The sequence below is a fragment of the Theropithecus gelada genome, chromosome 16 (genome assembly GCF_003255815.1).
Source record: "Theropithecus gelada isolate Dixy chromosome 16, Tgel_1.0, whole genome shotgun sequence".
Classification (NCBI taxonomy): Eukaryota; Metazoa; Chordata; class Mammalia; order Primates; family Cercopithecidae; genus Theropithecus; species Theropithecus gelada.
Genome location: NC_037684.1, coordinates 64,189,908 through 64,256,653, shown reverse-complemented (window position 1 = coordinate 64,256,653; position 66,746 = coordinate 64,189,908). Strand labels below are relative to the sequence as shown.

The window sequence follows — 66,746 nt, the reverse complement described above, 5'->3', positions numbered from 1 at the left end:
TTCATGTGCTCAATACGCACATTAATTCTCTTGGCAAGAATCTTGCCCTTAACTTGTTTATAACAATGCCAACAGCGTGCTGGGGGACACTGTAGACTCTTCCAGTTTTGCCATGGTGACACTTGTGGGCATTCCTTTTTGAATAATACCCTTTCCCTTGATGTCTACAATATGGTTTGTTTTTTTTTTTCTTGAGACAGAGTCTCTCTGTGTCACCCAGGCTGGAGTGCTGTGGTGCGATCTCTGCTCACTGCAACTTCCACCTCCCAAGCTCAAGGGAACCTCCCACCTCAGCCTCCCGAGTAGCTGGGGTTACAGGTGTGTGCCACCACACTGAGCTAATTTTTTCATTTTTGGTAGAGATGGGGTGGGTAGAGACAGGGTTTTGCCACGTTGACCAGGCTGGTCTCAAACTCCTGGACTCAAGCTATCCGCCCACCTCAGCCTCCCAAAGTGCTGGAATTATAGGCTGAGCCACAGCGCCTGGCCTACAATACCACCTTTCTTAAAGATTCGCATATATGTGGCCAAAGGAACAGCTCCATGTTTTCTAAAAGGCCTGGAGAACATAGAGTGGGTGGCCCTCCTCTATCCTTTTGTGTTTGTCATTTTGGTGAATTACTGGAAGATGATGCCTCCGGCTGATAAAAAGCAATTTAAATGCTCCACTTAAACTTTATGTTCCCACCTTTATTTTTGCCATATTTCTTTCTTGCCAGCTCATCAATGCATTTAAGATTTTTAAACAATACATTTTATTTAACATTTTTTGGTATTTCAGTAGGAAGGTCAGTCAGGTTATCTAGGTCCACTTCCTGCTAGAAACACAAGTTCAACTTCCCTTACTTTTTAGCAACCGAATAATGCATTAAAAAGTTTGTCGGCGGGGCGCGGTCGCTCATGCCTGTAATCCCAGCACTTTGGGAGGCCGAGGCGGGTGGATCACGAGGTCAGGAGATCGAGACCATCCTGGCTAACACGGTGAAACCCCGTCTCTACTAAAAATACAAAAAATTAGCCGGGCGAGGTGGCGGGTGCCTGTAGTCCCAGATACTCCGGAGGCTGAGGCAGGAAAATGGCGTAAACCCGGGAGGCGGAGCTTGCAGTAAGCTGAGATGGCACCACTGCACTCCAGCCTGGGCAACAGAGCGAGACTCTGTCTCAAAAAAGTGTTTGTTGAACAAGGCAGGCAGCAAATAAAACACATTTTAAAAAATTATTTTAAAAATTATTGCCGGGCGCGGTGGCTCAAGCCTGTAATCCCAGCACTTTGGGAGGCCGAGACGGGCGGATCACGAGGTCAGGAGATCGAGACCATCCTGGCTAACATGGTGAAACCCCGTCTCTACTAAAAATACAAAAAAAACCAGCCGGGCGAGGTGGCGGGCGCCTGTAGTACCAGCTACTCGGGAGGCTGAGGCAGGAGAATGGCGTAAACCCGGGAGGCGGAGCTTGCAGTGAGCTGAGATCCGGCCACTGCACTCCAGCCCAGGCGACAGAGCGAGACTCCGTCTCAAAAAAAAAAAAAAAAAATTATTGTCATACTACCGGGATCTAGTTATGATTCAGCACGAGTTATCTATTCAACCATACTTTCAGAATCAAAATTTTCTATTATTTTTTAAATCATTATTGTATTTTCTCCTAGATATTTGTTCTGGATCCATTTTTTTTCTATTGTTTCTTTAATAATTTACATATTTTCTCCCTTTTGTAAACTTGGAGATGTCCTCCAATTTTTCTTCTAGCTAATATGCATGATTTCTAGTAGAGTCCATTCTGCTTTTTGGTGTTTTTTAACCCCAAATTCTTGTTCTATGGCTGCATCTTTTTCACACCATCTTTCATTTTCCAATAATAATGATGACTGGAATTGAAGTTCTTTCCTTTTTCCTACATTAACTGTTTTGTAGGAGCTCATTAGTTCAATTGTGTAGCCTGGACTAACTTACATATGTCCAATGCATCTTTTCATTATCTGCACATTCACTACTAATTATTGGCATGGGTTGTCTCAGCAATCATTAGTTTTCAATTTATCTGAGGGAGGTCCTACCCTGTGTAGGGCAGACTGCTAGTTGTCTATCAAAATCCATTCTCTCCTTCCTCCTGAGTTCCTGCATAATAATAGTCATAGCTGCATACACGGCAGCCCAGCTAGGCTACGTTTCTAAGTCTCTTGCAGTCAGGTGTGACCATATGATCAAAGCCTTGCCAATGAAATATGAGCAAAACTGATACGTGGCATTTCCAGGTATGGGTGTTAAGACATTGGACATAGCTCTTTGCCCTGCTTGTCAGCTGGGAATCCTAAATGACAATGATCTTGCTTCAGCCACACAAATAACAAGAGTGCTCTAGGGCAGGGGTCCCCAACCCCTGGCCACCAATCAGTAGCGTTCCACGGCCTGTTCAGAATCGAACTGCAAAGCACGAGGTTAGCAGCGGCCAAGCAAGCAAAGCTTCATCTATATTTACAGCCGTTCCCCATTGCTCACATGCATTACCACCTGAGCTCTGCCTCCTGTCAGATCAGCGGTGGCCTTAGATTCTCATAGGAGCGTGAACCCTATTATGAACTGCACATGCGAGGGATCCGGGTTGCACGGTCCTTATGAGAATCTAATGCCTGATGATCTGTCACTGTCTCCCATCACCCCCAGATGTGACCATCTAGTTACAGGAAAACAAGCTCAGGCTCCCACTGATTCTATGTTATGATGAGTTGTATAATTGTTTAATTACAATGTAATAATAATAGAAATAAAATGCACAATAAATGTTATGTGCTTGAATCATCCCCAAACCATCCACACCCCTGTCTGTGGAAAAACTGTCTTCCACAAAGCCCGTCCCTGCTGCCAAAAAGGTTGGCGACTGCTGCTTTAGGGGACAGCAGAGCAATGAGATGGAAGGAATCTGAGACTCTAAGTGACCACACAGAGCAGGACTGACTCCACTGCTCTGGACCATAACCAGGGAAATGAACTTTGTCTAAAAGTCAGTGTATCACTGGGTTTGTTATTAGCCTTCACCCTAACTAACTCCACTGCCAGGACCTTCCCCACTCCCAACTATAACAGCTCTGAGAGTTCTTAGGAGACAAAGTCCCAGGTCAACCCCTCATCTACACCCTGTGAAACCTGAGCTTCAAGAAGGCTGCACCCACTTTCTCTGCAAGTGAGTTTTTACGAACTCTTAAAATCTTTCATTCCCCCACTCTCAGCATGTTCCCACGATGATCATGGAGGAAAAAAGTGGGGACTGCTTGACTGTGGGTTTTCTCTTCCTCCCCAGTCTCCTTGGTGGTCTTCAGATTTTTTTTGTGGTTTTTTCTTTTTTAGACGGTGTTTTTTTCTGTTTCTTGCTCTGTCAGCCAGGCTGGAGTGCAGTGGCCAGATCTCAGCTCACTGCAAGCTCCGCCTCCCGGGTTCACGCCATTCTCCTGCCTCAGCCTCCGGAGTAGCTGGGACTACAGGCGCCCGCCACCTCGCCCGGCTAGTTTTTTGTATTTTTTTAGTAGAGACGGGGTTTCACCGTGTTAGCCAGGATGGTCTCGATCTCCTGACCTCGTGATCCGCCCGTCTCGGCCTCCCAAAGTGCTGGGATTACAGGCTTGAGCCACCGCGCCCGGCCATGGTCTTCAGATTTTAATATGGATATAATATATACAATTTTATTTATTTATTTATTGAGATGGAGTTTCACTTTGTTGCCCAGGCTGGAGTGCAGTGGCGTGATCTCAGCTCACTGCAGCCTCCACCTCCCAAGTTCAAGGGATTCTCCTGCCTTAGTCTTCCGAGTAGCTGAGATTACAGGCATGTGCCACCACACCCGGCTAATTTTTGTGTTTTAGTAGAGACGGGGTTTTGCCATGGGCTTTTGCCATGTTGGCCAGGCTGGTCTCGAGCTCCTGATCTCAGGTGATCCATCCGCCTCGGCCTCCCAAAGTGCTGGGATTACAGGCATGAGCCACCATGCCCAGTCAATATATAGTTTTAAAAATCAACGTTGTTTTACTCACCTCATAATATGGTTAAGTCAGCATGGTGCCCTTTTTGGATTGTGTTTAAAGAGCTGTTTCAGGAAACATTCTCCAGACTGTGCTTCACGTCAAGAAAAATGTAGGGCGTACTGACTGATGGCGGTAGGCGGGAATCCAGCAGGTAATGAGCAGAATGAACTGGGTGTTCACTTTACCAACTATTAAAAACAGTAGCACACCATCACCTGCCAACAATGATAGTGTGCCATGAATCTGAGAGTTTGGTCAAACCAATGTTATCCATTTGAGGTAAAAAATAGAAAAGCAAGCATTTCCATACGTGGGTAAACAGACAAGGCTGGAAAAGCCCCCAAGCCTGGGGCTGCTCCTGTACCAGTGCACCTCTGGTGTCTTCACTGGTGCATGCCAGAGAGCGGTCCTGTGCGGGGCTGAGGATCAAGCCGTCCTGACGCAGCTGAGCAGGGCAACCCACATTTCTGGTCATTCATCTTCATCTTTTCTTCCTTTGCCCCTCCCCTGGGGGCTAGAAAGTTACTTAGGTGGAAGTAAAATGCAAACATTAGTACAAAACACTCTATGAATCCACATCCTATCATGTCTGTAACTCAGGGACAGATAGAAGGGCCCTGCCTTCCTCTCAGAATCCAGTAAACTCTGTCCCTCAAACATTCACTTTGCACCTGCCATCATCACTACCCTGCACTGTGTGCGAGAGCTGAGAGCTGTGTGTGAGTCTCAAGGTAGGATATCCTCTTCCGGTTTGAGTTTGAGTGCTTTTCAGTGTTTGTACCCTGAATTTGAGGCCTTTTAAAATTTCATGTCTATGTTATTTTCTTCCCTAGTATTGTTTTTGTCCATTTTAGTGAGCATTAAAATGGAAGTTTTATAAACATGGTTTAATTTTCTTGCCAGCAGTCTACTTTTTTTTTCTTTTTAGACAGAGCCTTGCTCTGTCACCCAGTCTGGAGTGCAGTGGTGCAATCTCGGCTCACTGCAACCTCTGCCTCCCAAGTCCAAGTGATTCTCCTGCCTCAGCCTCCCAAGTAGCTGGGATTACAGGTGCCCACCACCATGCCTGGCTAATGTTTTATATTTTTTAATAGAGACAGGGTTTTACCATGTTGGCCAGGCTGGTCTCGAACTCCTGGCCTCAAGTGATCTGCCTGCCTTGACCTTCCAAAGTGCTGGGATTACAGCGTGAGCCACCGCGCCCAACCTGAATTTCAACTTTTATTTTAGATACAGGGCATACATGTGCAGGTGTGTTACATGAGTATATTGCACCTAGGTAGTCAGCATAGTATCATTAGGTAGTTTTCAACCCGCGCCTCCCTTCCTCCCCGCTCTGGGAGTCTGCAGTATCTGTTGTTCCCAAGTCTATGTTCACATGTGCTCAATGTTTACTCTCACTTAGGGGAACGTGTAGTATGAGGTTTTCTGTTCCTATACTACTGTGCTTAAGATTATAGCCTTCAGCTCCATCCATGTTGCTACAAAGGATATTATTTCATTTCATGGCTGTGTGGTATTCCATGGTATATATGTACATTTTCTTTATCCAGTCCACCCCTGATGGGCATCTGGGTTGATTCCATGTCTTTGCTATAAAGAACAGTGTGGTAATGAACATATAAATGCATGTGTCTTGTTGGTATAATGACCTGTTTTCCTTTGGGTATATATCCAGCGATATGATCGCTGGAGGAAATGGTACTCTGTTTTAAGTTTTATGAGAAATCTCTAAACTGCTTTCCACAGTGGCTGAACTTCCATTTCCACTGGCAGCTATACAAACATTCCCTTTTCTCTGCAGCCTTGCAGCATGTTGTTTTTTGACTTTTTAATAAGTCATTCTGACAGGCATGAGATAGTATCTCATTGTGGGGTTTTGCATTAAATTGATTTGCATTTCTCTTATGATTAGTAATGAGCATTTTTTCAAATGTTTCTTGGCCGCTTGCATGTCTTCTTTTGAGAAGTGTTTGCTCATGTCCTCTGCCCATTTTTTATTTTTTTATTTTTTATTTTTTATTTTTTATTTTTTTTTTGAGGCGGAGTCTCGCTCTGTCGCCCAGGCTGGAGTGCAGTGGCCAGATCTCAGCTCACTGCAAGCTCCGCCTCCTGGGTTTACGCCATTCTCCTGCCTCAGCCTCCCGAGTAGCTGGGACTACAAGCGCCCGCCACCTCGCCCGGCTAGTTTTTTGTATTTTTAGTAGAGACGGGGTTTCACCGTGTTAGCCAGGATGGTCTTGATCTCCTGACCTCGTGATCCGCCCGTCTCGGCCTCCCAAAGTGCTGGGATTACAGGCTTGAGCCACCGCGCCCGGCCTCTGCCCATTTTTTAATGGAGGTATTTGTTTTTTGTTTGTTGATTTAAGTTCCTAATAGATTCTGGATGTTAGACCTTTGTCAAATGCACAGATTGAGAATATTTTCTCCCATTCTGTAGGTTGTCTGTTTACTCTGTTGACAGTCTCTTTTGCTGTGCAGAAACTCTTTAGTTTAATTAGGACCCAGCACTCTATAGTCTTTTACACGTTTCAGAGCCATAAGTGTGAAGACTATAGCAACAGTATGTCTGCTGGCTGGAGTAGAATCTGCCAGTCTGAATACTACGAATGCAACCTGAAAGAATTATTTTCCCTTTTTTTTTTCTTTTTTGAGATGGAGTCTCGCTTTGTCGCCCAGGTGGAGTGCAGTGGCGTGATCAGCTCACTGCAAGCTCCGCCTCTTGGGTTCATGCCATTCTCCTGCCTCAGCCTCCCGAGTAGCTGGGAATACAGGCATCCACCACCATGCCCAGCTAATTTTTTTGTATTTTTAGTAGAGATGGAGTTTCACGTGTTAGCCAGGATGGTCTCGATCTCCTGACCTCGTGATCTGCCCGCCTCAGCCTCCCAAAGTGCTAGGCTACCACACCCAGCCTATTTTCCCTTAAAAGAGAAAACTTTCTCCCCAACAACCAAATTTTAACTCAAACTCTTTATACAATAACTTACTCTTATTAAAGTTTGGGTCTTTTCTGATTATTAAAGTAACATATACTTGTTTTAGAAAATTTGGAAAATACAGAAATGTATTAAAAACCTAAGAATCACCCATAATTCCACCACCACCCAGAGTTCATTGCTCTGCAGGTTTTAGCTTTGTCCACTGAATCTTAGCTACTCCAACTTTCCAAATCTTGTCATAGACCATCTTCCAAAGCATTCACGTCTTTTCCCATAGGAAATGACATATAAACACGTAACATATAAAAAAAAGTACTCAAACCAAATGTGGTTTCTTTACAAAGTGATTTCCTACAAAACCTCTATTTTCCAAATTCCTATGAGCCAGAGACTCTGATACAGACTATCGAGCATTTATTAAAATAACAACAATAAGAGAACAAAGAAGAGGAAAGAGGGTAGGGGGGCTCATCTCCAGACTCCCCCCCGGCTCCTCATACTACTCGGGGCATGGTGCCCACTTTTCTTCCGTGCGGGAGGTTTTTCAGTCTTGGGGGCTGTAGCAAGGCGGCGAGGGACAGACTGGGAGGGAATCTGAGAGTTGAGGGAAGACAGAGGAAGAAATCAGTGTCAGATCCTCTCAATTCCCCACACCACTGAGGAAAGGCACGTGGAGAGGGCCAGATGAGTCTGCAGGGAGGAAAGGCCATGCTACAGAACTGGGGGGTGTAATGGAGGGGCCAGCCAGGAGTGCGCAGAGGTGAAGGAACTGGTCAGTGAGAGCCCTTTTCTCCCCTGGTCCCTGCCTGACTTTCCCTCACCTCTTTCCGGGAGTCTATGTTCCTTCTGGGGACATTATCCCCTTGGCCATCAGTCCTGCCACACAAATCAAAGGTATGAGGATGGGGAGCTCCGTCCCCCCGGTTACCCAATACTGGATGGAAGAACCACTCCCCAATTCTATCTCTTAAGAATAAGATCAAACTCGATAGATCCGGACATCAACTGGGAGGAGACATTAGTGGAAGCAAATAATGAGTTATACTAGCTAGTCAAAATTCTAGGATTCTGAGTTTTGAGCTGAGGGGTAAAGAGGAAAAAAACGAAGGTAGAGAGACCCGGAGAAAAGATTTTTTTGTTTAGAAGAAAAAAGCAATAGAAAGGAAGAGACAAAAGAAAGGTGTGGGGCAGTAAGAGAAGAAGATCTGTGGATCCATCTCTCATCCTTCACTTTCCTCCCCAGAAAGGGACAACGATTCAATTCAGGGTAAAACACACCCACTCCACTCCCCATAATCCAGCTTCCACCCTGCGAATCCTTCCTCCTTCCTCCCAGGCTTGTACCCGCTGTGTTCCAGCCTCTTCAGGTAGAGCAGGAGATCCTCAGCAGGCAGAGCCCCCCAGCCCCGAGCCTGGTAGAGTCGCAACAATTGAGACACCTCCATCAGCTGCCTTGGGAATGCGAGCCCATCTCCACCTGACAGACATAGCAATAATCACAGGTGTCATCGTAGGGCCCCTCTCCCCAGCCCTCAGCCCATTTCCCCAGGAATTCAGAAGGGCAGTAAGTACCTGTACTGGATACACACTCAGGACTGTCCCTCTTTTTTTCCCTAGTAAACCAGGACATGCTCACCTCTCTCTGGGGAACCACTGCTGGGACCACTGCCTTGTGAATGGGAGGAGGGAAGCTCCTGGACCCGGAAAAGACTGGATGCCATGGCTAAGGGAACTTTGGTTTTGTGGACAGGGGGTGGAATACGTGGCACTTGAGGGGCTTCCTCCCAAGACGGAACAGTCAGAGGACCTAGCAAAACGAAAGAGAGCCAAGAATCAGGAAATGGAGCAAAGAACCAAGGAAGTCCCACCACCCAGCATTCATAAGGCTTTATTGCCTTTGCCAGCTCCTAAAAATTCATCCTAGATAACCAACTCCGATCTTTCCTAGGCCCCAGCCCCAACTTTCTTCAGAGTTGGAACTCACCAGACTTAGGGGGCAATAGATCGACAGTAGGGTTCTCATTGTTCTGGGACACTGTCTCCAGCAACTGTGGGTGAATAAGATAGTCAAATTCCCCAGGGACTGATAGAGAAAAAGGCCTAGGGATCTGAGAGAAGAAGCTGGGACGAAGAGTTAGTCATAAACAGGGAATGAGGTCAGAGTCCTGGATTCCCAGAGCAGAAAGAGGAAAGGAGAAAGGGAAGAAGAAAATGAGCTAGTCTGGGTGGAATCTCTCTTACCTGGTGCAAAAAATTCTTGAGGCCCTCCAGCTGAGCAGGCGGCAGCCCTTGCTTTAGGAAGCCCTCCCCGTCGGGTCCAGGATCTTCCTCAGGGAATGGCCTTTCTGCCCTATGGTCGGGATGGAAGGCCCCAAGTGCAGAGAAGGCCCCAGCTATAAAGTGAAACAGGTGTGGGTGGGTGCAAGTGTGTTCAAGGGGGAAGGGGCTCCTCCACAAATCAACTCACCTAACACTCAGAAGAAAGGGGCCTATTAAATGTAAGAGGAACGTCACTGCTAGAAGAAGATGAAGATGGAGGTTTAAAGGAGCTGGAGAGGGAAGGGTTGGTTGGAGGTGACTGGGAGATAGCACAGCTGAACTCTAAGACAGAAATATAAACAGAAGAAGAAAGCTGTGGTACTCAAACTCTAAACAAATAAATATCCTCACCAACTCCCTGAAGAATGGAAATGAGTAACACACATGTTCTGATCTCTTCCCCAGAATATGCCCCATTCTTTTATTATTCTCACATAATTAAAAAATTTTTAATTGTGATACAACTAATCTCTCTCTCTCTTTTTTTTTTTTTTTTAAAGAGACAGAGTCTTGCTGTCTTGCCCAGGCTGGAGTACAATGGCACCTTCTTAGCTCACTGTAGCCCCGAACTCCTTGGCTCAAGCAATCCTTTTGTCTCAGTCTCCCTGAGTAGCTGGAAATTCGGGTGTGTGCCACCACACCCAGCTATTTTTTATTTTTTGTAGAGATGAGGTCTCACTATATTGGTCAGACTGGTGTGGACCTCCTGACATCAAGCCATCCTCCCACCTCAGCCTCCCAAAGTGATAGGCTTACAGGTGTGAGCCACTGGGTCTGGCCCCACCCCTCATTTTTCAATTCGACCTACATTGTCATGTTTGTACCACACAGAACACCTCCATCCACTCAAATCACAGCTGACATTAAACCAGAAGTGGACACCACACCCAAGGTCAGCCAGTCCAATCAGATGGCCTCTAAACTGGACCTAAAAAACTGAGACACCAGTGTCTCTCTAAATGTCTAGGGGCTCAGCTAGAGTCAGTATCACAGCCACAGCTGGTCAAACTCATGTGTAAACTGAAGTTATGAGGGGCGAGAACCTTGGATGCTGGTCTAGCAAGAAAAAAGAGCAGATGTGCAGGAGAGGCGGACCCAGGAGACTATGCAGGCCCACAGAAAAGGGCCAGCTAGCTGCCTCAGTTCCTGATAGTGCCCCTGTTCCCAACTCCAGTTCTCATTAAGTCCAGCGACGCCACATTTCCATGAGATCTCAGTTCCTTTATGTGGACCAACGTGAGCAGATTTCTGCTCCTTTTTGCAACTTGTGATCACTAAAGGCATCTGGGAAACTAAATGCTCAAGTACCAGAGAGAAAGCAAGGTACGAAAGAGGGAGCCAATTCATGCACAGAAGGGGAACCCCAGTGACTTCTGTCCCCGTTACCTGTGGATGGAGTGAGGTCTGGTTTGGGCTCCAGGGGTTGGAAAGAATGTTGGCTCTGAAAAGAGGGGCCCAACAGGAGGCTAAGATCTGAGGAGGAACTGCAAAGAACAGGAGGTGCTCCAGGTAGCTCGTCCCTTGCTTCCCGGCTCTGCTGCAATACAGGCTTCAGGGCCACAGCCACAGGAGGCATAGTCCAGACCCTCCTCTCCTCCTTCTCTGGTTCCTGAGGCCCGGGGCTGGAGGGTCCAGCAGGAGGAGCCTAACCAGGAGAAAGGCAGAAAGAAGGGTCAAAGCACAGCAGGTTTAAAGAGGTAAGACATGGTACAAACACTTTAGTAAGATTATAAATTTCCGGGTGCAGTGGCTCACATCCGTAATCCCAACACTTTGGGAGGATCGTTTGAGGCTAGGGGTTTGAACTAGCCTTGGCAACACAGAGAGACTCCATCTCTACAAAAGATTTAAAAATTAGCTGGGGGCAATGGCACGTGTGTGTAGTCCCAGCTACTCGGGAAGCAGAGGAGGGAGGATTGCTTGAGCCCAGCCTGGGCAACAGAGTGAGACCTTGTTTCAAATAAATAAATAATATATAAATAAATAAAATTAAAATTAAAATATCCTAATGTTTTCTTCTTTTTCCTTGAGATGAGGTCTCACTATGTTGCCTAGGCTAGTCTTGAACTCCTGAGCTCAAGTGATCCTTCTGCTTTAGCCTCCCATATAGCTGAGATTATAGGTGCACCACCACACCTGCTACAATTTCATAATTAAAAGAAGGAAGTGGGAAGTACCAACATATGAAGGGCTAGGAAGTGAGACTCCCTACTCTACTCTGGGGCAGGACTTGGCAACAATTTTTGGCCCTTCCATCATAATTAATTCAGCTGTCCCTCCACAAAACTAGTACCACATATCATTTGTCCCCTCTTGGGACTGGGAGACTAGAGTTATGCCCAATAGAATGGGGCCAGTCTGAGTAAGCTATGGCCATGGAAAAAAGGATTTATTTTGCTGAGGCAGTTATTATTTGTAAAGTCCACTGATTTTTTTCCCCTGATATAGGCCTTAGGAGCTGAACTTAGTACTTCCCTTGGGAGGGAGCTAGATTTCCAAAGAAGGAATCTAGAACATAGTTCTTGCTGGGCATGGTAGCTTATGCCTGGAATCCCAGCACTTTGGCAGTTAGAGGTGGGAGGATCACCTGAGCCCAGGAGTTCGAGGCTGCAGTGAGCTATGATCGCACCAGTACACTCCAGCCTGAGCAACAGAGTGAGACCCTGCCTCAAAAATAAAAATAAAAACAGAACGCCATGGAGAAGCTTAGCTCAAGGGGCAATGCTTACTGAAGGGTTGGGCGGTGGGAGAGTGGTGCTGAGCAGCTGGTTGGCCTCATCCCAGTGGGTCTGCAGCATGGCCTGCAGTCTTTCCACCAGCTCCACCCGCTGCTCCTCCAGCTGCTGGTTCCCACTCTGCAGTTCGCGCACTCGCGCTTGCTCCCGGGCCAGTCTGAAGAAAAGAGAGAAGAAGTGACTCAGGGCCTTTAAGGAAGCAGAGACTTGGGGGCTAAAAAGAGCCAGAAAGGAATGTCGGACATCTGACATTCTGAAAGGAGCTGAGGCCCATGTAGAGGACAGATCAATCAAGGGAGCAGCTCTTTAGCATTCTCAGTTTGGACTCTACCCATGAGAAAGGGGCTAGGGCCTGAAAGGGGCACTCTGGGGACCAGGACCTGAGCTCGTAGTCCTCAGCCACCTGCTGTTGTCGCTCCTCTCGCTCTGCCATTTCCACCTTGAACTGAGCTAGCTGACTGGCCAGCTCCTGCTGGTGCTGTCCACTCAGGTCCTGCAGCTGCTTCCTGCAGGGCACAGGTAGGAGAGAGGACTGGGACTGGAGACAGAAGAAGTGACCAACTGAGAAAAAGACATCATGTGTGCATGTGACAGTGACCCAGATAGCCAGTCAACTAGCCTGGCCATGGCACAGGAAGCAGCAAGGGCAAAGCTGGGGTCTTAGGATGGGTTCCTCAGAAGCAGAGACTTAAATAAATTTATTTTGGGAGCATTTCTAGAAAATCTTGGCAGCTGAATGGGGGTGAGAAGTGAGGCCGGGCTGGGAGGAGGCTCAGTCCGACAGAGCAGCTCCGGAGACAGCGCAGGTCATACCTCAGCACTGTCTCAGCAAAGGAGCTGGACCATCTATCATTCTGCACCCATCAGTTCTTGGTTAAGGGCTACTCCCTGTGGGATGAAAATTCCCAGGCACTTCTGGCTCTCCATGAATGCATGAAGGCAGCCCTCCCAAGAGAGACTCAGGGCCAGGCTGATGGGAGTTAGCGCACCCTGGGAGTCACAGTGCTGGACCATGGCAAAGGGATTGAAGGGAACATGGGCCTGGCACTAACGATACCTGCTGTGGCTGAGAGAAGTGACACCCAGTGAGTCCCATGTACCTGTGATGTTCCCTGAGGGAGGCTGCTTGCCGTAGGCTGCTCTCCTGAGCCTGCGCCAGCCGCTCTGTCACCCGCTGCTCCAGCTGCACAGCCAGCTCTGACTCCAGCTGGATCCGCTGGCTTTCATACCGGGCCTGGGAGTGAAGGAAGGTGGGATAACGGCCCAAATCTGTTTGGGCTTACAAGAGGATGGCGGATATAATGTAGACAAAATCCAGTACCAACTTTCCCCTCGTATGAGATGAAGAACAATAATTTTGCCTCAAGGAGTGAAAGAGGTTCCCTTTCCTTATTAAACCATGAGATATTCACACTTTAAACATACATCAAAGTGAAAATGACTTTGGGTGAAAGACATAAATTTCTTAGCTAAAATGAATGTTCGATAGAGCAATCAAATCTATTCTGTGTCTGAGATAACATACCCTGAGTAGAGTACCTGAAAGCCAGTAGGCATTCAATAAATGTCAGTGCCTCTTCCTCCTTAAGCAGTCAACCTGTAAGTGTCTCCATTTTCTCAGGCACAGTCCTTCAACTCACTAAAATCTGATTTCCACGTATAGTACTTTACTATAAAGAATTCAATTTTTCTTTTCTTTTCTTTTCTTTTTTTTTGAAACGGAGTTCTGCTCTGTCACCCAGGCTGGAGTGCAGCGGCGTGATCTCAGCTCACTGCAACCTCTGCCTCCCAGGTTCAAGCAATTCTCCTGCCTCAGCCTCCTGAGTAGCTGCAACTACAGGTGTATGCCACCAGGCCTGGCTAATTTTTTGTATTTTTAGTAGAGACGGGGTTTTACCGCGTTAGCCAGGATGGTCTCAATCTCCTGACCTCATGATCTGCCCATCTCGGCCTCCCAAAGTGCTGAGATTACAGGTGTGAGCCACCGCGCATGGCCCAAAGAACTCAATTTCCAAATCCAAATAGTGGTTATTTCTCAGCCCCTACTTTTGAGCAAGGGTCTTGCTCTGTTGCTCAGCCTAAAGTGCAGTGGTGTGATTATGGCTCACTGCAGTCTTGACCTCCCAGACTCAAGCGATCCTCCCACCTCAGCCTCCAGAGTAGCTGGGACTACAAGCTCGTGTCACACCACGCACAGCTAATCTTTTTATTTTTTGTAGAGATGGGGTCTCACTATGTTGCCCAGGCTGGTCTCAAATTCCTGGACTCAAGCAATCCTCCCACTTCAGCTTCCCAAAGTGCTGGGATTACAGGCATGAGCCACCACACCTGGCCCTGTCTTTTTTTTTTTTGAGACTTGGTCTCACTCCTGTCACCCAGGCTGCAGTGCAGTGGTGTGATCGCGGCTCACTGCAGCCTCTACTTCCAGGGTTCAGTTGATCCTCCCACCTCAGCCTCCCGAGTAGCTGGGACTACAGGTCTATAGGTGCATGTCACTATACCCGGCTAATTTTTTGTGTTTTTAGCAGAGTTTAGGTACTGCCATGTTGTGCCCAGATTGGTCTTGAACTCCTGGGCTCAAGCAATCTGCCTGCCTCAGCCTCCCAAAGTGCTGGAATTCCAGGTGCGAGCCACCACACCCGGCTGCTTTCTTAGTCTTTATTGCATGTGATCTCATTGTAACACCTGACGCCCTAGGTCAATTCTTTTTTTTTTTTATTTTTTGAGATGAAGTCTCACTCTGTTGCCCAGGCTGGAGCACAGTGGCGCAATCTGGGCTCACTGCAACCTCCGCCTCCCGGGTTCAAGCGATTCTCCTGCCTCAGCCTTCTTAGTAGCCGGGACTACAGGTACGTGCCACACACCTGGCTAATTTTTGTATTTTTAGTAGAGATGGGGTTTCACCATGTTGGCCAGGCTGGTCTCAAACTCCTGAGCTCAAGTGATCTGCCCGCCTTGGCCTCCCACAGTGTTGGGATTACAGGCATGAGCCACCACACCGGGCCAAAGTAGTATGGTTCTCAAATGCCGGCCTCACTGGTACCTCCTTAAGTTAACCATTTATAAGGAACATAGCCTCTTAGAATGGCTTGCACCTGGAAAATTCATCCATTTGTCCTTAACACACATTTTATACATAAAAACCAAGGCCCGTAAGGGTCAAAATTCTAGCTAGAAGTCGAAATAAGTGCCCTAAGTCCTAATGCAGTACTCTTTCCTCTTCAATGCTGTGTCTCCACCATGGGCCAGAACACAGCTCTCTCCAATCCTTTCCTGTATCCTGTAGATCAGCAAACTACAGCCCAATTCAGCCCTCCATGGCCTGTTTATATAAGTTGTACTAGAACACAGCTGTGCCCATTTGTTTACGTACAGTTTGTAGCTACTTCTGTGGTATAACAGCAGAGCTGGGTAGTTGCAGCTGAGACCATACAACCCACAAAGCTAAAAATATTTACTGTCTGGACCTTTACAGAAAAAGTTTGCCATCTCCTGTTCTATTCCACAGCAAGAGTCTGGCTAGTTTGAATTTAAAATTCAGTATGTTAGCTAGATGAAAACTGTTTTTCAAAGTGTAATTATATTTGACAAACAATTTTTGAGTACAATTCTGCGCCAGGTCATGTGCTGTTATGGAAGTTTCATAAGTAAATTAAAAAATCATTGCCCTCCTGGGTCCCTGACCTACTCAGAGAAATTAATACAAGTTATTCAAGTAAAGAGAATTACAAAGCATATTGTTACGATTGGAATCAAGTCTCTGACAAAAACTTTCACCTGCTCCGTCAACCCACTAAGTGTGGTGTCATCTCTTAAAATAACATAAGGTATCTTTCATAGATTTAAATCTATTTACTCCTAAAAGTAACACTAGGTCAGTCTGACATATTGTGGGAAATGGTTACTCAGTGAGAAATGGCTCTGAGTTTAGGACAGAAAACTACCCAAAATACTACATAGAAACTGTTGATAGGCCAGGCGCGGTGGCTCAAGCCTGTAATCCCAGCACTTTGGGAGGCCGAGGAGGGTGGATCACGAGGTCAGGAGATCGAGACCATCCCTGGCTAAGATGGTGAAACCCCGTCTCTACTAAAAATACAAAAAACTAGCCGGGCGTGGTGGCGGGCGCCTGTAGTCCCAGCTACTCGGAGGCTGAGGCAGGAGAATGGCGTGAACCCAGGAGGCGGAGCTTGCAGTGAGCCGAGATCGCGCCACTGCACCCCAGCCTGGGCAACACAGCGAGACTCCGTCTCAAAAAAAAAAAAAAAAAAAAAAGAAACTGTTGATGGAATTAAACCCCAAATCCCTGAACTGGGAGTGTCTGCCACAACTCCTGAGGGGTCCCTCTGCCTCAGATCTACTTCTCGCAGAACAAAACCTCAAGAACCCTCTGCCTTCTGACCTGCACCAAGCTCATTTCCAGCTGCAGGGCGTCTCTCTCTCTCCGAGCTGTATCCAGCTCTCCTTCCAGCCGCCGCACCTCAGACTGCACCAGCACCAACTGGTGCTGGGCCTCCCAGGCGGCCTGGGCTTCCCTCTGGCTCTTCTCCTATGAAAGACAAATCAAACGTACATACATATGTCATTTCCTATCTCCTGGTTACCTCCACTCCCCAGTTCATCCTCCCAAACCCTAAAACCCAAGCTTCCCCTTCTCCTCCCATTTGTCTTATTTCCCCATCCCTGTTGAATTTCAGTCTTTGGCCTTTCGTGTATTCAAAACCCCCAGCCCTTCCTGCTGGCCCTATACTCTCAACTTTGTCTCCCACACGTGGCTCTCTACTCTCCATTCCTGCCTATATATATCCCGCATATTCTAACATTCCATCCCATTCAATCATTTTGCCCTTCATCTATTCCCTAGTTCCTCAACTCTTCCAACTGCCACTTTTACCTTCTCCCTTTCCAACTGAGCCTGGTTCTCCTCCTGCAGCGCCTGGTAGTGTTCCTTAAGCTGGTGCTCTTGCTGGGCCCAGGTCTGCCGTTCTTCTTCTATGGCAGCCCGAAGAGTCTCTAACTCACGATGCTCACTCAGTTGCCCAGCCCGAGCTGCATCCCGCTCTTCCTGCAGGGCACAGCACCGCTGCTGTTCTGCCTCCAAGCTCAGGGTCAGAGCTTGCCTTTCCTCCTCCTGCAGCCACAGAAGAAAACCAAGCTCCTTAGTAGGCTCTTCAGAGACCAGCAATCTGCCCTCTGACCCTCAAACAAGGTGCCTGCTGAGAATTATGCTCATTAAAAACACAATAATTAGGCTGGGCACGATGGCTCACACTTGTAATCCCAGCACTTTGGGAGGCCAAGGCAGGCAGATTACCTGAGGTCAGGAGTTTGAGACCAGCCTGGTCCAACATGGTGAAATCCCGTTTCTACTAAAAATACAACAATTAGCTGGGCGTGGTGGTGGTGGGCGCCTGTAATTCCAGCTACTTGGGAGGCTAAGGCAGGAGAATCACTCTAACATGGGAGGTGGAGGTTGCAGTGAGCTGAGATCACACAACTGCACTCCAGCCTGGGTGACAGAGCAAGACTCCATCTCAAATAAAACCTAAAAAACCCCACAAGAGTTGACAGGCGCAGTGGCTCATGTCTGTAATCCCAGCACTTTGGGAGGCCGAGGCAGGCAGAACATCTGAGGTCAGGAGTTCGAGACCAGCCTGGCCAACCATGTCTCTACTAAAAATACAAAAATTAGCTGGGCATGGTGATGCACACCTGTATTGCCAGATACTTGGGAGGCTGAGGCAGGAGAATTGCTTGAACCTGGGAGGCGGAGGTTGCAGTGAGCCAAGATTGTGCCACTGAACTCCAGCCTGGGCAACAGAGCGAGATTCCATCTTAAAACAAACCAACCAACCAACAAACAAAACACAATAGTTGACAAGCTCATAGGACTATAATAGATAAGAGCAGCTGTTCCAGAGCCAAGTAGACCTCGGTTCAAATCTCAGGTGTGAATCCTGCTTCTGGAATTTACTGTGTGTTCTTAGGCACACATCCTTATCTGTAAACTAGAGGTTATAACAGGTCTGCCTTCTGAGCATTAAAGTAAAAAGCATACAGAAAGCATTTAGCACAGCATCAGGCACATAGTAAGTACTCAATACACAATAGTTACCACCATCATCATCAAAAGAAATTCCACTAAGACTAGAATATCCAGCCTACAATCATGAACCATCATCCATCATCAGGACTGTCAGATATATATAGCCTGTTAAGACTACAAGTACCAGCATATATGTACCAAGCATGCATTATGCATGCAACAAGTTCCAAACCTGGCTACTAATTCATATGGCTAATCACCTTATCATTTCAGCTCTAAGAGATTTGAGTGAAATGGCTGGGTATGGTGGTTCACATCTGTAATCCCAGCACTTTGGAAGGCCAAGGAGGGCAGATCGCTTGAGGTCAGGAGTTTGAGACCAGCCTGGCCACTGTGGTGAAACCCCGTCTCTACCAAAAAAATACAAAAATTAGCGGGGTATGGTGGCATGCACCTGTAGTCCCAGCTACTTGGGAGGCTAAGGTGGGAGAATCGCTTGAACCCAGGAGGCAGATGCTGCAGTGAGTTGCGATTGCACCACTGCACTCCAGCCTGGACAACAGAGCGAGACCCTGTCTCAAAAAAAAGAAAAGAAAAGAAACTTGAGCTAGTCAATTCCATACCTTTTTTGGCCATGCCCTACAGAGTTCCCAAACCAGATTGAAAAAAATCATCCAGGAAATTTCTGAAAATATTTGGGTTCCACCACATATCTACTGAATCAAAACATCTGCGGGTGAGTCCCAGAAATCTTTATTTTATTTTTTTGAGATAGAGTCTCACTCTGTCACCCAGACTGGAGAGCAGTGGCGTGATCTCAGCTCACTGCAACCTCTGTCTGCTGGGTTCAAGCAATTCTCCTGCCTCAGCCTCCCAAGTAGCTGGGACTACAGGCATGCACCACCATGCCCAGCTAATTTTTTGTATTTTTAGTAGAGACGGGGTTTCACCATGCTGGCCAGGCTGGTCTCGAACTCCTGACCTCATGATCCACCCGCCTTGGCCTCCCAAAGTGCTGGGATTACAGGCATGAGCCACCGTGCCTGGCCTATATTTTAAAATAATTCCTCAGATGACGCTAATGTTCTAATGAGGATACAATTTGCAGAGTTTCTCAAACCGACTTGGTAGCAGAGCCTTTTTTTTTTTTTTTTAATAGAATATCTAGCTGAATTACTGTTCTAAGGAACACACTTTGGGAAACAGTGCTCTGATGCAACTCAAATTATAATCTCCCACAATCCACGAATAGCCCATAGCTCTCTAGAAGTAATTAACAGCTTCCAATGGAATTAACCCAGTCCAATCTTCTCACCAATGTCTCTCTTTCCCGTTGCTGCAGTCTGGCACTTTCCTGCTCACGATTCAGGGCCTCCATGGCCTCAGAAAGGCTTTGTTCCAGGCGGGTTACTGTCTTTCAGGAAGAGAGGAATACAGGGCAGAGGAACTGTGGGAAATCTGTGTGTGCTATATTTTATAAAGCATTGACAATGTAAACTTGAAACTTCAGAGTTAACTAAATGACTAAGAGGCCAGATAGAAGACTACATGGTGTGGGAAAAATCAAGAAGTCATTGATGATGCAAGTTGGACAGCAGAAACGGTTAAAGGAGAAGAAAGGAAGGATGAGAAGAAATGTCAGGACAGCCACTACAAGACTGAGGTCAATCTGTTGGGAACCCTAATTCCAGAGCTATTTCTGCCCCTTTCCATCTAAAGATCTGTGACTCAGGTTCTAATGCCATACACTCCAGGGTGCTCACCTCCTGCTGCTTGCTTCTGGTGAGCTCTGCTGCCTGGCGTTCCTCTTGAAGTCCCCTGAGAACCTCTGTCCGCTCAGCCTCATGCCGGTTCCAGCCTTCCACCACACGGGCCAGGGTCTTAGGTAGGGCAAGTAAAATGGAATTTCAAAATAACTTTTTTGTCCTCTTTTTACCCACAGGGGTGGGGTCAACAGCCATCTTCTCCCAACAGTCAGCAAACCAACCCCTTGCCCAGCTCTCAGCATGCGCCAAGAAACATTGGTTGGCCACCCCCTTGTTTATTATTCCTTAATGCTCTTCATGGCGAGACCCACCCACATTTTGCTACCCTGGTACCTTGTCTAGTTGCTCAATCATGGTATCTTTCTTGCGGTCAGCAGCCACAGCCACGGCTAATTGTTGCTGTAGCTCTAACACTCGGGTCTGCAGGCTCTGAATATGGCGCTCACAATGCTGGGGAAAAGGGTGAGGAGTCTGGGTGTTGCCCATCTTTCGTATGACCACAGCACCAAACTTTCCAGCTCCTCTAGTGGGAGAATGGGCTGGCACCAAGAAGCCTGGGTCCCAAGAACAGAATAGTTTTGGAGAGGGAGAATCAGGAAAATTCTGAAGGAAGCACCTTGAGGCTCAAGATCTCCAACATGTTTCTGTACCTTTTCAGGAGATAAATGCTTAGATTCCAGGCTCCTCCTTTTCCTGGATCTCCTGAGTAAAAATCCCATAAACCTTTTGGCAGAGGTGCAGCAGCCCACACAGCAAAATGTGCAAAGTTACTCCTACCTTCAGAAGCTCACTGGACACAATGAGTAAACACAGCAAGGATAAAGGGGAAAGCCTTTCATTCATGCCAAGGGGTTTAACATAGAGAAGGAGAGGCTTCCAAAAATGGCAACCAAGGATTTTGACTTTCCTCTGCTTTGTCTATTTCTCTGTCCCCTTCAGACACTAAGGCAGAGGCTCACAGAGATAAAGGCTCAGTCTATCACCAGCAGCTGTAAATCCTATGCACAAGCTAGCAGAGTTTGTGTCCACTCAACAAACACTGAGTGTTTCTGTGTTATGTATATTCTAGACCTTAGGCAGCCAGTACTAACACAAACAAGATATGGACCCTCAAATTTTAGAGACGAGAAAAAAACAAGATATATCAGAACGATAAGATATATCAGAACGATAAGCTATATGAAGGAAATAAGAGGGCGATCTGACTGACTACTTGGAAGGGAGGTGGTGCCATATTAGTTGGATGGTCAAAAACTTCCTCAGGAAAACATTTGAGTTAAGTCCCAGCTTTCAGGCTCTTCATCCTCAGCCCTTTTCAACACTTGGATGCCCTCTTTCTAATCTTTGCTGCTCTCAAAAGGAAGCCTTTTCATCTTACCTTGCGGCGGGTATGCTCTGAATCCAATGCATCTCTCAGCCCCTGACAATCTGGGGGATTGAGTGGAGGCCCTGGCCGAAGGCTGGTGTAGCGGGGAAACAGCTCCTCCAGGGCTTGGGCTGAGCTAGATGGAGACAAGTCTTGCAGGGGCCGGGTGCTGAGCAAATCAGGGAGAGAATGTTAGGGCTGGGAAAGCTTTTGGAATCCACTTGTCCAACTGTGATATTCTACAGATGAGGAAACTGAGACCCAGAGAGGGCAAGAGACTTGTCCAAAGTCATAAAGCTATATAACCACAGTGCCATAAATAACACACAGGTCTGGGATTCGCTTAAAGTTTTCAGCAGAAACAAGCTAACTCTTTAGAGGGGAAGAACGACTGGAGGTTAAGAGAAAACCGGGTACCAGGCAGCAAATATCCGTGTTCCTGAAGGAGTAAAGTGGGTAGGAGACAGTAGAAAAAGGATGAAAACTGAAAGCTAAGTGATAAGCCTCTTGGGTTCTTAAGAGGTACAAAAGCAATAAAGGGAGAAATAAGGAACAAAACACTTGGATTTCCAAGAAAGCAAACAAGCTAGGAGAACCCCAAGGGGAACTCACTTGAGCAAGGTGGCTGTGCTATCACTGTCAAAGGAGTCCTCTTCCCGTCTCTCTGAGCCAGCGCCAGGAATGAGGGGATCCCCTGCAGGCAGCCAGAGGGACCCCAAAGCCACAGTCAGGTAATGACAAAAACGGGCCACTTGAAGAAAAGGCCTTCCTTTCCAGTTCCCTCCTTCACCCCCCCTCCCAAAGAAAGGGAGACTTTTCTCCTGAAATCTCTGGCTCAGAGGTTTTCCTGCTTGGGTTTTCCTGTCTGCTTCCTCTGTCCACTTTCTCCCACCCCTTAAATCTAGGTTCTCCTTCATAGTTCTAGGGAAGGGGCTTACTCACGATAAGCTGTATCACGTGAGGTTTGGAGCATGGTCTGGAGCTGACCCCGAACACTTTCCATCTCAAAGATATGCTTAGAACCATCCTAGAAAAAAAGCCACACGGAAATCAGATGCAACCTGTGTTATCTGTCTCCTACCTATTGCCAGGGTAGAATTTTCACTCCAGCACTTTGGAAAACAAGAAAAACCAAACAGATACAATAAGGGATGTCCTAACCTTGAGTCAGAAATTCAAACACTATAGAAGCCAGAAAGAGAATGTAAATAAAATAACTGAGGAGGTGTAAGGCAAGAATTGTGGAGATTCGGCCGGGCGCGGTGGCTCACGCCTGTAATCCCAGCACTTTGGGAGGCTGAGGCGGGCGGATCACAAGGTCAGGAGATCGAGACCATGGTGAAACCCCGTCTCTACTAAAAATAGAAAAAATTAGCCGGGCGCAGTGGCGGGCGCCTGTAGTCCCAGCTACTCGGGAGGCTGAGGCAGGAGAATGGCGTGAACCCGGGAGGCGGAGCTTGCAGTGAGCCGAGATTGCGCCACTGCACTCCAGCCTGGGCGACAGAGCAAGACTCCGTCTCAAAAAAAAAAAAAAAAAAAAAAGAATTGTGGAGATTCTTGCCAATTCAAGAACAAATGTAAGGACTGTGTGGCTTATGGCTATTATTTCCAAACTCTGGAAGACCTAACCAGACTGCAAATTGACTATAACACCTTTTCTACACAATACTAATAACTATCTTCTCTGTTACATGTTGTAGTTGACTAAACTACGTCTTAATGATGTACCTGCCAGAGTTGGAACCATACTATCAAAATAGTGTTGAGCTGGAAGGATCTGAGCCGCTATCCTAAGTCCCTAGTTCTCTCTTGGGATCAAGAAACCTTCCCCATTCCAAGTACACAGGAAACAGCTCACCAACCTACCCCATAGGTTTGCTCTATCTACTCGGAGCAGAGATGTCTCTCACAAAAAACACTAGGAAGTTCCATAATTTTCAAATTATGGTGTCCCAGGTCACTCCCTCCCTCATAAGCATGACTGCCTATGCAGTTAAAGGGAATATGAAATCCAACAAGAAGAGTTCAAATCTCATCAAAGTTTTTTATTTTTACCAACCCCAATCCCAAGACTCTCTGGTGTCTGGTGCCACAGTGGTCTCCAAGACACACTTCCCTCACCTTTTTCTTCAAGTTGTTTTCCAATCCGACTGACAAGCTTCGACTCAATTCTTGGGCTAAGTCGTCTAACCCTTCATGAGGCGGGGAGGTGGTGGGTAAATACAGTTGGGCTCGGGCCTCCGCCTGCCGGCTGAGGCGCAAAGAAGCATAGAGCTGGGAGGTCACTTCAGACGACACTTGGTTGAGCCCAGGGGGTTCTGAGGAATCACTCAGGAGATCCTCCGCCCCGAGGGGTGAACTGGGGCTGTCAGCTGATGTTGCCATGAATACAGGGAAGAGACAACCGGAGACAGCACAGAGCTGGGAGGTTCTGCTGTAGCAAAGTCCAGGAGGAAAAGTTCACGGAGAAAGATTTGGGTGAAGGGAGGAAGACTCCACGCCAAGGATCCTTGGTGAATTAAGGGCATCGAGGCTTTATGGTTAGAGGAAAGGTTTCCACCAGTTCCAGGGCCCATGGGAGTGGGCAAAAGCATCCCTTTCCCCAGCTCCTGGGAACAGTGTTAAGACGGTGCAGCGCAGAGGGGGTGCGGACAGAAGACCTACTGTGGGACAACAGCGCCGCTGAAGCTCCTCTTCCCAGCTACGAGTGCTGGAAGCTGCACATCAACTCCGGAACAGGCTATCCCCGGTCAACTGAGCTCTTAAGTTCTCACGCCCAAAACGTCCCAACGGAAACGGACCCAAATCCACTAGGGGCCCATTTTCTGTCCCCCTTCCCTACTTGTCCCTCAACTGGCTCCAGTCTCAAGAGAGGGAGGAACCTCACGCTCCCCCACCTCTTCACCCGTTCTACCCAGGGTCAGCTCCCTTGTACTTGCCCTCCGACCCCTCCTGGCAAGAAAGCCATAGCAAGCTTCCTTGCTCCCTAGAATCTCTCCCTCCCGACCACCCCAAAAGAAACTTTATGAACCCTCAGTCACGCCCTAAGTCGTCCCTAAAAAGCACGCCGCCCTCAAGCCTAGCCCGAGATCTTCTACCCCGACGACCACCTGATTCCGCCTACTCTCCACCCTTCCAGTCCTCAGCCCCCAGTTTGCCAAAGTGGGGGGCAAGCGATTGGCCTCCTCCCCTGAGATCCCCCTCTCGCGCCTCCCTTTACGCTCAAAACCGTTGGCAGCCTCCCGCCCACTGTCCACGGCTCCTCCTCTCTGGCCTCGATGACGTCACCCGCCCGCGAGACCACGCTCGCAGACGCTCACATAACTATTGTATTCCGAGCGCCTGGCCGCGCGTGCGCGGCTCCGGTGGCCACAGATTGGCTAAGGGAGGGAGGCGGAGTCTGACGAGTGGCTTTGGAGCGGAGTTAATTCCCCGGCGCCGCTGGGTGAGAACCCCCCAAGGGGCGGAGCTCCGTGGAAGCCGGAAGTAACTCCTGACAGGCACTCGGAGCAGTTCCGGTGAGTCCGGGGGTGGGGGTGGGGTCCCCGGACCCCACCCGGTTGGAAGGCTGTGGGTCCGGGAACCTGAGCCCACGGAGTGGGGGCCGTTCCGGAGCGAGGCTCACATTCCCTGCCCTGCAGATGACTGTCCACAACCTGTACCTGTTTGACCGGAATGGAGTGTGTCTGCACTACAGCGAATGGCACCGCAAGAAGCAAGCAGGGATTCCCAAGGAGGAGGTGACGAGAGGGCCCCGGTGCAGCCCGGGTGACCTCTCATCTCCAAACATCTATAGTCCCAACCCTCCTCTCCAAACCCCAGCTCATTCCCAGCCCCCACCCCGTCTCCCGCATCCACCGAGAGCTAACTCTGCCCCTCTCCCTCCAGGAGTATAAGCTGATGTACGGGATGCTCTTCTCTATCCGCTCGTTTGTCAGCAAGATGTCCCCGCTAGACATGTACGCCGAGTCAGAAAAGATGCTGGGAGGAAGGCTAGCCTTGGGAATTTGGGGATGGGGGAAACTTTCTGAAGTGGAAGGAGCATTGGCCTCCAGAGGGGGAAAGGGTACTTAGAGAGGCTGAGTCCGGAGCGAGAGTGCTGGAGCTGGCAGGAGTGGCGGTGGGGAGGGTCTGAAAGTAGAGAGGTTGGTGGAGGCTAAATTGAGGGGTGAGGATGGGTGATGTATTTACTCAACCAGGCTTCTACAAAGGATATGTTTAGATGAAGAGGGCGTCGACCTTTGAGGGGATCAAAAGTATCTCTTTGGGAGAGATTCTGCTCCCATTCTTTAACACCCTCCTCATCTCTGCAGGAAGGATGGCTTCCTGGCCTTCCAAACTAGCCGTTACAAACTCCATTACTACGAGACGCCCACTGGGATCAAAGTTGTCATGAATACTGACTTGGGCGTGGGACCCATCCGAGATGTGCTGCATCACATCTACAGTGCGGTCAGTGCTAGCCCCGGGGACCCATACCACAGAGTTCATCAGAACCCCAAGACTCCCTCATCTTCCCTGCCCTAATCCTACTATATGATTGCTGAACTCAAGAGTTTTCTCAGGGGCCCTTAGGTTCTTAACGCCCACCACCACTTTCTCATCAGAGAGGGCTTGTCTTCCAGCCCTTCTTCCTTGTGCATTTACACACCCCTGAGGTTATACAAGGTTTGGGGCTAAAAACCACAAGTATCCAAAGCCTGGCTCTAACATCTTCCCTTTCTATAGCTGTATGTGGAGCTGGTGGTGAAGAATCCCCTGTGCCCGCTGGGTCAAACTGTGCAAAGTGAGCTCTTCCGCTCCCGACTGGACTCCTATGTTCGCTCTCTGCCCTTCTTCTCCGCCCGGGCTGGCTGAAGCAACCTTCCTCATGTCTCAGGAGAATTCATGTCTGCCTGGGGCCCTTCCGAACCTGTGCCACTTAAGGGCCCCCACTGTAAGCCCCCGCACCCCCACCCCCCACCCAGAGCAACAGCGTAAAGGCCTGCCCTGATGCTCTCCTCCTACCAGAATGAAGCCCACAGAGTCCCTCCACCTCCACACCAGGCCCGCTCTCCAGTTTTATCCCCGACCTGATGCTGCGAGAAGCACAGAATAAACTTTTTGCCACTCTCTGCGGCCTGAGCGTGTTGGTTTGAGGGCCCTCTCAGTCCTGCCCCATGCATGAAGGCGGAAAGTAGGGCAGCCACACATCCTTGAGGACTACGAAGTGGCTTTGCGGATGGGCTTCTCAACTGTGGGAATATTGATGCTTTGGGCTGGATAATTCTTCATTGTGGGGACCGTCCTGTGCTTTGTAGGATTTTCGCAGCATCCCTGGCTACCACTCACTAGATGCTGATAGCACAGGCATGAAATCAAAAATATCTCCAAACCTTGCCAAAAGTCCCCTGGGAGACACAGTCCCTCCCGATTGAGAACCACTGGGCCTGGGGAAGCCTGACAGCCCTTGGGTCCCAGATGGTGCAGGAGCCACCCTCCCGGATTCCGCTCAGAAAATATTCAAGCTGCGGAGCCTTCGGCAGGCGGGGCTTATGCAGATGGCCGGCAGGTTTGGCCGCGAGGCGGGCGGCTCTATGCAGATGAGGAGGCGGTGCCTGCATGCTGATGAGCTGGGCCCGCTGCCGACGCGGCTGGGAGCCCAGCGGGTCCCGCAGCGGTTCGCGCTGAAGTGGCATCTTTCTCCCGCCCCACTTCCCCCTGGGTCCTTATCCTCCGAGATCTTTACCTCATCCTCGACCTTTACCCTCATCCATTTCCCCCTCCTACTCCTTGCACCTGTGTCCCGCGTAACTGAATACCTCCACTCCTGGCGCCCCCCGCGTTTCTTCCCTCCCGCCGGAAACCTCGCGACCTCCAGCAGCCCGCCCCCGCGGGCCGATCCTGCCTGGAGGCTCCCGCCGCAGCCTCCTCAGCCTTCCCTCTCTGCCGGGGCTCACCCCACTACGCCCCCGGTGGTCCGCCCTCGGGCTTCCCTGCTCCCCCCTCCCGTCCCCTCGGAGCCCCCTCCCCCGCCCCGGTCAGCCGGCATGCAGGTGTCAATCGCGTGTACCGAGCAGAACCTTCGCAGCCGGAGCAGTGAGGACCGTCTGTGTGGACCCCGGCCGGGCCCCGGGGGCGGTAATGGCGGGCCGACCGGCGCGGGGCACGGGAATCCTCCGGGGGGTGGAGGGTCTGGCCCCAAGGCCCGAGCTGCACTGGTTCCCCGACCCCCAGCGCCCGCTGGGGCCCTCCGAGAGAGCACCGGCCGAGGCACTGGCATGAAATACAGGTATGGGGGTGGCCGGGCAGCCCACCCCTTCCGCTTTCCTTTCGGGACCCCTGAGGCTTCTTGAGATGGCCGCCAAGACCCCTTCAAACTTCTCTAAGTAGGTCCCCCTTCTTTCCTTCTCTTCTTCCCGTCTCTGGCACTCCCTCACTTTGTCCCTCTCTTGGTCTCTGTCGATACCCCTGACTACCAGAGAATCAAGTTTACCAAGGTTGACTGGGTCCTGTCAGACCCAGGGGATGCCCCTGAGCTTCCCTCCTTACCCCTGGGAAGGTCAGGGATGCACGGATCTCCATGCTACACGGATCTCCAGGCTGTGCCCCCTCCAGTGGAATGTCCTTGGGTCCGTGTCCTGGGGAGTGGAGGGAGGGAATCGGCTTCTCACTCTGGCCTGCTCGGGGGTGCCTGACCCAAATACTGCCCCCACCTGCCCCAAAGGCTAGGTCTCCTGTGACCTTTCTTGGGCGCAAGGGGAGTAGGGCCTGTGGGAAGGATGGACCACATTTTTCATCTCCATGCTGAGGGACAGGGTCTGGGTAGACTGAAATGTAACTGACTTTATCTCAGAGGACTGCCAGACCAGAGGCTCAGAACTTGAAGTGGGGGGTAGGGGAGGGGCTCCTGCTGGGGAGTGAGCTGAGGTCACTGATCTGACCTGCTTTGTCGCCTGAAGAGTCTGATCCCCTCTATATGGTGGCCCTGATTGGAAAGCTGAGCTGACACCTGGGTTGGGGGCTCTGGGAGGATGGGGGGCTCACTGGTTCAGAGACAGTCTTCACAAGCCAATAGAAACAGAGGGAGTGGAGAGGGAGAACCAAGCTTTTCTGTCTTACTCTCCCCCCTCCCCCCAGGTCCTCAATCTGCCTTTCCTCCAGGCCCATCTGCCTAGCCTAGCCAGGGACCCCTGCCTGTCTGAATGCCTGAACTTAACTCAGTTTACCTCTTCCAACCTGGCGTCTGCCATTTGGCACAGCACTCTGCCTGAGGGCCTGGTCTCACAAACTCGCCACAATCAAACACCACAATCAAACAGAATTCCTCCCAGCCCCTCACTGCACACATCCCAGAGATGACTCAAACACAGACAAGAAGGACAAACCTGACAGCACATCTTCAATGTGATAAGAGAGAATGGAGACTCTGGACAGTGGCTCCAGAGGAACAGTCACTTATGGTTCACTTGTCCTTTTGACAAAATTCCTAGGACCTCTGCTCTGGAGATAGCACTTGCCCAATCCTATAGGCCCACTGGGTCTAGTTTATTTGCACTGAGACACCTGAGGGCTTCTCAGTCTGGAAGGAGAGGAGCTGGGGGCTGATAATCTAGGTCCATAATGGAGGCTCCACCCCTTCCCGCTGCTTCTGTATCTTGCAGGAACTTGGGGAAGTCTGGTCTTCGGGTATCCTGTCTTGGCCTAGGTGAGTTAGAATAGGGATTAAGGAAAGGGGGGTATTCTTTCATGGTCTGCCTCCTGCAGTTCTCATGTGCCTGGCTTCTCTCTTTCAGGTACCTGGGTCACATTTGGTTCTCAGATCTCAGATGAGGTATGAGTTATGGGACATAGAATCAGGGTGGTGAGGGTGAGGGAACCTGAAAAAAGAGAAATTAACCTGGATACGGGTTTGGACAAGAAGCACAGGGAATGAGGGATCTGAGGCTGGAGGATGGGGAGAGGGGAGAGACTAGAGAACCCAGGGCTGAGATGTGATGGGTTAGAGTGCAGTGAGGGAGGTAACTGAGGAGCAGTAGTTGATCTTCACCTCTTTCACCTCCCTAGACAGCGGAGGATGTGCTGACTGTAGCCTATGAGCATGGTGTAAACCTGTTTGACACCGCCGAAGTCTACGCAGCAGGAAAGTAAGGACTGGGGTGAAAGAGCTAAGCTCCATTTGGAAGGCTGAGAGGACCCCAGGGATTATCTTCTCGTTTTCCCTCTAAAGAACCCTGGGACTTCTGAGAACGTGAAGTTCCAACCCTTTGGCGGAGGGACCCTAAAGCATTGTAGGTGTTACAGTCGCAACATCAGTCCCCCTCTGGCTTAGAAGTTACTGGGCATGCTGTGTAGTTACATTAAATAAAGCCAACAAATATATCTGAGGCCTTAGTTATGTGCAACTACATGAGGATTACGAAGATGAATTTTCAAACACATCATGCCGTATCACACATTGATAGCTTCACACTAGGAGCAGGGAAAACCTAGGATGACCTACCCTGCCTCTTCCCCATCGAGCAAACACTTCTGCTCATCTTCAACACTTGACCCAAGTGTCCGCTCCTTCAAGAAGTCTTTGCCCAACTCCCAGAGTTGGTCACCCCCCTCCCCCACCATGAGCTCCTAAAGCACTGTGGACTGCCTTCTGACACACAATTCATGGTTTATGCAGCTATATTAGCTGCTCAAGTCAGAGGCCTCCTTCCATGGAACTTGTCTTGCTCTTCTCCAAGTACCCACACAGAGCCAAGCACAGAGCAGGTGCTGCTTCTGGGAAGAATCAACGTGTCTCCAAAAGTGCACACAGTCTAAGTGGTTAAAGAAACAAAAATGGGCGATAGGAAGGATTAAACAACGGTAAAACATTTCAGTAACAGTCCACCATGACAACTTAAGACTTGTCACAAGTGAGCTCATAATTTTTTGCTAAATTATGTAGCCAATTCTATGGAAGCTGACAAGAAGGCTGGACCATAGACTGTGGCACTCAGAGAACACATTATGGATGAGGCAGAATTTGAGCTGAGCTTTGGAGGATGGGTGGGATTTTGCAGAGGCTCAAAGAAGGGGGAGGGCAACCCAGATAGTTGAAGCTAGACAAGGCAGCATCCTTCCTGGCTCCACCATAGTTGGCCTCTTTCCCCTCATCCTATTCTATCTTTTTGGCACCCACAGCAGGGCTTGGTACATAGTTAATGCACAACAGATATTTGTTGAATACATGATGAAAACTAGACAACTACACCCCTAGTTCCAGGAGTCCTCTTATTTTGTCCAGGATGGGGCTGTGAGCTGAAATGGACTCCTGGTTTATATCCTACCTTGCAAGAGAGGAAAAGGTGGGGAGGAGAGGAAGGAATTGATTGGCTTGGGAGGGATCAGTGGCTCCGCCTTATGTTTCTTTTAGGGCTGAAAGAACCCTAGGCAACATCCTCAAGAGCAAAGGTTGGAGGTGAGACTGTTTTGGGGGTTGCTGGGGATGTGATCACCCAAAAATCCTTTTCTTGCTGGTTCTCCCATTTCTATTCTTCCAGGAGATCAAGCTATGTCATCACTACCAAGATTTTTTGGGGAGGACAGTAAGTGACTGCCCCACTGCGATTGTGGAGAAGGCCTACAAAGAATGTGTGAAGGTGTATGGGGTGGGGGTGGGGACAGCTATCCTCCACCAGGTCCACACCCTACCTGTGAAGACTCATGCAATCCCATTTCCTTATGGCTCCAAGCCAGCCCTGGTCCCCTATCTTTGTCACATCTCATCTTTGACTTACCTTTTCCTACAGGGCGGAAACCGAGCGAGGTTTAAGCCGAAAGCACATCATTGAGGGTGAGAGTTAGGGGCTGGGAACCCAAAGTGAGGGGATATGGAAGCCAGAGGAGTAGGGAACATTCTCTGAACTTCTAGAGGCTTTGAATAGGGATTTAGGTAGCCATGGTAAGGGGGCAAGGTTTGAATTCTTTTTTTTTTTTTTTTTTGAGATGGAGTTTCGCTCTTGTTGTCCAGGCTGGAGTGTAATGGCGTGATCTCGTCTCACTGCAACCTCCTCTTCCCGGGTTCAAGGGATTCTCCTGCCTCAGCATCTCAAGTAGCTGGGATTACAGGCATACGCCACCATGCCTGGCTAATTTTTTGTATTTTTAGTAGAAATGGGGTTTCACCACATTAGCCAGGCTGGTCTCGAACTCCTGACCTCAGGTGATCTGCCCACCTTGGCCGCCCAAAGTGCTGGGATTACAGGCGTGAGCCACCGTGCCTGGTGGCCTGAATTCTTTTTTTTTTTTTTTTTTTTGAGACAGAGTCTCACTCTGTCGCCCAGACTGGAGTGCAGTGGCGCGATCTTGGCTCACTGCAAGCTCCGCCTCCCGGGTTCACGCCATTCTCCTGCCTCAGCCTCCCAAGTAGCTGGGACTACAGGCACCCGCCACCTCGCCCAGCTAGTTTTTTTTTTTTTTTTTTTGTATGTTTTTTTAGTAGAGACAGGGTTTCACCGTGTTAGCCAGGATGGTCTCGATCTCCTGACCTCGTGATCTGCCCATCTCGGCCTCCCAAAGTGCTAGGATTATAGGCTTGAGCCACCGCGCCCGCCCAAGGTGGGCTGAATTCTTAGTACACTGAAGCTGAGGTGCTTATCTTCTTCTCCTTACCCCACCTCCAGGCTTGCGAGGATCCCTGGAACGCCTCCAGCTGGGATATGTGGACATTGTCTTTGCCAATCGCTCAGACCCCAACTGTCCTATGGAGGGTAAAAGCAGCACCCCCAACCCTTACAGTCCTTCAAAACTGAGCACTTCCTTGCTGGGTACGGTGGCTCATTCCTGTAATCCCAGGACGTTGGGAGGCCAAGGCAGGAGGATCACTTGGGGCCTGGAGTTCGAGAATAGCCTGGGCAACATAGCAAGACCCTGTCTGTACAAAAAATGTTTTAAAATTAGCGGGCTGTGGTGGTGTGTACCTTGTACTCCCAGCTATTCAGGAGGCTGAGGCAGGAGGATCATTCAAGCCCAGGAGTTTGACGCCACAGTGAGCTATGATTGCACCACTGCACTACATCCTGAGTGACAGAGCGAGACCCTGCCTCAAAAAATCTAAAATACAAAACCTGAGCACTTCCTCAAACCCTCAGCAGGAAGCCAGCCCCTGCTCACAAGGCCTCCCAAACTCCGCAGTGGAGGCTGAGACTCCAGGATGTGGACAGAAAGGGAGGCAGAGAATAGACATTAACTTTCATGACTCCATAGAGATGCCGGGGCCTTGGTGGGGCAGGTGGAGGTCTGCAAATCTGGAGTCCTAGATTCCAGCAGTCTGACAGTAAGGCTTTCCCTCTCCTGTGTGCCTAGAGATTGTGCGAGCCATGACCTATGTCATTAACCAGGGCCTGGCCCTATACTGGGGAACGTCCCGATGGGGAGCTGCAGAAATCATGGTGAGTGTGTGACCCCACTTTGCCCCTGTCCCACAATTGGTTCCCACTTTTCACGTGGTTACTCCAAAGCCCACTGCACTGGGGCAGAAGGCAGAGAAGAAAATTGAATTAGTGCTCTGACCCCTATCTTTTCCCCAACCCCAACACAGGAGGCCTACTCCATGGCCAGACAGTTCAATCTGATTCCTCCAGTGTGTGAACAAGCGGAGCACCATCTGTTTCAGAGGGAGAAGGTGGAGATGCAGCTGCCAGAGCTCTACCACAAGATTGGTTTGCAGCCCTCATCCCTGCCTTTACCTTAGCCTCATCCATGGCTAGGTCCTTTTCCTGACACCCAGTGTTCTTCCCTTAGGAGTTGGATCAGTCACTTGGTACCCTCTACCCTGTGGTCTCATTACTAGCAAGTATGATGGGCGAGTCCCAGATACCTGCAGGGCCTCCATCAAGGTGAGATCTGGGGGCTCCAGATGGCAGGGCTGGGCTGTGAGCTGCTCTGGGGGGAGTTACGGGGGGCTGCTGTGTGGGTGTGGTGGTGGTGATGGCAGGGTCTTCTGCTGATTCTCCTTGGCCTCCAGGGCTACCAGTGGCTGAAGGACAAAGTGCAGAGTGAAGATGGCAAGAAGCAACAAGCCAAAGTCATGGACCTTCTCCCCGTCGCTCACCAGCTGGGGTGCACTGTGGCCCAGCTTGCTATTGGTGAGACCCTGCACCCTGCAGGGGCCCTGTCTCCTCCTGACATGCTCCCAAGCCCATCCTAAAGCTGGTTTGTCCCTAGGGAGGACCCTTGTCTTCAGAGACACTTCTGAAATCTATGTGGTCACTGTGCCCCATCAGTTCTCTTTTTTTCCTCCTCTGGCTCCAGCGTGGTGTCTCCGCAGTGAGGGTGTCAGCTCTGTCTTGCTGGGGGTGTCGAGTGCGGAGCAGTTGATAGAACACCTGGGCGCGCTACAGGTGAGCCGGGGACTTTGAGACAGAGCCTATCTGTCCCCTTCCCCAGGAGTCAAGGCCACGCTCTCCAACCCAGGATGGCCCTATAAGGTCACCCACTACAAAGTCCTCACTTTGCAGGTGTGAGGTCCCAGAGCTGGAAAGCGAGGCACTGGTAACAGCTGCGGCTCTTGCCTTGCCACTTGATCCCACTGTGGTGCTTCCCCCGTACTGGAACCCCATGCCCTGTCTCAGTGACCCAGCATGGGCTGCCGTTGCCACCACCCCATTCTCCTCCAGGTGCTGAGCCAGCTGACCCCACAGACGGTGATGGAAATAGACGGGCTCCTGGGAAACAAGCCGCATTCCAAGAAGTAGTCGGTCGCGGGCGCAGCGACCCAACCCCGCGCTGCTGCACCCGCCCAAGACCCGTTTCCGCAGCCGCCTCTCCCGCTCCGGATCCCTCCACGTAGCGGCCGGAGCCAGGGTAGCCCCGCCCACCAACGAGTCCCGGCTTCGAGTAGTGATACGCATGAACAAAGCCATATCCTTTTGCAGTGGGGTCGAGAGAGAAAGTAGTACGCCCGCCCCCTGCTGAGTCCTTCTAGGCCCTTTTGCAAATACCGGGCATGAACTACTCGCCGTCGGCTCTCTGCCACTTGGTCTCGCACCCTACTCTCCTCCCCTTATTCCCGAGGCCTAGAAAAGAAAACAAAAAACCCACCACATACAAGAAACATGCAGAGTACCTCAAAAGCGGCCCTTGAAATGTCATCAAACGGTAATAACCTAGTGAGTTGTGACGTCACCTGGAACACAGGAAACGGGGCTCGTAGGGTATTCGGTACGAAGGAAGCCAGGCTGGTCCTGGCGGGAAGTAAATGATAATCTTTGGGAAACCAGGACCCTGCCTCCCAGCCCAGAGGTGGAGGAGGGTGGTCAGGGTGGGGCCTACAGTGGCACAGCACTGACAAAAGTAGAGGGAAATTTAATAGCACATCTACACTGCAGTCTGGTGAAAGTGGCCGGGGTGGCCCTTGGAAAACAGTTGGGCTGTTCTTTGCAGGAATTCGTGATAGCCTCTCTGTCATGGGCAGAGACCAGGGGCTGACATAAAAGGTCTGGGTATAGACTTTTGAGCCTTGAGCAGGGCCTCCTACCTGGCAGTGGAGAACTGCAGTCTTCCTCCTGGCAATAACCCTAAAGCAATAATGATGGCCCCTCCTCTGTAAGACTTCCCAGGGAACTGTAAATAAACCTCAGCTTGATCCTCACAGTGTCTAAAGTTGCAGGGGCTTGGGAGGTTAGGGTCACAGTCTCATCTGCCTGGCCCTCTCGCCCCCTAACATTAGAAAGCTCCCAGCATTAGCTTTCTCTCCATTGCTCATTCCAGGCATCAGGCTCCTAGTCACTGTTCTCATTAAGGACCAAGACACCAGATACCCCAGGCCCCAGTTTTCTTCCTTCAGTGACCACATTCCTTAGAACCCAGAAATCTGGCTTCATAATTTTGTTCCTCCTCTTTCTATGAAAGACCTAGCTATCTGCCCTTATTTGTTTGTATTTAAAGTAATATTAGCCATACTCCTTCCTTGTACTTCTCATTTCTCTCTCGCCGGATACCCACACATATGCCAAGGAACTTGTGGCTGAGTGGGAGATGCTGTTCTGAGGTTGAAGCTTTGTGATTTGATGGAGAGGTAAAGTGAAGAGTGGTCTGAGGTTGAGGGAATACAGAGAGAAGGAAAGATGTTATCATTTTACTGGGACAGAACTGGGTGGAAAGTTACAACCTTAAAGATCACAAGGCAGAGGAGGATGAGCTCTGCGTTCCTTAAATACAACCTGCCCATCTCCCTTCTACCCATCCTCATCCTTCCTTGATCCAAAAGCTGGGCAAGCAGAGTTAAACCAATTTCCAAAAGAGAAAAGTCAGCAGCATGCCATTTACTGGATTAGCAGCCAACCGAGTCAACTAATTAATATGTACTTCCACCCCATCATCTCCCACTCATTTTGCAAGACTGTGGAGGAAACAAGTAAGTAAAATATATGACTAAACTATGATTAGTTATTCTGTAACAAACATACGAGAATTTATCAATCCCAAATAGGATTCTCCTTAAATAGTTAGTTATCCTAGAGGGTTATGCACTTATTTTAATGAACCCTGTCCCATTGCTCAAAATATTAAAAACAAGTAAACAAACACCACTCCTCCTATAATTACCTTCAGAGATGGTTTGGAAACCCTTTGATTTAAAAAAACAAAACAAACAAAAAAACCCTTCTTTTATTGTCACACCTCTTTTGTATATAGACATTTGCCATATTTATCACTCACCTCATTCATTAATTTAGCAAGTATTTGTCTATTGAGTCCTATTATGGTGTGGCACAGGGATACAAAGGTGAACAAAACCAGACTCAGAACCTTCATATATCTTGCTGAGGAGACAGACAATCACAGAACCACTAAATAAATACAAACTTCCTGTCCAAAGTCCAGAGGAAAGCACATGGTGTTACCGAGTCTGTAGTGGTTATTTGACATGGTGAGGTTAACACCAAGAGCTAAAGGATGAATAGGTGTTAATAAGGGTTAAGCAAGAGGGTTAAGAGCATATGCTAAGGCCTGTGGCAGAAAAGAACATACAAGCCAAAAGTACCCAAAGCCAGAGTGTCTAGAGAGGAGCAGAACAGAAAGTGAGACATGGGTAATGGTTGGGCACAGTGGCTCACGCCTGTAATCCCAGTACTTTGGGAGGCTGAGGCTGGTGGGTCACTTGAGGTCAGGAGTTTGAGACCAGCCTGGCCAACATGGGGAAAACCTGTCTCTACTAAAAATACAAAAAAAAAAAAAAAAAAAAAAAAGCCACCTGTAGTCCCAGCTACTTGGAAAGCTGAGGCAGGAGAATCGCTTGAACCCAGGAGGCAGAGGTTGCAGTGAGCTGAGATCGTGCCACTGCACTCCAGCCTGGGCGACAGAGCAAGACTCAGGAAGGAAGGAAGAAAGGAAGGGAGGGACGGAGGGAGGGTGGAAGAGAAGACAGGCAGGCATGGGTAAGTTTGGAGCACACAGGGACTTACAGGGCACCTTACAATGTTATATTTATCTAGGCCAGGCGCAGTGGCTCACACCTGTAATCCCAGCACTTTGGGAGGCTGAGGCAGGTGGATCACTTGAGCCCAGGGGTTTGAGACCAGCCTGGGCAACGTGGGGAGACCCCATCTCTACAAACATACAAGAATTAGCTGGGCATGGTAGCTCGTACCTGTGTAGTCCCAGCTACTCGGAGCCTTAGGTGGGTAGGTGGCTTGCGTCTGGAAGATTGAGGCTGTAGTGAGCCAAGATTATGGTACTGTGCTCCAGCCTGATGGTCAGAGCAAGATCCTGTCTCAAAAAATATTATATTTATCATACTGGGAAAAAAACAGTAGGAAGCCCTCTATATCAGTTATCTGTGATACACAACAAATCACTACCAACATTAATGGCCTGAGATAACTTTTTATTTATTTATTTTAATTTTATTTTATTTTGAGATGGAGTCTCTCTGTGTCACTCAGGCTGGAGTACAGTGGTGCGATCTTGGCTCACTGCAACCTCCACCTCCCGGGTTCAAGCGATTCTCCTGCCTCAGCCTCCTGAGTAGCTGGGACTACAGGCGAGTGCCACCACGCCGAGCTGATTTTTTGTATTTTTAGTAGACAGGGTTTCACTATCTTGGCCAGGCTGGTCTTGAACTCCTGATCTGGTGATCCACCCGCCTCAGCCTCCCAAAGTGCTGGGATTACAGGCATGAGCCACCACGCCCGGCCACTATTTATCTATTTATTTATTTATTTACTTATTTAGAGATGGAGTCTTGCTCTGTTGCCAGACTGGAGTACAGTGGCGCGATCTTGGCTCATTGCAACCTCCAACTCCCTGGTTCAAGCGATTCTCCTGCCTCAGCCTCCCCAGCAGCTGGCATTACAGGCACGTGCCACCATGCCCAGCTAACTTTTGTATTTTTAGTAGAGACGGGGTTTCACCATGTTGTCCAGGAGGGTCTCGATTTCCTGATCTCATGATCCGCCCGCCTCGGCCTCCTAAAGTGCTGGGATTACAGGCATGAGCCACCGTGCCCAGCCACTTTTTATTTATTTTTAAGCGGTGGGGTCTCGCTCTGTCACCCAGGCTGGAGTGCACTGATATGATCACGGCTCAGTGCAGCTTCGAAGTCCTGAGGCTCAAGTGATTCTCCCACCTCAGCCTACTGAGTAGCTGGAACGACGTGTACCACTGCGCCTGGCTTTTTTCTTTTCTTTTCTTTTTTTTTTTTTTTTTTTTTTGAGATGGAGTCTGGCTCTGTCACCCAGGCTGGAGTGCAGTGGCCGGATCTCAGCTCACTGCAAGCTCCGCCTCCCGGGTTCACACCATTCTCCTGCCTCAGCCTCCCGAGTAGCTGGGACTACAGGCGCCCGCCACCTCGCCTGGCTAGTTTTTTGTATTTTTTAGTAGAGACGGGGTTTCACCGTGATAGCCAGGATGGTCTCGATCTCCTGACCTCGTGATCCACCCGTCTTGGCCTCCCAAAGTGCTGGGATTACAGGCTTGAGCCACCGCGCCCAGCCTCTTTTCTTTTTTTGTAAAGACAGGGTCTCACCACGATGCTCAGGCTGATCTCAAACTCCCGAGCTCAAGTGATCCTTCCATCTTGGTCTCCCAAAGTGCTAGGATTACAAGTGTGAGCCACCACACTCAGGAGAAATAACTTTTAAAAACTGTTCTTTTTCACGATTCTGTGGGCTGGCTAGGAGTTCCTTTGCTGTTTTCACCTAGATTCACTCATGTCGCTGCACTCAAACAGCAGGTCAGCTGAGCAGGAAAATGGAAAATGGCCTCACCATCATGTCTGGCTGTTGGCTGGCGCTCCTCCGTGTGGCCTCTTCCTTACATGGTGGTCTCAGGGAGTGTTCCAAGGGGACAAAGGCAGAAGCTACAAGGCCTTTGACAGACTAGGTTCCAGAACTCACACATCGCTTCTGCCACACCTATTGGTCAAAGCTAGTTACAAGACCAGCCCAGATTCAAGGGATAGAGAAAGAGACCCCAATTCTTGATGTGAGAAGTACCAAAGTCACACTGCAAAGGAATTTGGGGCCACCATTAGTCTACCACCACATTAAAAGTTGTTTTTTTTTTTTTTTTTTTTAGACAGAGTCTTGCCCTGTTGCCCAGGCTGCAGTACACTGGTGCAATCTTGGCTCACTGCAACCTCCACCTCCTGGGTTCAAGCGATTCTCCTGCCTCAGCCTCCCAAGTAACTGGGACTACAGGTGCACGCCATCATGCCCGGGTAATTTTTTGGATTTTTAGTAAAGACTGGGTTTCACCATGTTGCTCAAGCTGGTCGCAAACTCCTAAACTCAGGCAATCCGCTAGTCTCGGCCTCCCAAAGTGCTGGGATTACAGGTGTGAGTCACTGCATTCGGCCCATCATATATTTATTAACCATAGATACCTACCAGTCCCCCCTCCCCCCACCTTTTTTTTTTTTTTTTTGGAGACCGAGTCTCACTCTGTTGCCCAGACTGGAGTGCAGTGGCGTGATCTCCGCTCACTGCAACCTCCACCTGCCGGGTTCAAGCAATTCTCATGCCTCAGCCTCCCGAATAGCTGGGACTACAGGTGTGAGCCACCACGCCTGTCTAATTTTTGTATTTTTAGTAGAGACGGGGTTTCACCATGTTGGCCAGGCTGGTCTTGAACTCCTGACCTCAAGTAATCCACCCACCTTGGCCTCCCAAAATGCCGGGATTACAGGCAAGAGCCACCATGCCCGGCCCTACCAGTTCCTTTTTAAGACCAAAAAGGTTTGAATTGTGACAGCATCACTGTAATAAGTAGACAGCTTCTCCCATGATTACAGACAATACCATTCAAAAGTTCTGAAATGTTTGCTTAAAAACAATGGTGGCCGGGCGCGGTGGCTCAAGCCTGTAATCCCAGCACTTTGGGAGGCCGAGACGGGCGGATCACGAGGTCAGGAGATCGAGACCATCCTGGCTAACACAGTGAAACCCCGTCTCTACTAAAAATACAAAAAACTAGCCGGGCGAGGTGGCGGGCGCCTGTAGTCCGAGTTACTCCGGAGGCTGAGGCAGGAGAATGGCGCAAACCCGGGAGGCGGAGCTTGCAGTGAGCTGAGATCCGGCCACTGCACTCCAGCCCGGGCTACAGAGCAAGACTCCGTCTCAAAAAAAAAAACAATGGTATACCTCCTCAAAAGAGATTACCCTCTAGGTTTTAACAATGAAGGTTAAAAAACCAGCTCTGCATTGCCTGTGATAGCTGGTAAATGCCATGGGTGTGGAGAACCCCATCTTGCACATATTGGTCAAGAGGGATGTGTGTTGAAAATGTTGGGTACTGGCTGGGCATGGTGGCTCACGGCTGTAATCCCAGCACTTTGGGAGGCTGAGGTGGGCGGATCACCAGGTCAGGGGATCAAGACCATCCTGGCTAACACGGTGAAACCCCATTTCTCCTAAAAGTACAAAAAATTAGCTGGGCGTGGTGGCGGGCGCCTGTAGTCCCAGCTACTTGGGAGGTTGAGGCAGGAGAATGGCATGAATCCAGGAGGCGGAGCTTGCAGTGAGCCGAGATGGTGCCACTGCACTTCAGCCTGGGCGACAGAGCGAGAGACTGTCTCAAAAAAAAAAAAAAAGAAAAGAAAATGTTGGGTACTGAGAAATTAAGGTGAATTCAGTATAGGCTGGGGGCACAGGATAAGAATAGTAGCTAATATAGTACTTACCTGGTGTTTTACTGTGTACTGGACACTGTTTGAAGCACCTTACACATATAACCTCGTTCAGTCCTCATTATCCACATTTTTTATAGGAAACCAAGGCCCACATAAATTAAGTAACTTGCTCAAAGTGTCACAACTAGTAAGAGGTGGAAGCTAGGATCTGAACTCAAGCCAGCTGGCTCTAGACTGTGTTATTACCCTCCACAACAGAACCTGGGCTGCAGGTCCAGGAGAGGAGGGTGAGAAGGCAGCTGTGTGTGGGTGTGGCACCATGAGGGGAATGTGGGTTGTGAGTACCATGTCCTGTTTACCAGTGGGAGAAGTCAGACCCCTGAGTCAGAACTTATGCTGGGGAGCTTTACTGGGGCCATCACGATGTGTGGGTGTCCAGGCCTCCGGAAGGAAAGGATTCCCAGCATTCCTAAAGCCATGGTCCTGGAATCTAGGCCCCTCCTTAGGCTGAGATACCAGCTGAGAGTTAAGCAGTTTGGGGAGAATGAAGTTTAGGAAGCCAGCCTTACAAGCAACACCGAGAGGTCATCTATAATGAGAATTGAGGGCAAAATCGAGTCAAAGGACCCGGGACCAAAGGCTGGGCAGAATGGGCAGTGTTTGGAAACTGAGTGGGATTGTGAAACTCACTGCGAGCAACTGAATAGGCCGAGGGGGCTTTAGAGACCTGTGCCAATGATTGACGGCTGAGGCGCAGGGAGGGACCCGGGGATTTGCACATGGTAGAATTAAGGAGCGCTGGCGTTGCGTTGGGGGAAGAAGGAAAGCCCCACCCCGCTCCCCGGCAGTGGGGAGGAAGGGAGGAATGGGTGCCTCGGCCCCCAGGGCTCCAGTCCTGGCACGGCCTGGGCCGCCTCCCGGACTCCATCATCGCTGTCATGCCCGGCCTCAAGCCTCCACCGCCCCCACACGTGCCGCCACGGGGAGTGGCCCGATCAAGGCGTGACGCTTCGAAGGGTGGGGCCTCACTTATTCCCCTATTTAAAGGGGAAAGAGGCCGCGGCGCCGGCCCCAGGACCCGACCCGGGCCTCAGAAGAGTCAGTTCGTTCTGTTCACCGAGCCGGCCGCGTTAGCGACGCCCTCGAGTTCGCGGCGGGCACGATGCAGCTCTTGGTGAGGGTGCCCTCTCTTCCGGAGCGGGGCGAGCTGGACTGCAACATCTGCTACCGTCCTTTCAACCTCGGGGGCCGCGCGCCCCGCCGCCTGCCCGGGACGGCGCGCGCCCGCTGCGGCCACACGCTCTGCACCGCCTGCCTCCGCGAGCTGGCAGCGCGCGGGGACTGCAGCGGGACGGCCGCGCGCGTGGTGCGCCTGCGCCGCGTGGTCACGTGCCCCTTCTGCCGCGCGCCCTCGCCGCTCCCGCGCGGCGGCGTCACGGAGATCGCTCTTGACTCGGACTTGTGGTCGCGATTGGAGGAAAAAGCGCGGGCCAAGTGCGAACGAGATGAGGCGGGGAACCTGGCCAAGGAAAGCAGCCACGCTGACGGAGAGGCCGAGGAGGAAGGGGAGAGCGAGAAGGGGGCGGGGCCTAGGAGCGCTGGGTGGCGCGCGCTCCGGCGGCTCTGGGACAGGGTCCTGGCGCCCGCGCGGCGCTGGCGGCGTCCGCTGCCTAGCAACGGTGAGGGGCTGCCAGGGGAGGATGCAGGGGAGAGACCGCCGAGGAACACGGAGGTTGGTTGGCTTGCTCCTGCTACCGCTAACCCTTCTTCTTTCCCCCAGTGCTCTACTGTCCGGAGATCAAGGACATTGCCCACCTGACCCGTTGAACGTTGTAACCGAGGAACTCGGAAGCCACAGCCGAAAGAAGGTGGGAGCTGCAGCCTCGCGGGGGCTGATATCAAGACTACTGTGTCTCAGATCCCAGGATTGACATGTGATAAGAGAGATGAGCCGAGGGCAGGAGGGAACGCCCTGGGAGGTGTTGATGATGAGTTGGGGAGGCTCCTAGACGAACTCGCCCCCATCTACTGACTGTGCCAGTCTTACATTTTCAGGATGGAGTGGCCAAGGGATGATATAAACAAAGCCTACGTTACTGTGGGAAGAAGACAGACTGTTTTCTTAGCTGGGACTTTGGCTTTTGTCCAGGGTGGCTCTGGTGTGTGGGAGCAACAGGTCCCGTTTTAGCAATTCTTTGTCAATGGTTTGAATTTTTTTTTTTTTTAAGATGGGATGGGAGAGAAGAGGCTAATTTTCGCGTCATGTTAATCTCACTTCTCTGGCATGTAAGGGTGCTGGTATGCCTGCTGTCTCTCCACTCCCAGTTCTGTGTTCCAAAAATTGAGATGGCTCCCTGCCTATGACTATGATGAGGAGCCTTGCTTCATTTCAGAATCTACCTTCAGCCTGCTAGGGCAGGTATCAGAAATTCCAAAGGGCATTGATATGAGGCACCTAATTAGAGCCTATCAAAGTAGGAAAGGAGAGCCATTTGAAAGGCATCATATTTCAAACTTTTGCTATTATCTGTGTTATCTTTACAGTCACAGGGAACACTGGCGCTACTGAAAAGATACTTACACAATTTTAAGTGTCTTTAAAATTTGTGTCCCATAATGGGACATCACCTATTGTATATATGCCATGTATTCTATTTTAGAATCCTGTAAGTATCTTATGACCATATAGTCATAGTCAAGGACCAGCAGCGTTGGTATACTGTCGATGGAAGCGCACAATCTCACTCCAGGATCCCACTCCAGACTTCCTGAATCAGACTCTGCAGGGTTGTTTTTTTTGTTTTTGTTTTTGAGACAGTCTCACTCTGTCGCCCAGGCTGGAGTGCAGTGGCGCAATCTCACCTTACTGCAGCCTCTATCTCCCAGATTCAAGCGATTCTCCTGCCTCACCCGCCGGAGTAGCTGGGATTACAGGCGCTTGCCACCACACCTGGCTAATTTTTGTAGTTTTAGTAGAGATGGGGTTTTGCCGTGTTGGTCAGGCTGGTCTCACACTCCTGACCTCAGGTGATGCGCCCACCTCGGCCTCCCAAAGTGCTGGGATTATAGGAGTGAGTCACCGCGCCTGGCCAGACTCTGGCATTTTAACAATCCCAGGTGATTTGTGTGCATGTGAAAATGTAAGTATCATTGGTCTAGATCCTAGACTCTTTAAGATATCATCATCTGTAGGTAGAATATTTAAAACATAATAAGTATGACTGATAGATTATTTTATCCAAAGTTCTAAAGTAACATTCTATTGCTAAAGAAATCCTAACCTACTATGTTACATTTTTCTCTTAAAAATGTGAACTTATTAAGTATTAACCTCAATTTTTAGGGGTCTCCAACCTTTTAAAAATATTTTTGATTGACAAATCATATACACTTATGGTTTATAAACCTCAATTTTTGTAACCCTATTTTGGCATTTTCCTGTCCTTACATCTCAGCTTAAATGCTCCCTCTTCTGGGAGGCCGCCTTCTGCCTTCAGCATAGTAGAGCCTTTTCCCCACCCCTCTGTAACATAATGCCCTGTTTTATTTTTACTGCTTTTATTTTCATGCTTTGTGGGTGTCCTCACTGGAGTGTAAGCCCCATGGTAGCAAGGGCTGACCTGTGACTGTTTTACCTCCAGGGCCAACAGCAGTGTTACTGTATAATATGTACTCAATAAATATTTGTTGGCTTTATATCTTATTTTTTTAATATAATAGCCTTGTGAACTAAATGTCTGGCCTCTCTCAATCTCTGAGAATCTCTGTTTAGTGAGCAACAAACATCAAGGAAGTGCCTAGCAGTTCAAATCTTTGGTAAGCTAGACAGATCTGACCCTCAACTCCTTAAAAAAAAAAAAAAAAGTGTGCCTTTGCTTCATACTGGAACTGAACCTGTGGAGCTGTAGTGACCTCTACTGACTCTTAGGGGAACTAAAGTGCAACTTGAAGGTGGAAAGGATGATCAAAAGGATGGCTGGAAGGCAGTTTTGAATCTTGCTAGGCACTCCTCCCACTACATTTCTGTCCAGTAAGTCCCACTCTCTCTGAAGTCAACCTGAGGCCATGTAGTATCTGCTGCTCACCCTCCTTCTCTACACTGAGCCCATCACATAGTTGGAGCTGGAAGAACCTCAGTTTTAGTGAATAATCCAAGAGATAAAAATGAGGAAAAGGAAAAAGTCGTAAGATTTTTTTTAAAAAGAAAAGGCAGAAAGCAACAACTTTTCTTATCCCTCCCCCCAAAACTCCCCCCCCCATAAAAAATAACAGAGCACACAGAAAGGAAAGTATAATTTATATGTACAACCAATAAACCTGATACAGAAGAGGGGATCAGGACAGACCAGGAGTGGGTGTGAAGAGAGACTGGGAAAGGGGCAGCAAGAAAGTGAAGGGGCAGCAAAGAGGAAGTGGGGGGTTCGCCATGCAAACTGCCACTCTCCCCGGCCCCTCCTGGGAGGGGGGATGTGCCCACATTTCCCTTGCCTGCCCTCCACTACTTTGCTCTGGTCCCAGTGACAAGGTAGCTCCCAAGACCCTGACTAGGTCCCCTGCCTGACTTAACGCAAATTTAGTCTGTATCTAGGCCTTGAGGAGGGAGGGTAGTAGAAGTCTTCAGGAACCTAAGCCCCAGAGCTGGGGGCTTCCCCGCCACCGCCGTCTGGCCCATTGTATTCTCTCCCACCCTTCTAGGTGACCTGGGTCCCTAGAACAGGTTGGGGAGCTCCTCTTTGGCTTGAGGGAGTATCACCCAACCATTACTCTTTGTAGGGGTGGTCCTTGGTCCCTAGGGAGGGGGAAACATTCCCAACACAAGATGCCGGTACACAGGAGGTAACTGAGCCAGTGAACGGCGCCTTTATTCTGAGGCTGAACAGCAATTGACTTCCTCCCTCATAACTGCTCCACCCTCCATGTGGGGAGAGGTAGGGAACGGTAACATGCAGCCACCCCTCCTCGTCCCTTCCTCCCTCCCAGGACTCATTTTCATCCCTCTCTAAAAGTCCCCCTCCTCTCTTCAAAGCTCTCTTCCCCGCAAAAGTTCCTAAAGGCCAGGCAAGGCTAATTCTCCACTTCTGCATGAGATGGAGCTGATTCTGCAGGGAAACAGCTGGGGAGGCTCCACCTCTTGCCTCCCCACAACCATTTACTGGGAAGTTGTGTATACTTGGCGGTGGGGGAGGAAGGTACTTGGAAGACCCTGCCAGCCGTCTCCCACCCAGACCTCTTCTCACCAGCACAGTCTTCAAGGCTTGGTGGGAAAGTCGCGTGGGAGTGGAGAAAGACAAAGGGCCCTTCTTGAAGAGAGGAGCTGCAGAGAGGGGCAAAGGGGTTCCTAGCCCAGTGATGGCCCAAGGGGTGGGGAAGGTGGAGGGCTGGCAGCAGGCCCCAGCGCTTGAGCTGGGGGTCGGCCTCGGGGACGGGGCCTGGGTGAAGGGCAGGCCTGGGATCCAGTCAGTCGTCTATACAGATCACCTCCCCGGCTCGGGGCTCCTTCCGATCCAGCCCGTCTGACACCAACGCCCCCACCATTTCCTTCTCCTTCTTCACCAGCACTGGAGGGCCGTTGGTGGCGGCTGTTTGGGAAAGTGGTAAGGAAAGATCAATTCCCACATCACTCCCAAACATCACTTCATGACAGTGGTGAATTCTCACTTCTAGGCCACCTCCTGCCACTTCCAGTTGCCCCAGGTAAGGGTGGGAAGACAAGGGCAAACCCCTTTCCCTGAGATTCCACTTTGTGTTACATGACTGAACACATGTTCCCACTCTATACCCCTCGGGTTTCATATTCACTTTCCCTTGAAGGAACCTGGAGGGAGGTGGCTTGGGTAGAAGACACCAAGTCACAGATCTACTAAAACTCTGGTTTTTGATAAAGGAGATCAAAGAGGGGTTAAGAAAGGGATGGGGGGGGACAGCCTAGAACAACTCTATCCCATAAAACACCAGATACCACCAAGGAAATGAGATGGACTAGAGCAGTTAAAGGGCAGCTGAGCAGAAATAAAGTTTGGCAAAGGAGGAGTGTGAGTAGCAGGGGGTAGGAAAACACCAGCTGACCTGTGATGAAGGACCCTGCAGGCATCTGGCTGTAATTGGCGCCTGCGGCGGCCAGGGCCCCTACGGGTGCGGCGCTGAAGGCCGCCCCGTACCCCGGAGGTGTAGCGTAGGGACCCGGGGGGAAGGCCTGGAACAGAGAGTAAGCAGAAGTTGGAGTTAGTTCATAGTCTGTGAGAGGAAAGAAGCTGTAGGGGAGACATTAGGAGCCACACTCCACAGCTACTGAGGGTAGGATACACAGGCAGGCAGACTCACTCAAGGGTGACGACTGTGTTCTAGCAAGATGTTTTTCCATATTGTATAGGATTCTGATGGAAGTGTTTGTATGTGTGCAGGAGGAACCCAAACAGGGAAAACTGGAGCTAGGGGGAAAGAGGGTTACCGGTGTGGGGTGAGGCTCCGTGCCCTTGCTGGCCAGCCGGCTGAGGATGCTGCGCTCGGACATCTGAAGGCGGGCTGCGATGGGGGGTATTCGGGATAGCGTGGCTGGCAGGCGGGTCACGTCCGCCTTCATGTCGCTCAGCAACTCCTCCAGCTGGTTCAGAACTGGGGCCCGGGCCACAGAGAAAGAAGGGCAAGAGAAAGACAGGGAAATAGAGAGATGGAGCCAGGAAAAGAGAGGCATCAGACGGACAGATACAGGCAGAAAAAGAGCGAGAGAGGAGGACACAGATGTCAAAGAACCAGAGATCAAGAAAGTAAAAGTAGACAAAAAACAGAAGCAACTCAGGGGAAAAGAAAAAGTGTTAGGAAAAGAGAGAGAACAGATCACCACAGAAGACAGATGGAGAGAAAGAAGAAAGAAAAAGGGAGCATGGAGGAAAGGAAGATGGGGGGACATCGGAAGACATGGGGGCGGGGAGTTGTCAGAACATCTCATACTGGAAGAGCAAGGTTTGGGGTTGGGGATGATGGGGAGGAAATAGTCAGGAGGCATGGGAGGTGGTAAGTGTCAAAGCTTTAAGGAATCAAGATTTTAATATGTAAGGGGAGAGGGAGGTTAGAAGGTCAGTATTACAGATTCAAGGAATTAGAACAGGGATCAAAGGGGCCAGGAGTCAGTGACTACATCAGGCAGGATTAGATGGTTAGAGGGCTTTGGATATAATCTCTATCATTGACAAGGTAAGAGGCGGTAGGAGGAAAGGTCGAAGGTCAAAGGGAAGTTTCATGGAGTAGGGTCAGAGGGTTGGATGGGTGGTAGTTTCTGCCTCATGGGGTGAAACAGATGTGAGGGAATGTGATTTGTTTGACCAGAGCCAGGGATTTGTATGGTGCACACACAGTCCAAGGCCCCTAACTGGATGATGTCGGCAGTATGGCGGGGATGCGGCTCCACCGCCAGTGAAGAGGCCCCACTGTGCAGAGGGGACATGGAGGCTGGGGCAGGTGCCTCTATGGGGCATGGTTGTGAATGCTATCAGGTGTGGATGAGGGTTGGTTTGCACAAGTCCTAGAGGCTAAAATCCAAGGGGGTGCCAGGTCGGTAGGGGTGGGGTTAGAGGTCAGAGGGGGGTGGTTCAGAGGGTAGAGGGGTCAGGGGGTGGGAAGATTTTGAGGGGTGCGGGGTGAAGACTTACGCAGCGTTGTGGGCCCTCCCCCGCGCGGGGCCGCCGCGGCCCTTACCCTTGTGCAGGACGGCGTTGGCCGGCTTGTTCCCCGCCAGCGACTCCTTGGAGAGGTGCTGGTGGCTCTCGGCCAGGCACTCGGCCTCGGCGAAGCGGGCGTGGAGGGCCATGGCGGGGTGCGCCGGCTCCTGCGACAGGTTCAGGTAGGCCGCCCGCCGCAGCTGCTCCTCAATCACCAGCGCCTGCTCCAGGAGCTGAGGGCACAGGGTTGGGAGGTGAAGGCAGGGTTCTGCCAGCAGTGAGTGAGTGGCGGGTGGGGGGACTGGACATAGCAGGAGACCCATCCTGCCCTTACTGCTGGCCCAGAGCACTCCTAGCTCCAAACCAACTGCGAACCTAGCATCAACCCTGACCCAGACCACACTCCCAAGCACAAGGTTACACTTTGGTCTTGGCTCCAAGCATCACCTCAGCCCTGAAGGTGTTAACCTTCCCTAGGTTCCAACTAGATCTGGCCTCACTTCTGACCCAAGCCCGTCCATAACCCATTCCTGTCCTCCCTCATTCCCACCTTGAACCTCCGGGCCAGGAACTTATTTTTCATCTCCAGAAAGTTCCCCTTATTGGCTTCAGTTTTAAATGGCTCGTTGATAATGGCAAATTGAGCATCATTCTGGATGTCCTGCCACCGTGCATAGCCATGGCTACCAATGAAGGAAAGGGAACCATCAAGGAAATTAACAGGAATGGGCTTGGCTTTGAACACTTCCTCCTTTTGGCCTGACTCCCCAAAGTGTGGCAGTAGCCCTGTCCCTGGGTGTGAAATCATCATCCTTTTTTTTTTGCCAGCTTGAGAGAACTTTTTCCTTCTTGCACGTGTGTCAAAGGATACAGGACAATCCCAGCCAGAAGCCAGTAGTCGTGTCTTCTGTGCCAGATCTCATTGAGTTTGCCTGAGGAAATAGCTGCCCGTTCCTCATTCTGCCACAGTGTGTGAAGCTCTGCAAAGGCGGCAGCAGACAGAAGAGGCAACAAGGGTTTGCAGACTGCACTCAGTCCAACAGACAGGTACAGATGGGGAAACTGAATAATGAAAGGGAACTAAGGGCTCCTGAAGAGGAATGGGTAAAGGTTAGGTTAGGAGTTCGGAACAAACTCCGTTACTAACCAGGTTCGAGTTAGAATTAAGAATAAAGGTGGGATTAGAGCCAGCTTTGGAGTTAAGAGGGATACTTAAGAAAGATTTAGAGCAAGGATCGGAGTCAGCATGCAACATACTTCATTGGAAGTTACTTGGAATTAAAGGTAGCAGGAAGCCTCAGGCAAAACGAGAAACCCCATGAGGATGAGCAGATCCCCTTGAGGAGCAGAAAGCAGCGAGAGTCTCCCCAACCTGTGAAGCCACCATCTGCGATATTGAACATGAACCGGGGCTTCTCTGTCTTTTCCTCTCGTCGCCCATTGGACCGTGGCTCATCTCGAGGCCCTGGTCGAAGCTCCCGGTCACCTTTTACATCTTCTGCTAGGACAGACAAGCCAAAGCGCACACCTCAGGACACCCTCCTCCCAGGTCCCAAGACTGCTATCTGTACTGTACTGTCCTGGCCTTTCAAACAGCTACCCGCCCAGGACCCAAGCATTTGGTTCCCCAGACTCCACCTCCCCTGATGCCCTCAGGGACCCAGGTGTCCAGTCCTTCCACCCATTACCTCTCTTGCCCAAATCCCCTGCTTCCCCCTCCGGCCTCTCCCTGTGTTCCTGTCCATCCATCGGCTTCTCCTCCCCCCTTTCTCCTGGCGTCGACTCTGTGGCTGTGGGAGGGGGTAGGGGATAGGAAGGGAGGATGTTACCCTCATCCTCTGACCCCAGAAGAGGGACATCCCAAATTCTAATCCCCCATCACTCCTAAGGCCATGCACCCACCTGACTTCTCTCTGTCCCCACGGTACCCAGGTTCAAGCTCCATCTCTCCAGGTACCCCTGGCACCTCATCCTCTAGAGGAATCTTCCTTGGCTCCAGCCGCTCCCCGAGTGATGGGGCTGGGCTGGGGGCATCAACCTGTAAGAGGACAATGGGGTCAGGATGAGCTGGAGGGCTCCCAGGCATCTGGCCTCCAAGCCCCCTCCCCTCCCACTCCACAGGGGAATCCAGGGAGCCACACACCTCTGTGTCCATCTTCTCCCCGATTCTGCTGTTCTTCTCTGGCTTTTCCTCCTGGTTTTCAGCTTCCTCCTTCTCAAGAGGAGTCCTTATGCCTTCTCCTTTCTCACTTGGAGCTGGAGTAGCTGCAGGGGGAAGGCACAGTGATAAAGACAGAGGTTCTCTTGCCCTGACTCCTGGCTCCCTTTCTGTCTCTCCCACCATCCTGATTTCTGATTACCAGGTTTAGAGGTGCAGGGACTGTTGGTAGCAGAAGCCTCAGGAGTGGTGGGAGACGTTTTGGTAGGAGAGGAGGCTCTGGAGGAGCGCTTAGAGTCAGCGCTGGGGTCGGGCATCAGTTCCGGCATTGACCAACGCCCATTGATGTGCTCAAACTCCTGCACCTGGGGTGGGAAGGACAGGTGTCAGCTCCAGGCACTTACAGACATACAGACAGGAAACTCCAGTCTCCTCCGTCTCACACCAGCGCGAGCTTACAACTCAGGGACAGAGGCAGAGGAAGGACAGAGACTAGGCAGCTAGCTTGATTTTTTGGGTGAGAGGAAGACTGATACCTTCTTCTTGACGAGAGACATGACTCCAATGCGGGTCAACACCTGCTGGCGACTCAGTCCCTCCCGAGGGACCCCATCGGCAAAGGTTTCAGAGCCGTCTGCCCCAGGCTCACACAGATGGCGCATGAACAAAGATACATAGGCCCTAAGAAGCATGGGGTGGGAGGACGGTTAGGGAAGCCACAGAAGGGGTATAGGGCAGTGAGGAAGATGCAAGGATGACTGAGGACCCCCAAGTCCCCAAATCCCCAGATGCTCCAGGGCTCCTCCCCTGGGCCTCTCACTCTCACCATTACCAGCCCTCCAAGTCCTAACCGTGCCCCTGCGCCCCATCCCTGGCCTATCCCCTTGGCCTTGGTACTTAATTCCTGGGCCCCATCAGTCAGCTCTTCATCCTTTCCACCAGCTCCTCCTGCCAGGTGATTGTGGCCAAGTAAATGTGAGGCTAGGACAGCCCAGGAGAGGTTCCTTGCTTCAACACCTCTCCCCTGGGGAGGATGCCTGGCCCCTCTACTCTAGGCTCGGCTGAGGGGAGGTGGGGTGGGCTGAGACCACCCCCCAGGAAATCGAGCCAGGAAGCGTTGTATGGCAGGGAGGGTGACAATCAGTTGAGTAAGGTCACATCATATGGCGGCCCCAAGGAAGAATGGAACACCCAAAGCTCTTACCCTCGCGTCCAACTCAGCCCTGTATCACCCACACTCACTTAAACTCCTTCTCAGTCTTGCCCCTCAGGTCCCGCACCAGCCACTGCGTGGTGAAGGCATCCTGTGGTGGCATCCCCCAGCGCATCACGGCATTGAGGAAAGCCTTCCGCTGACGGGTATTGAAGCCCAGCACCTGAGGGTGGGGGCAAGGAGGCAATGACGACAAATGTCCAGGGTTCTTAGGTCTTGTCCTTTCTACCCTCAGTGATCCAGGCCCCAATTTCCAACCTTCTACCCTCATGCTCTCCTTGGAGAACTCACGAACACTGGGCCCAGCTCTCACCTCAATGTTGCCCCCGACTCGGGCCAGCAGTGGAGGCAGTGGCTTATCTTTCTCATTCCGGAGCTGCCTCTTTGACTGTCTACGCCCTGAGAGTGGGGATGACATCAATTAGCTGATCCACCACCTCCTCTAAGCCTCAGTCCTCCTTAGCACCCCATTCCCACAAGATACAGAACACAGGAACATTCCTATCATGTTTGAGGTGCTCCCAATTCTCTCCCAAGCACTTCAGAACTACTAACCCAGTGACTCTAAAAGAACTAGTCATATTTTAAAATTAATAGCTGATATCTGACAAAGGCCCAGATTACCAGTGGAAATGGAAAATGATTCAGCCTTTCTTGATCTAGTCTATGTGGTCACACAAACTGAAGTTTACTAGTGGAGAGACTATCAACATTGCTTCCTTTCTGCTCATCTGCAATGGAGTTTTTCCACACACACACAAAGATTTTTTACTTGTACAAAAACAGTGGGCTTAAAGCAAACTGAAAAATAAAATGGTAAGAGGTAAGAGTCAGGAACACAGATGCCACCTTCAGGACGTTCATCGAAGTCTTCATCCTCCTCCTCTGAACCCACCGAGTACTCTGACTGGTTGTCTGTGGGGGTGGAGAGGGCCCAGTGGTCAGGGAGGTCTCTCGGGATATGCCCACGCTGGGGCCCTTTCTGGCTGGCTTCCTCCCTGCCGAGACTTGTCTACCTTTATTCTGGCCTTGGCCCTTCTGGGAACGCCAGGTCACTGCCCGAAGTCTGACTTGGGAGCCGCATATCCTACAGCATCTCCATTCACCGCCCACCTTCAGTCTCTGGGCCCCTCTGGTTCTCCTGCCAAACCTACTTTAAGCAGTGGCCCTGGGTGTCCACAGGATGCCTGTGCAACCACCAAATAGTTTAAATCACCTGCAAACCCACCTGGCCTCTGGGTAGTTCCTAATGACTCTACCTTACGTCTTTCCCTTTTAGCAGGGAAAGGCTCTGACTTCTAGGCTTCTCTCTTACCCTCTAAGTAGCCCCAGCCTTAAGTCCCTTCTCATCATCACTTCCCCCGCTTTTACTGCCTGCATCTGGGGCAGTCCTCACCTTGGTCTTCCTGAGCAGCATCATTGTAGTTAACTTGCTTGCGAACCCGCTTGCCCTTGCCTAGATTCCGGGCTAGGTCTTCCTGCTGTTGCTCATAGTGATGCCTCAGCAGCTTCTCCCAGTAGTCAGGGTCCACGTTCTCCTCCTGCTTGATGATCTCTCGCTCAATTTCCTCAATCTGAAGGGCAGCAGAATGAATGAACACTGGGGGTCTCCTTCTTTGCTAATCTTTCCATGGCAATGAAATCCCTACTCTGCTGCGTCAGCCCAATCCGGTCTCCCCACTCCTGGAGCTTCGTGACTCTGCATACATTTTCTGGCCATTGTGCATGTTCCATTGCCATCTCTTACCTGCAGCGTGCTCTCCTCATGTTTTCTAAATCTCTCCTCTAATCCCTCTGACAGTGTTTCTCCTGCACTGTCTCAGAAGGTACCCTTCTGTGTTTACCAGTACTGTCTGTGCCTACGTTTCTCTCTGAAGTCCAGTCTCACCTATTAGACGAAGAAGTTATTTGAGGTCCACTACTGTTCTAAGGGGGACGGACCCTCCTATTTCAAGGCCAAGTAAAGGATACTGCCTTTTGGAGATGGCCTGGGATAGATAATGTCTGGCCCCCAGAGCCTCTCACCTTGTCTTCTTCCCGCACGACGTACTGTGCCACTTTGAAGGAGCTGAGATACTCATTCATGTTCTGCACGTCAGTGTCCTCAGTTGCATCCTGGTTCCGGTCCAACAGCCGAGCGATGGCCTCATTGTCATAATGAATCACACTGCTGTCTTCCTCCTTGTTCTCCCCTGGTGAGAGGGAAAACAGGGAACTTTGGGTTCCAAAGTTTAGAAAGGCTGATGGGAAAGCTTCTACTCTGCATCCTTTTCACAGAAGCCCTGGAGAAGGCTCTTTCCCTGGGAGCCAATGTTGAAAGGTTTATGTTTTGTTTGTTTTAACCCTACAGGCAAAGAAAGAGGTCAGCCTTCCTCCAAGAGCCACTAAAAGAAGGCTCTCCTTCCTTCAAAGGCTGCAGAGAAGAGTTGTTTTCCCCCGCAGGGGGCTGAGAAGCACTCCTGGGAGAGCAGGGGCCTGCTTTCACAGAGCCGCAGAAAAGGTTCTCACCCTCGTTTTCATCCTTGAACAGCTCTTCAGTGCCAAATTTGAGAATGTCGTCAAGCTCCTGCTTAGACATGGAGCCTGCCTTGGAGCCCAGCCCAGGCCGCACAACCAGGTGTGTCAGCATCATCTTTCTTTTGGCCACTTGTGTGATTCGCTCTTCCACTGACGCACGAGTCACAAACCGGTAAATCATCACTTTGTTGGCCTGGCCAATCCGATGAGCCCGGCTAAAGGCCTGCAGGGGCAAGAGAAAGTGGCGGGTGGGCCAGGGGAGTGGCCGGGGAGAAGCTGCCCACATGCTCAGGAAAGAAGGCTGCTGAAGAAGGGTCTTCTCTCCTCCTAGAAGCGATTTATTTCTGACCCCGGAACATGACACCCTCCTCCATGAACCCACATCTCCTTGCTAAATGGTGCAGGCGCTCCAGGATACGAGTTCCCACCTGGATGTCATTATGGGGGTTCCAGTCAGAATCAAAAATGATGACAGTGTCAGCAGTGGCCAGATTGATGCCCAGGCCCCCAGCTCGGGTGGACAGGAGGAAGCAGAATTGTTGGGCTCCAGGAGCTAGGAGGTGAGAGTTGGATCAGGTTTTTCTTGTACCCAGTAGGTCTGTCCACCTGCTCCTAGACGTTCTCTGATGACAAACAACCATGCCCCCAACTCAAAGCCTAAGTTTCCAATGTCCCCCAAGCCAGTCCCCCTCCCATCCCAGAGACCTATCACAGGTTTCTCAGGCCTCCCACACCCACCAGGGACCAGTGTATCTCCCTCACCATTAAACCGATCGATGGCTTCCTGCCTCAGGGCACCAGTAATGCCACCATCGATGCGTTCATACTTGTAGCCTTCATAGTCTAAGAAGTCCTCAAGCAAGTCTAACATTTTGGTCATCTAGAGCAAGAGAAAAGGATGGAGTCTGGAATAATGAGGTGGTGGGATAGCTTGCTTATTCTAACTACTCCTTTATACAAACTCAACCCTGATCCTTACACCTGAACCCCTGCCCTGTCTTAAGCTCCTCTTTATTCCACATTCTTATCACACTCTCTATTTTTATTTTTGAGATGGAGTCTCATTGTATTGCCCAAGCTGGAGTGCAGTGGTGCCATCTCAGCTCACTGCAACCTCCACTCCCGGGTTCAAGTGATCCTACTACCTCAGAGTCCCTAGTAGCTGGGACTACAGGTGTGCGCCACCACGCCCAACTAATTTTTGTATTTTTAGTAGAGACAGGGTTTCACCATGTTGGCCAGGTCTCAAACTCCTGACCTCAAGTGATCCTCCTGCCTCAGCCTCCCAAAGTGCTGGGATAACAGGTGTGAGCTACCATGTCTGGCCCTCTTGTCATACTCTCTTGATTTAAGATTGTTTCTCCTAAGGCAGAGGTTCTCTGCGACCCATGAAAAGGTTTCAGGGAAATCTAGGAACCCCCTGAAAATCCATACAAATTTGTGTCATTGTATGTACAGTTGTCTGGAGAGTGGACCCAGAGTTTTCATCACATTTCCAGAGGGTGTGTGCCTTCACCCTCACCTGCCAATAAGATGAAGAAATAATACCAATCTCTAAGGAGGCTCACCCTCACCCTTCCCCCATGCAGCTGAAAAGGAACTAAAGCTGGACTTCAACTTCCAATAACCTTAAGAACAGGCATCAGAGGCCAAGAATAAACTTGCTATACAGTAATCCCAGCACTTTGGGAGACGGAGGTGGGCAGATCACCTGAGGTCAGGAGATCGAGACCATCCTGACCAACATGGTGAAACCTCGTCTCTACTAAAAATACAAAAGATTAGCCAGGCATGGAGGTGGGCACCTGTAATCCCAGCTACTCGGGAGACTGAGGCAGGAGAATCACTTGAACCCAGGAAGCAGAGGTTGCAGTGAGCCCAGATCACGCCCCTGCACTCCAGTCAGGGAACAAGAGAGAAACTCTGTCTCAAAAAAAAAAAAAAAAAAAACAAAACTCTTACAGGAGGAATCTCCTCATTTGTCACACTGGAGCAGCCACAGGAAGACGGTAAGAAATTAAAGTGTGGAGGACGAGGAGAGGGAAGAGGAAGCAGATGTAGACAGCTAAGGGCACAGGTCACCTGCGAGAAGATGAGTACTCGGTGTCCTTGCTCCTTCAGCTTTCGCAGCATCTTCTGGAGCAGCATGAGCTTCCCAGATGACTTAATAAGTGCCCCACCCTCATAAGCCCCACTGGGGAGTTTGGGGGACTCCTGAAAAGGGAGGAGAGAGGAGGAGGACAGGGTCAGTTGGAAACATCTCCCCATATTCTTACCATGCCTAGAAGGCCAGATGCCCAGATCCAGCTTCCACACATTCCCAATTCCTACTGCTCTCAGAGACCCAGTCCCTGGCCTTCCAGCGCACTCCACCCTTGTGGCTCAATACCCACCTCCCCACTACTCCCCACCCATGTTTTCTGAGAGCGGACATTCGATCAGCTCCTGCTCTGTGTATCTACCATAGCAGCCACGGGAAAAAGGTATGGATGGTTGCAGCACTTCTTAAGATCCATCATGATATTAAGCAGCGACACCTGGTTCCCACCACCTCGTGAATTCAAGGCCTCAAAATTTCGAGTCAGGATGTACTTGTAGTATTTCCTAAAGGCCAGGAAAGGGGTGTAAAAGAAACATAAATAAAGGAAGCAATTATGATATTGCACTTGGAATGCTCCCATCAATCCCCAACCCCTACTCCAGGCAGCTTGTCTTGCATCTTACTTCTGCATGGGGCTTAGCTCCACCCGAACGATGAGCTCTGTCTTGGCTGGCATGTTCTTAAAGACATCTGCCTTGAGCCTCCGTAGCATATGTGGCCCCAGCAAATCATGCAGTTTCTTGATCTGGTCCTCTTTGGATATGTCAGCAAACTCCTCCAGGAAGCCCTCCAAGTTGCTAAGAGCCAGGAGAGAAGAAAATTAACAGGTTGGCAAGTTATTTGCCGCTGATCTCAGGCTTACCACCTCAGATTAATCCTCTACCGGTTCATTTTATCTGCTCCACCTCTCATCTCTGCCAACTACCCTTAGGGAACCACTTACTTAAATCTCTCTGGGGTGAGGAAGTTCAGGAGATGGAAGAGCTCCTCCAGATTATTCTGCAATGGGGTTCCTGTCAGCAGCAACTTATGATCTATCTTGTAACCATTGAGAACCCTGAAAAACTAAAAGATGGGGCAAGGCAAGGCAGGAGAATGGGCTTATTAGTGGCAAATGACCGACCCACAGCATCAGCCTTTCTCTGTCCCAGCTTCCATTTCACTCAGGATCAGAGGCCCCAAATCTTTGGCCCTCTCCCTCCTCCAACCTGGCCGTCCTCCCAGACTACAGAAAATCCCCAGAACTTTGTTTGGGTTTTTTTAGGACCAGGGCAAGTAGGAGCCCACCATTTCAAGTTTTTGAGGTCTGGGAACCTCACTCACCTTGGACTGGTTGTTCTTGAGTCGATGGGCCTCATCTACCACAAGACAGGCCCAGCGGATAGAACCGAGTGCTGCCTGATCAATGGTGATCAGCTCATACGATGTCAGGAGAACGTGGAACTTCACCTGTGCCTCCCTCTGCCAACATAATTATTGCCCATTCAGCTGCCACCTGACAACCATGGACTTACACCTCCAGACACCTTTTCCTGACTGTGGCTCCCAATAGAAGCCATTACTCTGTTCTCCAAGCAGGGATTACAGACCATGGCCCCTAAACCTCTGCCCACATTTCCAGTACTGACAGACCCATGTACGCCCTTGGGAGTACCTGCCACATCTCTAGGATGGTAGTGCAGAGACACGAGGACAGGTGGAGGAAGAGGAGAAAGGTGAGGAGAGAGGGGAATAGAGAAACTGAATTCCTGGCTGAGAAAAAGAAGTGACAGATTTGAGGGTCTTAGAGGATATGAGGTAGAGGGGCTTACCTTCATCTTAAAAGCTTTCTTGCCCCCTTTGATGGCATTGTCCTCAAAGGAGAATTCATTCTCACGAATGATGGCCCGGCTATCCTTGTCACCCGTGTATGTCACCACATAGAATTTGGGTGCCCACATCTGGAACTCCCGCTCCCAGTTAATGATGGTAGAGAGTGGGGCACTCACCAGGAAGGGACCTTTTGTGTGGCCCTGGGAGTCAAGAATGGGGCAGCATAAGTCTAGGCTAGAGGCTGTATACCCCAGTCTTCTGCCAGCTACACCCCTCCATCTTCCCCCTCCCCACTTCCCCAGTCCAAGCGGTCCCCTTCAAGGTCCTAGAGTCCAGCACCTCCTTATAGAGTGAGTAGAGGAAGACAATAGTTTGTATGGTCTTGCCCAGCCCCATCTCATCAGCTAGAATGGTATCAGTGCCCTGGGCCCAGGAGAAGCGCAGCCAGTTCAGCCCTTCCAGCTGGTACATGTGCAGGGTGCCTCCAGTGGCTGTGATAAACCGTGGCTGAGTCTCATATTTCACGGTAGGCTACAGAGACAAGAAGTCAGAAAGCTCAAGGAAATAACCAGCAGCTCCTCCAGTTTTAGTCTCCTCCTCCCTGGCATGGATACCAAGTTGGATTACAATTCCCTCTACTATGGCCTGAGTTTACAAAAGTTCTCACATCTAGTCTTCAGCCCCTCCCCCTCATTCTGTAAGACAATATCCAGCAGCACCATGGGGGAGGGCCAGCTGGTGAAAGAGCCGCCAGTGGGCTATCTCTAGCAGCTCCTGCCCTTTTAGGCCAAAATTCTTAACCACTCTTGGGGCAAGGCTGGACACTGAAGGAAGAGCTACTGTTCACAGAGGTTACTGAATCTCTGGGAAGTTCCATCAATAGCCCTTGGGAAATCTTCGATCACCATGGCTCCAGAAACAAGAAATGCCAACTGAGAGGACTCACATCATTAGTGGGAGAACTGGGAGGCCCATCACCCTGTAGCTCCTTCTTCTTTTTCTTATACTTCCGGGGCTGGGCAGGGTCTTCCCCCATAATTAGTTCTCTGGAAAAAGAGTGGCTCTGAATGAGGCCTCATCTTTGGGAGTCCTACGCTTTCTTTTCTGAACCCATTCCAGACCTACTTCCCACTGTCCATGACCTAGATTTTCCCATATTTCCTTTTTCCCAGGCTTTTTACCCTTGCCCTTTGGATTTCACCTCAAGAACCAGCCCTCCCCACTCTTGAACATTCTCTTCTCCACCACTCAGCCAGATCTTGTTTCTGTTCCTTACACTACCTCTTTAGCAAGCCCATCTCAAACAACCCAGCCCAGGTGGCCATTGCCCTGAACTCCAGGTTGAATCAGTCCCTTCTATACCCTCATTTTATGCTGGAGTTTTAGCTTTCAGGCCCTCATCCTCAGAATCCCTCGAATCCACAGGCTCGTTCCCTCACCGGTGTCTCCAGTAGCTTTGCTTATGTTCTTCATATTCAGGGATATTCATTTCATCTTCCTCCCACGTGGACTGGTCATATGGCAAGTCCCTCCATTTTACTAGATAGTGGTAATTCCCCTTTTTATCCACACTGTGGGGCAGGAGGCCATAAGGAGGAGCAGGAGGAAACAAAAATTGCATAGATCACAAACAGCAAGAAGGCCTGAGAAACGCAATTATCAGCAAACACACAAAATTTGTCACCCAACCTTCAACAGTGGGCGCTGGAAGGGACGTGAGAATAGTTAACCTGGCAGCCTAACCTTCTCAGGATGGTATCCTAAAAATCAACTATCACAAAACATTCCTGGAGATCCCTCCTTATATTATTTGTTCACCTAATCACTAAGTATTTTCCTCATGGAACTCAGAGTCTCGTGGGGAAGACAGCATTGAAATAACTAAATAAATACCGTAACTTTAGGCAGTAATAAGTACCATGAAGAAGAAATATTCAAAACACTGGTCTGGATGAATTGTCTCTCATGTTTCGCTTTCATGCCCTCATCCCCAGACTCATGTGCTATGTCTTATGCCACTGGAGATGACAAAAGAGGCACTGCCTGGCCGAACTTTCCTCCTGTTTTCTCCCATTCCCCTGGAGGAAACAAGGCCAGAAAGGCTGGAGCTGCAGCAGAGGTTATCAAGGTTAGATCAATTACCTGGTTAATCAGCAAATACTAACATGAGGCCATCACCATGGTAAGAATAGTGTCATATACCAGGTCTTACTTCCCAGGGCCAAGGATTCACCTGTGGTTGATGATACGGTGGACAGTCATCCACTCTGGCTTGATGCCAAAACGATAGTACTTCTCCTCCATCTCAGCATAGTGTGGGTCTTTCACTTTACGCTTGTCACTCTTCCCATCATCCTCGCCGGAGCCATAGTCCAGGGGCGGGGGCTCATCCATGTCATTCTTCCGCTGGTAGTTTCGGTACATAACCAAATGGAAGATTTCCAGCTGATAGGGCACAGAAAAATGGGGAAGAGACAGGCCTGACACTCCCAGAGGACAACAGGGAACGGGGAAGAGGCCAGCAGGAGGAATGGGACAGGGAAAGGGAGCTATGAAAAAGGATGGATTGGCCGGGTGCGGTGGTTCACGCCTGTAATCCCAGCACTTTGGGAGGCTCAGGCGGGTGGATCACCTGAAGTCAGGAGTTCAAGACCAGCCTGGTCAACATGGAGAAACCCTGTCTCTACCAAAAATACATAAATTAGCCAGGTGTGGTGGCACACGCCAGATACTCAGGAGGCTGAGGCAGGAGAATCGCTTGAACCCATGAGGTAGATGGAGGCTGTAGTGAGCCAAGGTCGCGCCACTGCACTCCAGCCTGGGCAATAAGAGAATAACAGGCGTGTCCTAGCACTTTGGAAGGCTGAAGCAGGTGGATCACCTGAGGCTGAGAGTTCAAGATCAGCCTGATCAACATGGAGAAACCCCATGTCTACTAAAAATACAAAATTAGCTGGGCGTGGTGGCGGGCACCTGTAATCCCAGCTACTCGGGAGGCTGAGGCAGGAGAATCGCTGGAACCCAGGAGGCAGAGGTTGCAGTGAGCCAAGATCGTGCCACTGCACTCCAGTCTGGGCAACAAGAGCAAAACTCCATCTCAAAAAAAAAAGAAAAGAAAAAAGAAAGAAAGAAAAAGGATGGATCAGAGACAAATGAGTCAAAGCCAAAACAGGAGAATAAATAAAATGAAACAGATGCAACAGTTTCAGAAGCCACGGCCTGGGTGGGGCTGTTATGAGCAAAAGGAGATAGGGAATGGGGTTATAAACATTGAGTTTTTCTTTTTTTTTTTGAGATGGAGTCTCACTCTATTGCCCAGGCTGAAGTGCAGGGGCACGATCTTGGCTCACTGCAAGCTCCGCCTCCCAGGTTCACGCCATTCTCCTGCCTCAGCCTCCCGAGTAGCTGGGATTACAGGCGCCCACCACCATGCCTGGCTAAATGTTTTTTTTAGTAGAGACGGGGTTTCACTGTGTTAGCCAGGACAGTCTCGATCTCCTGACCTCAGGTGATCCGCCTGCCTCGGCCTCCCAAAGTGCTGGGATTATAGGCGTGAGCCACCGCACCCAGCCGATAATTTTTTTTTTAAATAGAGATGGGGTTTCACTATGTTGCCTAGGCTGGTCTTAAGCAATCTTCCTGCCCTGGCTTCCCAAAGTGCTAGGATTATAGGTGTGAGCCACTATGCCCAGCCAGGAATATTATAAAACATGGAAAAAGACAGATAAGGAAGGACGTGAAGTTAAGAAAGGCTATGCTATATCTGAGGGAAGAAAGCTAATGGAGACTGAAAGAGGACTGTAGACCGAAAGAACCACAGATGGAAACTAAGCAAGTAGGGTATAAAGGCCAGAGGCCTGAAACGAGAGAAAATGAAGGGTATGGGAACCCAGCAAACAGAGGAGTAAGAGAGGGAGAGGATGGCAGGAAATGAGGTCATGGGGGAGAGGGAAAGCAAAGGTCCTAGTACCTGAAGCTCCTTGGCCCAGGAGCAGTGCCAGTAGGATAGTCCCACCCACTTGACAAAGAACTCTCGCTCTGATCTGCCTTGAAGAGGACGCGGGGCTGGGACATCTGGATTCCCGTCTGCCTGCTGAGGGGCTGGCACTGCTACAGGTGGCTCCCCCCACCGCCAATGCAGGATCTTCTGCACTCGACCCTTCAGCACAGGGCACTTTGGGATGGACATGTACAAGGAGGAGGAAAAAAAAGAGGCAGACAGAACCCATCGTTAGATGACAGGATAGGGGTCCCACAGAGTGGGGGAGTGCAGAGAAAGGAAAAGCTGGACATGTGGGCCCCAGGGATGGGGGAAGGGATCAGGCCCGACAGTAAATACAGAGGGGAGATGTTTCCACTCACTGTGCATCGGGGACACAGCCATTCACCATTGGGAATGTCAGGCAGGGGAGGGTTTAGACAATGAATGTGGTAGGAAGAGATGCACGCGTCACAGCACAGCAGCTCCCCGCCGTCCTTGCACACGCGGCAGTACTCCATGTGATCATCCTCCTCCTCCTTCTCCCCTTCCTCCTCTCCCTCCTCTTCGTATTCCTCCTCTTCCTCCTTGGCCTCCCACTGGACCCCCTCCTTCTCCTAGGGGGCCAAGGACAGACACACAGACAGATGGCAGAAGTTAAGGAATGAAACTGGAAGATACAGGCAAAGACAGGACACCTGAATCCTAGAAGTGCAGAGAAGACTGGTGGGAACTAAAGAAAAGGACACTCCAGTTTCAGAAATGCTGATTCTGGGAGCAAAGGTGTGGGAGAAAGGAATACATTAGGATCCTAGACACTTGGACATCTGTTACTAAGAAGTCCAGCCATCTGGGGGTAGGAAGAGGGTAAGTGAAACCAAGGGGGAAAGAGATGGGTGGGTTCCTCAGGGTCATCAGATGCTGGCATTAGGTACTCACACAGTGAGGGCAGCTCCATTTGCCCTCGGGAGCCCGGTCAAGCTCAGGATCAAGGCAGACGAGGTGGTAGGCACGAGGGCAGGTGTCACACAGAATAATTTCCCCACCCTGCTGGCACACCTCACAGTAATCCTGGTGATCCGTCTCGTAGCCATCAACCTCCTCCTCCCCGGCCACTGCAGGACAGCCCAGGACTGTCATATACCCCGGTGGAGGGATAAGGAAGTGGGGCAGGGGGAGATGGAGAGAGAGAGGGAGAAGGGTTGAAGAGAGAAGTCAAAATTGAAAATAAGAATGAGAGGACGGCCCACTGACAGGATCACACGCAGTCAACACTCCTTACCCTTCTTCTTCTTCCTTCCTGGCCGGCCTCTCTTTAGTTTCTTGGTGCGGACAGGGCCATCAGGCCGGCCTGAGGCACTGTGGACACTGCCACTGTCCAGGTCTGACTCCTCAGCCTCTGGTTCAGGACCTTCGTCACTCTGAAAAACATACTGCCCATAGCCCCGTGGCCGTCAGTGAGGCAGACTTCATTCCACGCCCTCCCCAGGCCTTTGGCTTCCTGCTCCGTCGTCCCTCACAGATCCCTGTCTCTGGATCCTTGTTCGTCACAGATCCCTGTCTCTGGATACTTGGCCCTCACAGATCCCTGTCTCTGGATCCTTGGCCCTCACGGATCCCTGTCTCTGGATCCTTGGCCCCCGGGTGTTTAGCAGACAGGGACGGGTCACTCACCGAGCCTCCTTTCTTCCTCTTGCCACCCAGCAGCCCTAGTTTTATTTTGAGCGGTGCCATTTTCTTTCCCCGAAGCTTCTTGCGTCCATCAGGCACTCGGGGGCTCTTACTCCGTCTCTTATGGCCTGGACCTGAATGAGGAGTTGGGTGAGAAGGGGAAAAAGGAGAGGTCATGACATCCTGGAATAATGGAGGTCACAGGAGCCTCTGGACTCCTCTGTGGGCTGTGGTTTCACTAAGCCCCACTTCCTGGAAAGCATCTCTCCTCCGGCAATCAGGGCTGGGAAGGTGAGAGTTCCAGACTCTAATGTGAAGACATGCGGTTTGGAAGGTGAAATGACAGTTGTTGGAAGAGAGTTCCCTACCTTTGCCCTCTTTGGTTTTGGCTCTTCGGATGGGTGGGGGCTGGATATCAGCAGCAGGGGGTGGTGGAAGGGCGGGGGGTCCGGAGGGTGCTATGGGGGTGGCCGATGAGACAGCAGCTGACACCTGCTCAGCTACAGCTGCTGCTGCTGCTGCCGCTGCCGCCGCCACAGCAGCTGCTGACCCCTTGAAGGGGTTGTTGGCGCTGAACTCTCTCCATTTGGCCCCAAGGATGGTCATCATCTTAGACATTGGGATCTTAGGATTCTTCTTAGCAATCAGGGGCCTGTAAATACAGAAGCAGAAAACTCGGACCCTTCACAGATGGTCTGGGAACACTGCCATCTCCCCTCATCAATTAAATCTATGTACATGCTAGGATTCCTGGGTGGTGAGAATATGTCCTATTAGGAAAAACAGCCATTTAAGAAACTAAACAAATAAAAATAAGTTTTAAAAAAGCGGAGAAAGAAAAGGTTTAAAAAAGCATTAAAAAAGAAATACAGACCAGGCACGGTGGCTCATGCCTGTAATCCCAGGCTGAAGCAGGAGGATCGCTTGAGCCCAGGACTGTGAGATAAGCCTGGGCAACAAAACGAGATCCTGTCTCTACAAAAAACTAAAATTAAAATTAAAAAAAATAATTAGCTGGGTGTGGTGGCGCCTGAGGCTGAGGCAGGAGGATGACTTGAGCCCAGAAGTTGGAGGATACAGTGAGCTATGATCATACCACTGCACTGCAGCCTGAATAACAGAATGAGACCCTGTCTTTAAAAAAAGGGAAATAGGCCGGGCACGGTGGCTCATGCCAGTAATCCCAACACTTTGGGAGGCCAAGGCAGGCGGATCATGAGGTCAAGAGATGGAGACCATCCTGGCCAACATGGTGAAACCCCGTCTCTACTAAAAATACAAAAATTAGTGGGGCATGGTGGCACGCGTAGTCCCAGCTACTCGGGAGGCTGAGGCAGGAGAATTGCTTGGACCTGGGAGGTAGAGGTTGCAGTGAGCCGAGATTGCGCCACTACACTCCAGCCTGGCGACGGAGTGAAACTCCGTCTCAAAAAAAAAAAAGGAAAATAAAAAACAGCAAAATAAAACTTAAAAACATAAAAGGTTAAGATAAAACTAACAAAAATACTTTACTTTTGTATACTACTTTACAGTTCATAAAACACTTTCACATACATTACACCTTATCTCGTCCTCACAATAATACCCTTGAGTTGCTATGATTCTCTGCATTTTACTAGTAAGTTCCATGGGCCCTGAAGATGGGCTTCTGTAGGACGAAGTGTGAAAGAGATAGACCATGCTGGTTCTGCTCTGGGGTGGGGTGCTAAACACTTGTGCTGACATGGGTGAGCCATGGTGCTGAGAAAAGCCCCATGTTCAGCAGTGAGGTAGGTGAGACAACATTACTAATGACAGTCATCAGTTACTGAATGTTCCCTAGGGGCTAGGCACTGATTGTACTGTGCTTTCTATTCACTATCCCACCCAACCCACACAGATTCCTATGAGGTATATATTACTATTCCCAGTTTATAGAAGAGAAAATTGAGGATTGAAGAGGTTAAGTTGCTTGCCCAAAATGTAACCAGATCTGAACCTCAGCAGCTGCCTCCAGAGCACTGAACTGATATGTTAAAGTGCCTCCTCCCCAAAAATACGTCTGCACTGTTTTCTTTTTCTTTTCTTTTTCTGAGATGGAGTTTTGCCCATTGCCCAGGCTAGAGCACAATGGCGTGATCTTGGCTCGCTACAACCTTCACCTCCCGGGTTCAAGCGATTCTCCTGCCTAGCCTCCTGAGTAGCTGGGATTATAGGCATGTGCCACCATGCCCAGCTAATTTTTTTTGTATTTAGTAGAGACGGGGTTTCGCCATGTTGGTCGGGATGGTCTTGAACTCCTGACCTCAGGTGATCCACCTGCCTTGGCCTCCAAAAGTGCTGGAATTACAGCCGTGAGCCACCGGACCCGGCCCATCTCTGTTATTTTCTACTCTACTATTCTCTACCCTTCTTCAGGAGCCACTGAAGCTCAGGTCCCACGGCCAGCAATGGACCCTCCATTATTACCAAGGCCTAAGGAAGGGGCACGGGACCTGCTAAGTGAGCAAAGGAAGTTTAGGAACACTGATGGTCTCTCAGGTCCAGCTAGAGAGAAGTCACAGAGCAGAAGATGGAGCTGTTGGGGCAGCGGAGGGCTCACTATATTCTGTCCTCACTTCATTCTGTTGCGAAAGAGTTCTCTAACCCAGCACTGGAATCATGATCGCCCCTCCACCCCTCGCCCCTCAGTGAAGAGGTCTTAACTGGGGTTCTTGGATCCTTACGAGTCCAAGAGTTCCCTGAAATGACGTGTGGAATTGGGTGTGTATATGCCGTGAATTCTCTGGAGAGCAGTTTCATAGCTTTCATCAGATTCCAAGGGGTCCAGGGCCTCCCTCAAATTAAAAGTGTCTATTAGCGAGGATTCCCCAGTCTTACCGCACCTCATGAACTGGCTGAAGGCTTTGTAGTTGGTGAGTGTGTGGTAATCCTCCTCAGAGAACACATGCTCCACATCCTCCAGGCCCCAGGTCAGAAGCAGAGTTGCTGATGACTTCTGTTCCACTTGCTGTGGGAGAGGGGCCTTGGTGAAGTAGGTGCTCCTCCAGGCCCTATTCCAGGCCCCACACATGCCTGTCTACCAACCCACCAGCTTCCCTGGGCTTTCTTGCTTCTTGCTCCATTCTCCAGTCCAGTCTCCATTCCTCCCCTCCTCATGCCCATCTTTAATGCGGATTTCTCACTCTCATTCCCTAATTCTACTCACCTTTTGCCCCCCATCTCCCTCCCCCTTTTTCCGCCGCTTTGTCTTCTTCTCCTTTTTTTCTCGGTGCTTCCTTCTTCGTTTCCGACCTGGTCCGGTTCCATATTCACTCCCCCCACTCTCTGACTTCTCCCGGTACTCATCTCGCTCAGAACCAAATTCCTCCTCACTGTCCTA

The 66,746-nt window shown here is 50.3% G+C and overlaps 5 protein-coding genes and 1 non-coding gene across 15 annotated transcripts in view; 3 read left to right on the top strand and 3 right to left on the bottom strand.

Moving 5' to 3' along the window:
• Nucleotides 1-7,354: 7,354 nt before the first annotated feature.
• Nucleotides 7,355-24,529, bottom strand: CNTROB (centrobin, centriole duplication and spindle assembly protein). 5 transcript variants are annotated; one of them, XM_025363427.1, is made up of 20 exons: nt 23,854-24,516; nt 23,311-23,726; nt 22,132-22,216; nt 21,802-21,883; nt 21,202-21,358; nt 20,157-20,273; nt 19,821-19,937; nt 19,373-19,471; nt 16,906-17,142; nt 16,414-16,560; nt 13,112-13,245; nt 12,392-12,517; nt 12,006-12,168; nt 10,663-10,921; nt 9,199-9,350; nt 8,942-9,005; nt 8,594-8,764; nt 8,236-8,434; nt 7,779-7,833; nt 7,355-7,551 (listed from the first exon to the last, which is right to left on the bottom strand). In XM_025363427.1, exons 2-20 carry the CDS (start codon nt 23,572-23,574, stop codon nt 7,426-7,428), a joined length of 2,754 nt encoding a protein of 917 aa, XP_025219212.1. In that variant the 5' UTR covers nt 23,575-23,726; nt 23,854-24,516; the 3' UTR covers nt 7,355-7,425. The 5 variants fall into 5 exon arrangements, with proteins under 5 accessions (XP_025219212.1, XP_025219211.1, XP_025219214.1 ...); XM_025363426.1 differs by having other exon boundaries at nt 23,311-24,529; XM_025363429.1 differs by having other exon boundaries at nt 7,769-7,833; nt 8,302-8,434; nt 23,311-24,529.
• A 90-nt stretch (nt 24,530-24,619) lies between these two features.
• On the top strand, nt 24,620-26,303 carry TRAPPC1 (trafficking protein particle complex 1). Of its 2 annotated transcripts, XM_025363070.1 has the most exons (5): nt 24,620-24,707; nt 24,831-24,929; nt 25,078-25,148; nt 25,503-25,641; nt 25,918-26,303. In XM_025363070.1, the coding sequence occupies exons 2-5, from the start codon at nt 24,831-24,833 to the stop codon at nt 26,044-26,046; spliced, it is 438 nt and encodes a 145-aa protein (XP_025218855.1). In that variant the 5' UTR covers nt 24,620-24,707; the 3' UTR covers nt 26,047-26,303. The 2 variants fall into 2 exon arrangements, with proteins under 2 accessions (XP_025218855.1, XP_025218856.1); XM_025363071.1 differs by lacking the exon at nt 24,620-24,707 and having other exon boundaries at nt 24,830-24,904.
• A 495-nt stretch (nt 26,304-26,798) lies between these two features.
• On the top strand, nt 26,799-35,105 carry KCNAB3 (potassium voltage-gated channel subfamily A regulatory beta subunit 3). Of its 3 annotated transcripts, XM_025362495.1 has the most exons (15): nt 26,821-27,309; nt 27,361-27,460; nt 28,833-28,876; nt 28,965-29,002; nt 29,236-29,315; nt 30,581-30,625; nt 30,708-30,752; nt 30,957-31,000; nt 31,830-31,916; nt 32,512-32,597; nt 32,747-32,867; nt 32,950-33,044; nt 33,173-33,293; nt 33,460-33,548; nt 33,825-35,105. In XM_025362495.1, exons 1-15 carry the CDS (start codon nt 27,219-27,221, stop codon nt 33,900-33,902), a joined length of 1,164 nt encoding a protein of 387 aa, XP_025218280.1. In that variant the 5' UTR covers nt 26,821-27,218; the 3' UTR covers nt 33,903-35,105. The 3 variants fall into 3 exon arrangements, with proteins under 3 accessions (XP_025218279.1, XP_025218280.1, XP_025218281.1); XM_025362494.1 differs by having other exon boundaries at nt 26,799-27,460; XM_025362496.1 differs by lacking the exon at nt 31,830-31,916.
• A 5,998-nt stretch (nt 35,106-41,103) lies between these two features.
• Nucleotides 41,104-42,984, top strand: RNF227 (ring finger protein 227). Its single transcript, XM_025363010.1, has 2 exons — nt 41,104-41,958; nt 42,060-42,984. Exons 1-2 carry the CDS (start codon nt 41,442-41,444, stop codon nt 42,104-42,106), a joined length of 564 nt encoding a protein of 187 aa, XP_025218795.1. The 5' UTR covers nt 41,104-41,441; the 3' UTR covers nt 42,107-42,984.
• Nucleotides 42,985-44,559: 1,575 nt separating this feature from the next.
• CHD3 (chromodomain helicase DNA binding protein 3) overlaps nt 44,560-66,746 on the bottom strand; it is a 27,994-nt gene continuing 5,807 nt past the window's right edge. For 2 of the 3 annotated variants that reach the window (XM_025360988.1, XM_025360989.1), the window contains exons 3-40: nt 66,573-66,743; nt 66,250-66,374; nt 63,754-64,037; nt 63,389-63,519; nt 62,997-63,147; nt 62,654-62,847; nt 62,098-62,331; nt 61,706-61,909; nt 59,969-60,180; nt 59,175-59,306; nt 58,682-58,781; nt 58,075-58,266; nt 57,735-57,935; nt 57,247-57,384; nt 56,867-56,988; nt 56,547-56,720; nt 56,285-56,426; nt 55,905-56,036; nt 54,585-54,702; nt 54,251-54,375; nt 53,814-54,045; nt 53,331-53,497; nt 52,702-52,879; nt 52,155-52,220; nt 51,619-51,704; nt 51,335-51,468; nt 50,629-50,773; nt 50,295-50,457; nt 50,078-50,199; nt 49,837-49,972; nt 49,623-49,724; nt 49,307-49,432; nt 48,806-48,914; nt 48,485-48,617; nt 47,972-48,167; nt 46,728-46,891; nt 46,346-46,472; nt 44,560-45,858 (exon numbers count right to left, since the gene is read on the bottom strand). In XM_025360988.1, the coding sequence (XP_025216773.1) occupies nt 45,737-45,858; nt 46,346-46,472; nt 46,728-46,891; nt 47,972-48,167; nt 48,485-48,617; nt 48,806-48,914; nt 49,307-49,432; nt 49,623-49,724; nt 49,837-49,972; nt 50,078-50,199; nt 50,295-50,457; nt 50,629-50,773; nt 51,335-51,468; nt 51,619-51,704; nt 52,155-52,220; nt 52,702-52,879; nt 53,331-53,497; nt 53,814-54,045; nt 54,251-54,375; nt 54,585-54,702; nt 55,905-56,036; nt 56,285-56,426; nt 56,547-56,720; nt 56,867-56,988; nt 57,247-57,384; nt 57,735-57,935; nt 58,075-58,266; nt 58,682-58,781; nt 59,175-59,306; nt 59,969-60,180; nt 61,706-61,909; nt 62,098-62,331; nt 62,654-62,847; nt 62,997-63,147; nt 63,389-63,519; nt 63,754-64,037; nt 66,250-66,374; nt 66,573-66,743 (5,790 nt within the window). In that variant the 3' untranslated portion in view covers nt 44,560-45,736. The remainder of the gene's footprint in view (nt 45,859-46,345; nt 46,473-46,727; nt 46,892-47,971; nt 48,168-48,484; nt 48,618-48,805; nt 48,915-49,306; nt 49,433-49,622; nt 49,725-49,836; nt 49,973-50,077; nt 50,200-50,294; nt 50,458-50,628; nt 50,774-51,334; nt 51,469-51,618; nt 51,705-52,154; nt 52,221-52,701; nt 52,880-53,330; nt 53,498-53,813; nt 54,046-54,250; nt 54,376-54,584; nt 54,703-55,904; nt 56,037-56,284; nt 56,427-56,546; nt 56,721-56,866; nt 56,989-57,246; nt 57,385-57,734; nt 57,936-58,074; nt 58,267-58,681; nt 58,782-59,174; nt 59,307-59,968; nt 60,181-61,705; nt 61,910-62,097; nt 62,332-62,653; nt 62,848-62,996; nt 63,148-63,388; nt 63,520-63,753; nt 64,038-66,249; nt 66,375-66,572; nt 66,744-66,746) is intronic. The other variant, XM_025360990.1, reaches the window with a different exon arrangement.
• LOC112610493 lies at nt 51,064-51,202 on the bottom strand. Its single transcript, XR_003116388.1, has one exon.

Coding starts and splice junctions, on each gene's coding strand:
- CNTROB (XM_025363426.1), bottom strand. CDS start 23,574: ATGGCAACATCAGCTGACAGCCCCAGTTCACCCCTCGGGGCGGAGGAT. Junction 20,274..21,201: donor CAGAGCATACCCGCCGCAAG/GTAAGATGAAAA, acceptor CCTTTTCCCCAG/CATTGTGAGCGCCATATTCA. Junction 17,143..19,372: donor AACGGGAAAGAGAGACATTG/GTGAGAAGATTG, acceptor CTGTGGCTGCAG/GAGGAGGAAAGGCAAGCTCT.
- TRAPPC1 (XM_025363070.1), top strand. CDS start 24,831: ATGACTGTCCACAACCTGTACCTGTTTGACCGGAATGGAGTGTGTCTG. Junction 25,149..25,502: donor AAGATGTCCCCGCTAGACAT/GTACGCCGAGTC, acceptor TCATCTCTGCAG/GAAGGATGGCTTCCTGGCCT. Junction 25,642..25,917: donor TGCATCACATCTACAGTGCG/GTCAGTGCTAGC, acceptor CCCTTTCTATAG/CTGTATGTGGAGCTGGTGGT.
- KCNAB3 (XM_025362494.1), top strand. CDS start 27,219: ATGCAGGTGTCAATCGCGTGTACCGAGCAGAACCTTCGCAGCCGGAGC. Junction 29,003..29,235: donor GTTCTCAGATCTCAGATGAG/GTATGAGTTATG, acceptor TCACCTCCCTAG/ACAGCGGAGGATGTGCTGAC. Junction 31,001..31,829: donor CCGAAAGCACATCATTGAGG/GTGAGAGTTAGG, acceptor CCCCACCTCCAG/GCTTGCGAGGATCCCTGGAA.
- RNF227 (XM_025363010.1), top strand. CDS start 41,442: ATGCAGCTCTTGGTGAGGGTGCCCTCTCTTCCGGAGCGGGGCGAGCTG. Junction 41,959..42,059: donor GCGTCCGCTGCCTAGCAACG/GTGAGGGGCTGC, acceptor TCTTTCCCCCAG/TGCTCTACTGTCCGGAGATC.